General features: G+C 41.7%; 2 protein-coding genes across 3 annotated transcripts; one reads left to right on the top strand and one right to left on the bottom strand.

Annotated features, from left to right (window-relative positions):
- Window positions 1-8,367: 8,367 nt before the first annotated feature.
- On the top strand, window positions 8,368-30,678 carry PP2D1 (protein phosphatase 2C like domain containing 1). Its single transcript, XM_075586918.1, has 3 exons — window positions 8,368-8,643; window positions 18,389-19,374; window positions 28,602-30,678. The coding sequence occupies exons 2-3, from the start codon at window positions 18,390-18,392 to the stop codon at window positions 29,324-29,326; spliced, it is 1,710 nt and encodes a 569-aa protein (XP_075443033.1). The 5' UTR covers window positions 8,368-8,643; window position 18,389; the 3' UTR covers window positions 29,327-30,678.
- On the bottom strand, window positions 29,973-61,405 carry RAB5A (RAB5A, member RAS oncogene family). Of its 2 annotated transcripts, none has more exons than XM_075586919.1 (6): window positions 61,252-61,405; window positions 42,469-42,726; window positions 38,765-38,916; window positions 34,494-34,616; window positions 32,521-32,614; window positions 29,973-31,130 (listed from the first exon to the last, which is right to left on the bottom strand). In XM_075586919.1, exons 2-6 carry the CDS (start codon window positions 42,632-42,634, stop codon window positions 31,015-31,017), a joined length of 651 nt encoding a protein of 216 aa, XP_075443034.1. In that variant the 5' UTR covers window positions 42,635-42,726; window positions 61,252-61,405; the 3' UTR covers window positions 29,973-31,014. The 2 variants fall into 2 exon arrangements, with proteins under 2 accessions (XP_075443034.1, XP_075443035.1); XM_075586920.1 differs by having other exon boundaries at window positions 61,256-61,405.
- Between the last annotated feature and the right edge of the window lie 5,106 nt (window positions 61,406-66,511).

Below are 66,511 nucleotides of genomic sequence, written 5' to 3'. Positions count from 1 at the left end.
GAATCTGTTGTGGGTTAAAGTTTCTAAATGTTATAGTGGGAAGAACTTTAGGGCATGATTGGGGTGGTTTGATTTTCCTTACACAGTACACTATTCCTTGGTCACTGAAAATGTCAGGAAGGATGACAGAGGATTAAATTCTGCTGGGATTAGAAGAAAGAATCCAGTCTAGCAAGTAATGGTTGTGAGATTTCAGGTTTGTCCGTGTGGATTGGGAAATTAGTTGCGTTAGGTTAAGTGACTTGAGTTGTATCTGAATTTTGGTCGAGCCAATTGTTTTTGAAATCCCCAAGAACTTGCAGCTCACTCTTCTCATTCAGAGAGGAAATTGAGCCAAGAAACTGGGTTATATCAGTCAGGGACTGTAGCTGTGCTTTAGGTGGGGCGGCAGATGCCAGCAATCAGGATGGGCTTAGAAAAGGGGAGACAGATTTTGCCAACTAGGGTTTGAAAAGTTGGTGGGTGTGGGGGGCAATTTAGCATCGTAAATTGTAAGGTGCAATATAAAATAACACCCTCCTCCTCTCTTGATCTATCTTTCCTAGAAATGGAGTATCGCTGAATGGCGATATATGCAACGAGGTTTTAGGGGTTAGCAATGTTTCTGTGAGAATGACGGCGTTGGGTTTATGCATAAGGCACCATGCCCTTAGTTCATCCACTTTTGGCAGCAGGCTCCAGATATTTATATGAGCGAGAGATGTTTCCTAATAGTATTTTTAAGAAAACTGGGGAAAACCAGAGCATATAAACTGCACCATGTTGAGAGCAATGGGACTTTTATCTCTGATAAATCTCATGCAATGCTTTTGCACCAGTTGTGCTTCAGTTTTGCAACCAGAAGACTTTATTAAAGAACCCATCAAGGTGTCTTACTGACCCATAAGGTGTCATGACTTTGTACCACTTCATAAATATGGCCCTGTAGCCTCTATATTGAAATATATTTTCTTTATTGTCTGCTCTTCCATTTTTCAATATTCCTTATCGCCACAGATTTTTTTTTGCTATAAACAATTAGCTGCACTAAATGTATGAAGAAAAAAACATTTTCAGTTGAAAGCGAGGTTTTTTTTATTGCTTGATAAACCTCATTCAGTATGTAGCCATATATCCTCTTGTCTACTAATCTGCCCTGCCTAACATATAAGCCATAGTACCAGTGCAGGCAGTGTTAGGGTTAATCTGTTTTTTCCCCTGCAGTAAGCAGACCTAAGACCTTCCCCCTGGGTACAAAAGGGGCTGCAGAGCTTACATCTAGTTGGTCCTGGAGAGTTCCGAGTGTTGGAGAGACCCTCTCCCTCAGGGGAGTGGGGTACTACCCCTTATTCCGCCAGGGAATAAGGCAGTTTAGGATAGACCCTTGGGGCTTCAAGCTCCCTGGGTTGAGTTCAGGGACACTTGAAAGAAGTGCACCTATTATATGCTGTTAAAGAATAAAGAGCTGTTCATGTTTTATACTCCTGTCTGAGTGCAGTTAATCAGGGGGGAGTACCAGAGGGTTTTCCTGCAGGGACTGCACCCAGTTCTGCTGGGGCCTGCGGGTAATGGAGGCGCTGCACCAAGTAAAGAACTGAGAAGAACCCTAAAGCCTGTCCTGTTCGTCCCCACTACCACCGGCAGACACTCAGTATCCAGTAGCAGGTGAGCAGCACAACAACACTAGGTAACAGTGACATCTCCCAGAAAGGGAGATGGGGAACCTGTTACAAGTACTTTTCCTCCAGTTTTCCAACCGGCAGACTTTGATAAATAACCCCCTTAACCTTTTGGTATCTTTTTTTTAAATCACATAATCTGCATGGTGATGGATCCTTCCAGTATACTATTGTGATCTGTGTCTTTTTGGTACATTTTAGTGTATATTAGATTACTTTGAACAAAAATACTAAAATCTTAGAAAATAAGTTTGTCACATTTAAATTTCAGGTTATCTTTTCTGGCATGTATATATCCTACAACTAGAAAGAAATCCTGTTAAGTGCTACTCCATATTAATAATACATCATACACGAATCTATGTATTGAGAGAGTGGATTACAAGCACTTATCCAAGTTCAGAAAGGATCACCATTACAACACAACTATCACATATATGGGCAATGTTTAAGCAATAAACAGGTTGTTTCAATTTAATAAGTACCCATCTGGTGTTTTTACTGTGTAGTGCTCAGATTTAGAATTGAGCCAAGCGTGCATAAAATCTGATTAAATGCTCTTTCATTTTAAACCGATCCATGCCAGTAAGACTTGCTACAGATTATATTAAAGGTGCATATGGTAAAAAATGGGTCTTTTCTTTCTCTTCTGTTCATAGGAAATTCAGTGGAAATAAATATCAACACAGACAAAGTAATCAAAGCAATGTGTTGCAGATGATTCCAGAAATTAAAGCGTTCAATAACCAACGTTTTAAAACGTATAATTTAGATCGAGTTATTCCAGACACATCCTGTTGCTTGATGCTACAGGTGCAGTCCAACTTGTTAGGTCTTGTTGTAATAAATTGTATTTATTTTTTATGAATATCATTTATCATGATCCCATGTTATTATAAAATCATGTCAAAATGTGATATTATAGAGACATTTTAATCTAAAATAAGAACTAATATAAATAGAAAATGATGTACTGATTCCATCAAGGCCAATCACTAGTTTTAAATTTGCAGATTTAAATAAACATTTTCACTTATTATTATTTTTATTTTTTAATAAAATTAATTTAATTTACAATTCTGTTTTTGGTCTTTAAATATAAATAAATGTTATATGCTACTGGATCCAAATTGTATTCCATGCTTCTTCTTCTTCTTTTTTTTTTTTTTTTTTTTTAACGTCTCTTTTGAAATCAGCAAATCCCTTTTTTATTGGTAAGTATGCAGAAAGGTAAATATAAAACATATTTTGAATTGTGAAACACATTGATGTTAAATATTCATCCTCTAGACCAGGGGTGGCCAACTCCAGTCCTCAAGGGCCACCAACAGGTCTGGGTTTCAAGATATCTTTGCTTCAGCACAGTGACAGTCATAATGACTGAGCCACTGATTGAGTCCCCTGTGCTGAAGCAGGGATCTCCTTAAAAACTGACACGTTGTTGGTGTGATGGTGAGGGGGTAACCAGGCTCTAAATAAAGGTTAAGCCCGTTATTGGTTGCCCCTGATCCGAGTATAAGGGTTCAAGAGAGTTAGCTCTTGAGCCTAGTAACAATGTATGCTTTACATGTACTTTGCGGTAATAAATCATTTTTGTGTTTTTACCTTTCCAGGCATGCCAGCGAGCAGGGATTGCTAGGGCATGAGTTTCGAGGGGTTTCACAGCTAAGGTTCCCAGCTTCAGCATAGCCCAGGAAGATAAATGGGGCAAATGGATGAAAAGTGTCTCTGTAACTGAAGGGGTCCCTAGGTTAAAGGGGATACCCCCAGTTAATGCCCAGGTAGCCCAGAACCTGTATTGGGTTCTTGGGTGCTCCATCCGTAGATAAGGTTGTGAGGGGACTCGCAGAGTCGAGTCTAAGTCCAATAGACAGTGTGTGGGGAATACAGGCTGATAGAAATAAAAGTATACTTTTCTTTTCTATTCCCCACACTCAGGGATGTATTAAAGTCTATTTTTATTAATACATTGAAATGTACTGTTGCGTACTGTAATGAGCTGGGACTTTCGGAACCGATGTTCAGACAGACAATCAGGGCTACCAAGTGGGTGCCAGTAAGCCTGCTGGACATCGGAGTTCAAAGTAGCCAGAGGAGTGAAAGCCATTTGGGTGGCAGGAAAGGGCACAAATACCCAAGTCTGGAGGACAATGGCAGTCGTCCGGGCTGCCATTTATTCTGCCAGACTTAGTGGAGCCTGACTCAGCGGGTGGCATGAGATAGCCAGGGACAGAAGTGGCAAACGTGTGCATGTCCCTTGGCAATTTCAGGTTCCTGCTGACCCGGCTTTCTATAGCGGCTTGGCTCTGATTGGCTACTGAGAAACTTCCCAAGCGATGATTGGCTGCAGAGTTTCATGAATGGAGCTCCAAATACTATAAGAAATGCCAGAGCCAATCAGATTTGTGTTTTCTAGCGGAAGAAATGCGGGCGGGCTTTTCAAAGATGCTCTTGCGCGAATAGTAGAGCAACGGCTTCGATTTCAAGCCAGGAAAGTCTGCCCGCCAGAGACTAAGGGCGCGCTTATAGTGCCGGCGACACGACGTCGCCCGAAAACAAATACATTGCCGCCGCGTGCGCTTATAGTGCGGGCGACGGCGACAAAGCGATGGGGCGACAAAGCGATGGAGCGACGTCGTTGTCGCGTCACGTGACGGCCCTTGAACAAATCAAATTGCTGTTTCACTGCGTGTATACCAATTTATGCGAATAAATTACAATTATTTCATTATCTTGTTTTGCTCAATGAATGATCCTGGTAAAAAGGTGTAAACTGCCTGATCTCCCATGACAGTTGGCCCTTGAGGACTGGAGTTGGCCAGCCCTGCAGACCAATGGCAAGTGATGCGTTAAGACATTTTCATTCCAAAATGCTAGATGCACAAAGTGACATAGACATAGACTTTTTTGAACTTCAGGTTCATGTAATCAATGTTACAATGATGATATATTCCTGGATCCCTTCTCCTGTCTACTTTTAACCACGGAGTGACCAGCACAAGGACTATTCAGTATTTATGTTGGCTCTCATAACCACTCGTGCAATGATGTAAAGGAACTCTGAAGGTTAAACTATATACATTTCCAAAGAAATCAAAAGGAGCAAAAAGTTTGCAATACGCATTGTTTTTTTTTTTTTAATTATCTTTTCTTAATCTTCATATAAACATATTCAATAGAGACAAAGATAAGTACATTTCAATGCACATTATCTTTTTTGACAAATTCAAAATATTTGTAAAAAGTCATAATGATTTTGGAAAGAAGGGGCAGGGACCTCAGATCTGATGGCTTGGATGAATAAGGAGGGAAATGATGACAGACACACTAATATTGATACTTACCGTTATATGATTCATATAACATCCCAAAATTCCTCCCGTACCTTCATATAAACTAGGGATGCGCAAACTGGGGGCCATGCTTCCCAGGGGGGGTGCAGGATTTTCTTGGGGGGGGGGGGGCGCGGGTGGTTGCAGAGGCCCCGCGCTCTTCCCCAAGGCATTTAAATGAAATGTCGGGAGATCGCGCGAGGCCTCTGCAACTGAACTTACCAAGGTTCAGTCAGCTTCAGATGAGGCGTTGACATGGCACGGCGGTGGGGTCATGTGACATGTCACATGGCCCCCACGTTGACGCCCATTGCCATGGCAATGCGTCACATGACCCCGCTGACTCCAACAGACAGGTAAGGGGGGCGCGAGCACCGGGGGAGAGGATGCGGGGGAGGGGGGGCGCAGCATCAGAAGTTTGGGCACCCCTGATATAAACTACTTACAATATCAATTGCTATTATTAGTGTGGAAAAATCAATGCTGAGTGCACTGATCTATTGTCATTTACGAACATATATCGTAAATGACAACTTAGATGTTATTTTACAGCCCAGAGTTGGCTAATGTGAGTGTTCGTGACTCAACTATCAGAAACGTCTGAACAAGAATGGTTTTCATGGAAGGATAGCCAGGAGGAAATCACTGCTCCCTAAAAAGAACATTGCTGCCCATCTGAAGTTCGAACATAAATGATCCACAAGACTTCTGGAAAAATTTTCTCTGGACAGATGGGTCAAATGTAGAACTTTTTGGCCTCAATGAAAAATTTTATGTTAGGCAAAAACCAAAACTGTGTTTTAACAAAAGAACCTCATCCCAACCGTCAAGCATTTGGGTGGGAGTGTGATGGTTTGGGGCTGCTTTATTGTCTGAGGACCGGGAGGACTTGCCATCATTGACACAACCATGAATTCTGCATTATATCAGAAGATTCAAGAGGAGAATGTCAGGCAATCAATCTGTGAGCTGACGCTGAAGCGAAAGTGGGTCATGCAGCAAGACAATGATCCTAAACATACAAGCAGATCTACAAAAGAATGGCTGCAGGAGAAGGAATGTTGCGTTTTAAAATGACCTGGTCAAAGTCCGTACCTAAACACCACAAAGTGTTGTGGTATGACCTAAAGCGAGCTTTCCATGCAAGGAAGCCCTCAAATGTCACTGAGTTGAAGCAGTTCTGTAAGGCGGAATGGGCCAAAATTTCTGGTGAGAGACAGAACAGCAGTTACATGAAACGCTTAGTTGAAGTCATTGCTGCTCAAGGGGGCGCCACCAGGTACTGCATCTAAAGGTTCACACATGGATATTGAATGGTTAATCATTTGTGGATAATTAAATGTAGAAAAGGTATCACGTTTGTGTGTCATTTGTTTGATCAGGTTATATTTATCTATTATTAGCACTTAGATTAAGATCTAATAACATTTTAGGTTTGAAATATGTGAAAATCCTAAGTGATTGATTTACAAACTTTTTCTCGCCACTGTAAATGTGGCAACCCTACATATGGACATCCATGCTATGACCTTGATGGTTCATGTTCTAGAACTCAGAGATAGTTTGGCATTTCATTTAAAATATGAATTAAATACATGAATTCTCAGTACATGAAGTATTCTGGCAACTGTTTCTGGGAAGCTTGTTGTATGTTTTCAGAGTTTCTCGTGGGACCTCTCCTTTGCAGACAGATTCAGTTTCTTCCAAACGATAAAATTAGTTTTGAAAAGCCTTGTACATTTTAGCTGCAGTTTGTAGTCACACCTAATGTCCCCGGCACAGCACGGGTTCTGTGTAATATATCGCAAAAAGCTTAGCTAAATGTAGGGGTGTAGCTAGGATTTTGCCGGAGGTAGGAGATTTTGGGTTGGTGGTGGGGTGCAGAGCTCTGCCTGGAGATAATTAGCGCTGCCCTCGCTGCAGAAGTAACATGTAGTCAAGTTTTACTCTGTCCGGGTAGTGGCAAACAGCTCTCTTTATGTAGCGCTGCCGTTTGCCCAGGCTCTAAGCGACACAGTCTTTTAGGGTTTAATTTGTAGAAAAGGGGGACAAACATGTGTATGCACACAAGGGGCACTCAGCCCTCAACCTTCAGCGGTTTATTTCTCCATGACTGACACTAAACATTTTAAACACCGTCACTTTAAGAACAAAAGAAAATCATAAAAGGAAACATCTACTCCTGTCAGGAGTCTAACTCACATGCATATCCCTATCTGTAATATTGGCTGGCTAAGCCAGTTACCTACTTTAAATAACACACAGGTATAATAATATTGAGTCCTTAACTGTGAGATGGGGACAGCGTCCCATTAGATCCTCAGATGCTGCAACATGTGGGGGGGCCATCTACCCCGAACTCGATGCTGGGGAACAGCAGTTTTCCTCCCAGCCTCCAGGCTCTAAGAGAGAGCGTGAAAAAGCAACCCTCGCTGCTCTAAATACCTGTTCTAGTAGGTAAGTAGGTGAGTGAAAAACAGCACCACTGTAAACTACTCTGGTCTGGAATTTCCATCCCACAGTCTCAGCACATGTGAAACTGTGGAATGGATAATAATTTTTTCCTGTTTTTCCACTTTCTGCCTTAAATCAGACAGACAGCTGCCTAATATTCTGGGACTATGTCACAGTGTATGGTGAAGTTTCAGAGTATACCTTAACCACTATACATGGACATTGAGCATTACCTGACTGCACTATATCACTGACACTGAGTTTAGCAAGACTGCATTATATGAGCCCTGAATATAAGGAAATTAATACAGATCGTAGTGGAGCAAAATTACATGCAGTAAAATCAAACATTATACATTTTTGAAAAATTGACCAGGGTTTTTTGGAGGTCAGTAAACCATGGATCATCTCTGAGGGAGCTCCCAGTTCAGATAATTAATCTCCCTCCTTCCCTCTCATCCCCAGAAAAAAACAACGAGCAGCACTGATAGCTGCTTTAGGCAGCGGCCATGCAGGGTGCGTGCTCGCTGGCGCTCATGCGAGATGATGTCACGCGCTCCTACTCGGCCGGGCGATATGTGGCCGGCTCAGTGCGAGCGCGGGGGGCGCAGCCATGACGTCACGGAGCTGGTTCGCCTTCATTGGGTGAACCGCTCACGTGACGCGCTAGCGAGCGGCAGATTCAAATTTGCTTGCTTCGGCAAGTAGCTAAGCACCGAGCATGCGCAGGCGCTCGCTCATGCTGGCCACACACGTTGCAGCAATGTGTTTCATCGCGGCCAGCGTGAGCGAGCCCGCCCTCTCAGCGTCACCCTGGATGAGGCCTTACATTACACATTAACAAAATAATACTTAACAAAAAGATAAATACCTAGTGCAAGACTCGGGAAACCGTTTGTGAAAAATCTAGACTGGCAAGCAGGTTATTATCACTGTTGAATCTATGGCTGTGTCCTGGTTGGTTTAGTAAATTGAAACTGAAAATGAATAAAGCAGACCTGGGTTTTCATTTTCCTGTAAGTCACTGGGGTGACTTCCAACACCCATGATGTAATAACTTCTAAACAATGTTAGTCATCTGTGGCTAAGGAAACAGTAACCATAGTAACACTTGTAAACAACTGAGGTGAATGCATCAAAACCGGGAAAGTACCTGCACTAATCAACCAAACAAGAAGGAGCCCATTTCCATAAACCAGGTAAGAAAAGGTCAGCTTTACCAATATGTTATTTGTTTGTTATTAGGTCCCAATCATACTATATGCTTATTTAATGTGATTATAAAATTCTTGTCATGTTATAATCATGTCCAATCGATAACAAGCTATAGATACAGTATATGTCATGTCAATAGTTAAAGTGTTATGGATATGTTTTCAGTGTCTTTTCTATATTTTGAAAAGCAGCAATACATGTTTAATTTTTTTAATTGCAGGATTGAAGCAGGGGGTCTCTGCAGCTGAATTGTATTAATGTCAGCTCCGGGGACCCCTTGCTTTCAGAGACACTTACGTAGGGGGTGCCGGTATCTATGCAGACAGGGAACTAGTGTGCTTAACATAATGATAGTGTTTAATTGTTCCGCGGGCCAATAAGAAGCCGTGACATCATCCAGGGTGGCTCCTTATTGGCTATGTGACCGGAGGTTTTAAACTGCACAGAGATGCCAGCACCACTATGGAGGTACGTATTTCCGGAAGCGGAGGGTCCCTGGAGCTGAAATTAGCACGATTCAACTCTGAAGACCCCCTGCTTCAATCCTTTAATAAGAAAAAAATTTAAATAAATGAAACCTCTGTTGCTCTTTTAACATTTAAAATGAACTAGCACCTGAGCAGGCGCATTATTGTACAGTTGTTAGTGGAATGGACACACTTCCTCCTAGCGCTGACTGCTTCCGGGTTCGTCATGGTGCTAGATTTTTGCAGCTTGTACACAAACGGTAACCAGATGTACTGCACACTTGTTGGATGTGGAAATACTGGCTACACACACTCCATAAAGTGGGCAGGAGCCCCAAAATCTTATGGTGTTTCATCTTCTACTTATGGAATACATTTGCAGATTTTCACGTGTAGCCCCCTTTCCCCATGTCTAAGGGAACTACACGTGCTGACTACCTGTTTAGCGTACAGGAGGCCTAATCTTCCACCACCGGGAGCCTGGGGTAATTACTTTCTTCTGGGACACAGCGCCTCCATCAATACAATCAGTAAATAAGTATACACACACTGGTATATATAACTTATATAACTTATCTTTACTGATACACATATAACCCTACAATATAATAATAGTACAAGGCCCCACGATACAATATTTAAAACCAGAGACAGAACATGAAACACAGACAGAGCTCAGTGCACATCCAGTGAAAGTTATACACGGTACAGTGCCTAAATATATATGTATAGATATCTATTAAATAAAATGGTCTTTTAGTTTAACATTTTGGCCAAAGTGTTGTAAGCCCCTGAGCCACTGCACGGCAGACCACATCTCAAGGGTCCCTAACACTAATATAAATTCTTAATAACCTGTGCATTACCAGGAAGAATGATTTATAATAAATCTGTCAAAATTAGTTGCATAGTTCTAAATCTGATTGAAGCTTTTATTAACCTGTACATTACCAGGAAAAGCACTCTGTATTAGATTTGTCACAAACATACTGTAAGCTGGCAAGTTCCCCTGAGAGTGGGAGATTCCATGGAGTGACCTTTTAACCATTTAAATGTGGGAGGGAGCTTCAATTAGGTAGGAGGTTGCCACCCTCCAATCAGCTAAGACTAGCTGAACAAGAATTATAAAACATACAGAACACCTACAGGCTCATATTGAACCCCCAAAATAACCACAACATATATATAAGCATATAAGTGTCACAGAGGAGTGCTACTGAGCATGGCAAGATATATTTAAAACCAGAGACAGAACATGAAACACAGACAGAGCTCAGTGCACATCCAGTGAAACTTATACACGGTACAGTGCCTAAATATATATGTATAGTGTGACAGAAACCAGGGGATGGTAATAAATTCCGTATATAGGGCTCCCAGGATACTAGACAGTTTCTATCCTGTTTGGCCTGGGAGTGCAGCCTTATAATACATACACTCCATCCCACAGTTTGGCAAGCGCTGGAACTGAGGGATGAGAGATCCAGACCAGAGTTTGTCTGCTGCCTGATTTCTGTCACCTGTCATGCTAATTAGGAATCAGGTATGAAAGACTGATTTCCTGTTTGCTCTGGTCTCCCCACAAGAGCCAGGAGGCTGGAAGGCTGCTGAACTACAGAGGGGAGAAGCCTCTTCCCCAAACAGGTTCAATCTTTCTGTTCATTTGTGTAAGACTGCAAAAGTACCGTGTTTTGATGTTGGAAGTGGAAAAGCCACGTCCAACCCTGAGTCAGGGATATCTAAGTTAAGTTATCGCTCAGGTGAGCAGCTTTTGTTTTGATCTGTTTTCTGTTGTATGCACTGTGGCAGTCTCAGTGCCTGGGACTGAATAAACCAGGCATAGCCTGTTTAAAGGAACAGTACGTGACGCCTCATCATTTAACCTACCCTAAAAGACCGTGTTCTAAACAGTCCCGGACAAACGACGGAGTCCCGGAGTAAGCTGTTTGTCACATATGGTGGAGAATGCGGGCAGAGCACTAGGGGGTCTGCGGGTTGAAGAACTTTTAAAGAAAAAAAAAAAAAAAGTTTTTTTCATCCTCTGCAAACAAGATGGAAGACGTGGTGGGTGCGCTGGTACGCAATGTCGCTGCCCAGAAAGACGCGAATGAAACCCAGCAACAGCTGTTAATAGCCCAGCAAGAAACTAATGCAAACCAGCAGCAGACGAATGCAGCCCAGCAACAGCTGCTAATAGCCCAGCAAGAGATTAATGCAAACCAGCAACAGGCGAATGCAAACCAGCAACAGGCGAATGCAAACCAGCAACAGACGAATGAAGCTCTGCAAAACGCGATTGCAAACCAGCAAGAGACAAACCGCTTGCTGAGAGAGGAGCAACAGCGGTTCGCTCAGGGCTTACAGCAGGAACTCGAGATCCTGAGGGGGACTATCAGTAACCTTCCACTGGCAGCGGCAGCCCCAGTTCCGAAAATGACCAGGGCAAGCCACTACCTTCAGAAGATGGGACCCTCGGATGATGTGGAAGCCTATCTTCTCACGTTTGAACGCACGGCACAGAGAGAGGGATGGCCAGAAGCTGAGTGGGCTGGTCTAATCGCACCCTTCCTAAGCGGCGAACCCCAGAAGGCTTACTTTGATCTAGAGCCAGCCGAAGCTAACGTCTATGCAAAATTGAAGTTCGAGATCCTCGCCCGCCTCGGCGTAACCACGGCTGTTCGCGCCCAAAGGTTTCACGCATGGTCCTTCACGATGGATAAAGCCACCCGAAGCCAGATGTATGACCTCATCCACCTCGCCCGGAAGTGGCTACAACCCGAGATCAACTCAGCCAGCCACATCGTGGAACGGTTGGTCATGGACCAGTTCTTGAGGAAACTTCCCTCTGCCTTACGCCGTTGGGTCAGTCGGAGTGACCCCCACAATGCGGATGAGCTTGTGGCCCTCGTAGAAAGGTACAATGCAGCAGAAGAGCACCCGCAACCCACAGTCGTGGAGCAACCCCACTACCCGAGGTTCCAGGACTCTTCCAGAGACGGTAAAAGGGTACCGGGGTTAAGGGGCGCTGAAGAGCGGCGACCACCTTCACGCAGCACCAGCAACAGTGGTTCGCACACTAAGGGCAATAGCCAACATGGGGAGCCGGGAAAAGGCTCTAAGTGGGACACAGACTATGTACCTAAATGTGTAAATTGTCATGAGAGGGGCCACACAGCAAAAATCTGCCCACTAAATGATGAGCCCATGCAATGCAACAGCGTGGAACCTTATTCGCTGTTGTCCCAATGTATGGGCCCTAGCCCAGAGGACCCCTTGAATAACCATCTGTGGGCATTTGTAAAGGTTAATGGTAAGAGGGTTCGGGCACTTCTTGACTCTGGGAGCATGGTCACACTAGTGTCCGAATACCTCTTGCCCATTAAGAAGAAACAGGGAAACAGTTCACAAAGAGTGGCAATTTGTTGTATACATGGGGATAATCATGAATATTCCACTGTTGATGTTTTTTTTGAAACAGAGTTTGGTTCTTTAGATTTCAAGGTGGGTATTGTACCCAAACTGGCACATGATGTGTTAATAGGGACCGACTTTCCCCATTTTCTAAAAATGTGGTCCCCCGCTCAGAATAGCGCCCAGAGTTCAATAGCGGACCATAACGAAGTATTAGAAGAAACAAATCCTTTCCCTTTTTCAGAAATGGAGGTTGACGAGGGCCCAAATAAGAAGGGGGAAAAGGAGGAGTGCTGTAAAATTCCCTTCCCCATCACTACTTTGGTAGGGAATACCCCAAATCAAGATGTTGAGCAGACACTTACCACCCCAGAACCGGATAAGACCCTCGCTGACCTAGAGGTCAGTCCTGGGAGTTTTAAGAAGGCCCAGTGGAAAGACCCCACATTAGCGGTAGCAAGGGGAAATATACGGGACCAGAATAGTACTCCTGGCCAACCAGATAGGTCACTTGCTTACCCCTACTTCGAGGTAGAGAACGACCTAGTATATCGGGTTGATAAAAGGAAATCAGTTACAACTAAACAATTGTTGGTACCACGGACATTCCGTAACGTAGTATTACACCTCGCACATAGTCATCCATTGGGGGGACACCTAGGGGTGGAAAAGACAAAAGAAAAGGTTCTCCGAAGCTTCTATTGGCCTGGGGTTCTGGCAGAAATTACGAATTATTGTTCCTCATGCCCAGAATGTCAGATCACCGCCCCGTTCAAGGCGTACCGCAGCCCATTGGTACCCCTTCCCATAATAGAGGTACCATTTGACCGGATTGCTATGGATCTAGTAGGACCCCTAATAAAGTCTGCTAGGGGACATCAGCATATATTGGTAATATTAGATTATGCCACCCGATATCCGGAGGCAGTTCCCCTACGTAGCACCTCAGCTAAAAACATAGCAAAAGAGTTAGTAGTTCTGTTTTCCTGGGTCGGGATTCCTAAAGAGATTCTATCTGACCAGGGAACACCATTTATGTCCCAAGTAACAAAAGAGCTATGTAAACTCCTAAAAATCAAGCATCTCAGAACCTCAGTCTATCATCCACAAACAGATGGTTTAGTGGAAAGGTTCAATAAAACCTTAAAGAGCATGTTACGGGGGGGCGGTTGATAAAGATGGGAAAAACTGGGATTGTTTGTTACCGTACCTGTTATTTGCCATTAGGGAAGTTCCCCAATCATCCACAGGCTTCTCCCCGTTTGAACTATTGTATGGCCGACACCCAAGGGGCTTACTGGATATAGCCAAAGAGACTTGGGAACACGAGGTTACCCCTTACAGAAGTGTAATAGAGCATGTTGCCCAGATGCAGGACCGCATTGCTGCAGTCCTACCCATAGTGAGGGAACACATGGAGAAACCTCAAGAAGCACAGAGGAATACGTATAATAAGGGTGCTAGGGTCAGAATTTTTTTTCCAGGTGATAGGGTACTAGTTCTGGTTCCCACCGTGGAGAGTAAATTCCTTGCTAAATGGCATGGGCCATATGAGGTCTTGGAAAGAGTGGGAGAAGTAAATTATAAGGTAAGACAGCCAGGTAGGAGGAAACCTGAGCAAATTTACCATATAAACCTACTCAAGCCCTGGAAAGATAGAGAAGTCTTGTTAACCCTAGTACCCCCAGGTCCGTCAGAGAATCAAGAAACTGACCCAGAGGTTAGCATAGCTGAAACCCTGTCTGTTCATCAGAAACGAGAGGTTCAGAATTTAGTGAGAAGAAACAAAGAAATCTTCTCTATACGGCCAGGTAGAACTAGCGTAATTGAACATGACCTAGTCTCTGAACCAGGGGTCCGAGTTAACCTTAAACCGTACCGAATCCCAGAGGCCAAAAGAAAGGCTATAAGTTTAGAGGTTAAAAAAATGCTAAAACTAGGTGTAATTGAGGAATCCCAAAGTGGGTGGAACAGCCCTATAGTCTTAGTCCCAAAGCCAGATGGTACAACAAGGTTTTGTAATGACTACCGGAAACTAAACGCGGTGTCAAAATTTGATACTTATCCTATGCCCAGGGTAGATGAACTTGTAGAGAGACTGGGCAAAGCCCGATATCTCACAACCCTAGACCTAACAAAAGGGTACTGGCAGGTTCCCCTCACAGAAAGGGCAAAAGAAAAGACAGCCTTCTCAACCCCAGACGGCCTCTTTCAGTATAAGGTGTTGCCTTTTGGCTTACATGGAGCTCCCGCCACATTCCAAAGAATGATGGATAAAATTTTAAAACCACATGCTCGGTATGCTGCCGCCTACCTGGATGATGTGGTAATCCATAGTGAAGATTGGCAATCCCACCTTCCAAAGGTCCAAGCTGTGCTTGACGCAGTCCGGTCTGCTGGACTAACTGCTAACCCCGCTAAAGGCACTATTGGTCTGGAGGAGGCCAAGTATCTGGGATATTCTATTGGCAGAGGTTTACTCAAACCCCAAACACTCAAAGTGGAGGCGATACAAAATTGGCCAAGACCAGTTACAAAAAAACAAGTAAGGACTTTTTTGGGGTTAATTGGGTACTATAGAAGGTTTATTCCCAATTTTGCAACTAAGGCAACCCCACTAACTGACCTCACAAAAGCAAGAGGACCGCTAATGGTAAAGTGGTCCCCCGAAACCGAACAGGCCTTTAGAAGCCTGAAAGAAGCTCTCTGTGCCCAACCAGTGTTGGTCACACCTGACTTCTCCAAAGAGTTCGTAGTCCAAACCGACGCATCTGAGGTTGGGCTGGGGGCGGTACTCTCCCAGGAGTCTCAAGGTGAGGAGCACCCCATCCTTTATTTAAGTAGGAAACTAAATCCCCAGGAGAAAAATTACTCCATAGTAGAGAAAGAGTGTCTCGCAATAAAGTGGGCTGTAGAGACGCTCAAATACTACCTGTTGGGGAGAAAATTCCGGTTGGTCACAGATCATGCACCCCTTACCTGGATGTGTCAAAACAGGGAAAAGAATGCTAGAGTGACCAGGTGGTTCCTAAGCCTACAACCCTTTAAATTTTCTGTGGAACACAGGTCAGGGCACAAACATGGCAATGCTGACGGGTTGTCAAGGATGCACTCCCTAATATCCATGGTCGCTCATCCCTCGAGGTCTGAGCTGGGGGGGAGGATATGTGACAGAAACCAGGGGATGGTAATAAATTCCGTATATAGGGCTCCCAGGATACTAGACAGTTTCTATCCTGTTTGGCCTGGGAGTGCAGCCTTATAATACATACACTCCATCCCACAGTTTGGCAAGCGCTGGAACTGAGGGATGAGAGATCCAGACCAGAGTTTGTCTGCTGCCTGATTTCTGTCACCTGTCATGCTAATTAGGAATCAGGTATGAAAGACTGATTTCCTGTTTGCTCTGGTCTCCCCACAAGAGCCAGGAGGCTGGAAGGCTGCTGAACTACAGAGGGGAGAAGCCTCTTCCCCAAACAGGTTCAATCTTTCTGTTCATTTGTGTAAGACTGCAAAAGTACCGTGTTTTGATGTTGGAAGTGGAAAAGCCACGTCCAACCCTGAGTCAGGGATATCTAAGTTAAGTTATCGCTCAGGTGAGCAGCTTTTGTTTTGATCTGTTTTCTGTTGTATGCACTGTGGCAGTCTCAGTGCCTGGGACTGAATAAACCAGGCATAGCCTGTTTAAAGGAACAGTACGTGACGCCTCATCATTTAACCTACCCTAAAAGACCGTGTTCTAAACAGTCCCGGACAAACGACGGAGTCCCGGAGTAAGCCGTTTGTCACAATAGATATCTATTAAATAAAATGGTCTTTTAGTTTAACATTTTGGCCAAAGTGTTGTAAGCCCCTGAGCCACTACATGGCAGACCACATCTCAAGGGTCCCTAACACTAATATAAATTCTTAATAACCTGTGCATTACCAGGAAGAATGATTTATAATAAATCTGTCAAAATTAGTTGCAAAGTTCTAAATCTGATTGAATCTTTTATTAACCTGTACATTACCAGGAAAAGCACTCTGTATTAGATTTGTCACAATCATACTGCAAGCAAGCAAGTCCCCCTGAGAGTGGGAGATGCTATGGAGTGAGCTTTTAACCATTTAAGGGGGGGTAAGCTTCAATTAGGTAGGAGGTTGCCACTCTCCAATCAGCTAAGACCAGCTGAACAAGAATTGGGTGCAATATGAGCTTGTAGTTGTCCTGTATGTCCCACGATACAATACCCACAACACAGTAACACCACCCTGGTGGAACCCCCAAAGTACTGAAGCACCTAACCACCCGGTGTCCACACAACCAAGCCCACCCAAAGTGTGTGGAGTAGCACTACCCCTGTGTGTGGTCATTGGTGCATGTTGGGTACCTTCCTGGTCTAAGGCCAGGCCAGGCCTTCTTGGATGGTGGATCCATGGAATCGCAACGTGATCCTACAACGCGGTTCTACTGGATCCTCCCTCACCTGTCCGGAGGTATCCGCCTCTTGAGGGAGCTCCCACTGGAGGGTGTCCCTTAATCTCTCTTAGTGGTATGCCTGTGGTCTGGTCCCAGACCGCAGGCCGTGCACAATGCGTTGTTTCCGTCACATGGTGTACTAACAATAAACAGCTATTGGAGAAGCGTCCCTATCTATGGGTCTTCCCTGCAACAACCACAAACTACAGTGAGTCGGGGCCTAGCTGGGACCTAGGGGGAAATCTGGCCAAGTCCAAAGGAGCACTGCTCCCTGGAAACTACTACACTCCTCGCCATCCTGCTCCCGACTGGCGCCTGGGCCTAAGCGTGCCAAATGTATCTCCTCCGTGACTCTTGCAGTCCTATTGGCTGTGTTGGCCCATGTAGTAAGCAGCCCTCGGGCTGCTGGGACATGTAGTCCTGTGTGGAGCCTGGTAATGGCTGCCGCAACTCATCTGCTTCACTGCGCTAGAGCTCTATCGCGCATGGCAAGGCAACCAAGATGGCGGCGCCTTGCATATCGGGACTGCTGCGAAGCTCCGAAGCACGACAGTGGCTTCCTACACCTAGCTGGGTCTGCCCGTAGCTCCGGCGCACCCGGACAAGCCGGCAGCTCCCCCGCCCATAGCAGAGGTAAGCGGGGAGCCCGGCTACACACGTATCCTGTATTTCTGCTTTCAACAAGTGTGCGGTACGTCTGGTTTCTGATTGTGATCATTATTGTAAGGCACAAAGCAGCAACAAAACTGTGGGAATCTATTACATTAGAATTTAATTCCTTATCGAGTAAACGTTTCTAATTTCAGTTTTCAGTGCAAACTAAGGGGTCTCCAGTGGTCGGATTTTTATATATTAAAAACAGACATCTATTATAATTTTTTCAATCATTTTCATAAGATAGTTTATACACATGGTGAGTGAAATCTTTGGGGGACTTTATTTTATCAAACTACTTTCTTTATGTAATGTTACTGTGTGGTCAACAAGTTTGTACAGGCAATAACCTTCCTCTATTATCATTATTGTTTAACTGTAAAGAGCCAACATATTCCGCAGTGCGGTACAATGGGGTTCTCTACCCCCGCCCCCCAAATTTACCTTTATTGGCACTCTGATAAGAAGGTGGGGGGAGAGGTAAAGGTAGACTAAAACTTTTAACTGACATACACGATTCAGAGGCCCTCGGAAAAAAAAATATTTGCGTTTATGTCCCAGAGACAAAGATTTGCTGTAAGTATGGCTACATTTGTTTAAGGAAGCCAATTAGATTGTTGATTTTTTTTTTTACACAAACTAGAGACTGCTACTCCCTAAAAATATTACATGACCAATCAGACTGGTAATTTACAAGCCTTACAATTACATTGTTTTCATTTTATTTCTCTCCAGGATGAAGAGGAAAGATTTGCTACCCAGTACAGCAGAAACCCCAAACCCTGTACTTCAGGTCTCTAAAGATAAAGATTACATGAAACTTGAATTTAATGATATTTGGATCTCCTGTTCGATATGTCAGCAGCACATAAATCAGCATTTGCTCTTGCACCACAAACAACAGCACAAAGCTCGTACTGTACTGGGTTATACACTATGGCAACTACCACCAGACATCAAGAGCCTCACCTTCCCAAAAGAGCAAGTGATATCCCAAATACTCGGCTCTTCAGATTATAAATATAGAGAAACACAGAAGATTATTCATTCCTATGAAATGTTAAAGGGAAAGATGCTTTCTTCTCTACATTATTCTAGAAGAATGGGCTCCCAAGTATATAAAATAGACACGAACAACGACTTAATAAGCGCAACAGCAGTTTGCTGCAACAAGAACGCTGCTTGGAAGAGTGACATGGAAGATTCATTTACGGTTGTTGACAATTTTGGAAAGAGGACAAACACCTGCTTTGTTGGCCTATTTGATGGTTTTCATGGAAAATCTGCTGCTCGGACGGTGTCAGAAGAGTTTCCTGTTTTGTTTCTAGACCAACTCATGAAGATGGATTCATCATACAGAATGACTGAGGAAGAAATACATTTTATCACTTCTTTTGATGCGGTTTTTAAACCAAACTACAAGGTAATAGAAAACCTTTTCTCTTCTACGGTGTGTGAGAAGAAATTAACAAAAATAAGTGGTTTTGAATGGCTTCACACATCATATGCTGAAGCCTTTTGGCGAATGGATAGGATTTTACGGCTAGGAAGGAAAGAACATTCAAAAGCAAGATGGAGCGCCTGTACTGCGGTGACCTGTTTAATAGATGCCATTTTTAAGGCTAACACAAGTCAAGAGAATAATGACTTACTGGAAACAAATGATCAACCAACACTAGCACCTAAAAACAGGCTTGGTATTCTACATATAGCAAATATCGGTATGTATGTTATATAGCTTAATTCAAAATATCTGTTGTTTGTTAATCGTGTGACAAAAACACAGTTTAGTGCTTTTAGTGCTGTAGGATAGGGAACATGTATAGCAGCGGCAAAATACAAAAAGAGTTCAACAAGAGTGTAATCTGTAACTATTCCAAGAGCAGTAAAAGTTCAGCAAGTACATGGTTCATGTCATACAAACCACTGTCCAGCAACAAACAGGTGGAAAACTTATTGAGCACTTTCTTAGGAGACTTTCTTTAGGTATATCTCATATACTTACATATCGTTTGCCATGATCAGCATACAGTAGGATGTTAAATGTTAAAGCAGAGGACACACTGTATTCTGCAGTACTTTACTTGCTGCATATTGCAGATTATTGACCATATGTGATATCATCACATGCTTTTGCCTGTTTTCATATTCAACAAAGATAAGGACATCAATTTATCATGTCACTTTTCCAGTAATCAACAGTTTTTATAATGGCACATGTTCAGGACTTAATGGGGATCATTTTGTAAAGCAGTTCATGTTCGATACAGTATGTACACATAACATATTCTAAAAACGTGGTTAGGTTTACTTTTGTAAACTAATGGCAATTTTTTTAATGTACTGATCATATCCACTTCTTTTTTTGAAACAGGTTCTGACACACAACTTTTTTTTTAGCTCTGCTCTTTGGCAATAAAGTATCACAAACTGATGTTGCTATGTTCCAAACAGCAGACTCTATTACTCTGAAAGCTTTAACAATAATGTGTTGTACTTAGTAATATAATGTTACATATTAGCTGTAGCATTTCACAGATTGCAGCACAAAGTTAGAAGGCAGCCATTTTGTTAGGCACACAATAGGGATTTTTACAGATTTATAACAGGAGCACCAAACGACTGCCAGCTTAGGTAAGAATGCAGAATTATACATTGTCACATGCTTTACATATAGAAATAAGAGAAAAAAAGGGAGGGGAATGTAGTATTCCTGCTTTAACTTGTAGATGTTGAGTTGAGGCAAAAATGAAAAAGTTTGCAATGCAGCAGATCAGACATGACAATAAAAAGCTACTATCTTGACTAGTTTATTTAGTATGACCTACATTTGAAAGTAAAGGGGTAGATTTCAGATCTGCATCAAACACACATTCTTTAGATACAGTATCTTCATATAACAAGCACACCATTTTGTGTGAAAAATTATGTAATAGTGTTTCCCCCACCCCGTGGGAGATTTGGCCATTACGGTTCGTGTGGTGCATTGTACCTGCTGGTAACATGATTTAAGCTCTTATGTACTGCTATCTAACATCTGTCTTTTACTATTTTTCTTCTTCATAATACCACACTGTGCGCTGACCATACACTCTATCTGCACCTCTCCAATGTGTGACCTTCCTTCCTCAAGTGGGGAAAGGCACTGCCAGATTTGGGCGGTACCAGCCCTTAAGTACAGCCATGAGGAGGGCATCAGGTCTGTTCCATGGTTGGTCATGCACAGGCTTGATGTCATTGCCCCCTGCTGTCACTCAAGTGCAGTACCAAGGAGGGGGAAACCCCATAGCAACTACTGCCAAGGCCTGCTTATAACAGGGCTTACTGCCAGGAGGGAAGCAAACTAGTAGCTACAGATGGCCTGGCTACACTTACAACAAAACTACAAGCGAAAATAGCCTTTGACAAGTTCAAGCTAACCTTTTGCACTCTGACTATTGGTAATTGTGGCTCTTGTTGATGAAAAACTAAGATGCTGTTTAAGAAGTGCATAGCTTTACCCTGGAGGAGCACAAACACATCTGGCATTCACTGCAGTCTTGTGAAAATGTTCATCATTTGTAAATGTGAAAAGCTGTGCAGAATGTTTAGGTGAAAACTTTACAATTTAGATTATATTTCTAAGCAGGCTTGAAATGTTTAATTAATGTAATGTATTTCTGATGAATGGGCGGTTCAGTATTAGAATTTTTTCCTGCCCATACATCTCCACAAGATAAACAGAAACATACAAATTTTCAGTACATAAGGACAGCTTGGACCACCTAGTATGCTCGTGAGTACCACATGTGAAACCTAAAACTCCCATTATATCACTGTTTTTTTTAGAATACTTTTGTGTATATGTCCATGCCATTAAACCCCTAATATTTCAGTAAAGTACTTCTTCACATTTAATCTGAACCCCCAACCCTCTGGCTTCAAATCATTGCCTCTTCTACTATTCCTCGGCACGCGACGGGGCTTTCTGGCGTCAGCACACAGCACGCCGGAAGCTGGGTTAAGCTAACTTCTGGCGTGCTGATGTCAGAGCGCCACGTCGCGCGCCGGCAGTGGAAGCTCGGCGGCATGGGGAAGAGAAAGGAAGAGGCTTATAGGCAGCTGAGAGTCGGGGCCCAGCCGTTTACCAGTGCGTCCGTACGTTTACTCGCACGCTATCCGACGAGCCGAATCTGTTGAAAATATACAAAACAGATTCACGAACCGGCAGCATCTGGCATGCTTATCCTAAGCATATAGAAGTTGAAATCCAAAGATTCCTGCGGTGCACAGCAGAATAGGGTAGAGGACCAGCAAGGTGTAGTTTAAAATATCCTTTATTGAAACAGCATGGTACAGGGGACACACACTCTGACGCGTTTCGGACTGGTATAGTCCTTAATCATATGATTAAGGACTATACCAGTCCGAAACGCGTCAGAGTGTGTGTCCCCTGTACCATGCTGTTTCAATAAAGGATATTTTAAACTACACCTTGCTGGTCCTCTACCCTATTCTGCTGTGCACCGCAGGAATCTTTGGATTTCAACTTCTATGTGAATATTGAGCGTGCTGCACGCTGTATTGGAACAAGCCTGCTGTGAGTATATTTCTCCCTCACAGGGATATTGGATGACCTGGAATAGTGCTGCAGCATAAGGGTTTAGTATGGCCGAGTTCCATACAACAATGGTATGTTAACCTTTATTTATTATGACACATGGACTACTGCCATTACACTGAGTGTCCTCTTTTGCTGCATTAATATAGCACTGGGTCTCATTACTCTACCTGCTGGCTGATACAGTTTCCTGTCACCATGATATGTGGACTCATACTTATTATTGTCTAAAGGTTCAGATTTGGATTGAGCACTGTGATTGGGACCTATGCCCCAAACCACCGATTATCCTAAGCATAGCAAGACATTTAGATATCAAACATGCCTCGGTAGTACAAGTCAATCAATCCGCGCTCATGCTTCCTAAAATGAAGATCTTGAAGTAGATCTACTTGGTAGGCGTATAAAATCTGTCAGTCTTGTGGATACTGAGTACTCTGTCGAACGATTATACTTGATACATTGTATACACCGCGGGAGAATAGACCCGACGCTAGCCCTGCCTCTTGCTTACTAATAAGCTCGTGCACTATCAGGCACACCACCCCTAAGCTGAAACAGTGTAACTAGGTGTATGTGAATGAAATACAGTTCACACACTCCTGGTGCTACTTATTATTACCGATTGTTTATATTTTCAATAGCAGTAATATCACTACTATATGCATACAGCTATTAGAATGCATCAATCTATGTAAGGTGCACGCTAATTAGTAACTATTTAATTAGCTAGCACTCGCGCAAAGCAAGGCTTAACACGTGGCAGACTTCAGAACGCTAATCTCAAAATCTTATGAACTACTAGCTGATAATGTAATGTTCTGCCTCCCCCATCCTCCCTCTCAACTCCCTTCCCACAGCTGTTCAGGCTTCCCCCCTTCTCTCCTGACTCCCTCCCCCCCCTCTCTCTCCTGACTCCCTCTCCCCCCTCTTTCCTGACTAACCCCCCCCTCTCTCCTGACTGAATACCACCCCCTGCCTGTCCGCTGTGTGCAGCCATCTTACTGGGGGCAGCTGCAGGAGGAAGGGGGTCCTTCCGGAGGCTGCCTGCCCACCGTCTGTCCCGTCCCCCCCGGGGAGGGAGGGAAGTGAGCATTGGCGGCTGGGGCAGGAGGGCCGTGCCACGCTTCCCCTCCGTCAGGGAGCCGGAGAGGGAGAGAGTTGGGTGACGTCATAGTGCCCGGTGACATCATAGAGCCACCAATCTGATTGGCCAGGTAGCCTACGTAGTTCTAATGTGTATTAGCATTCTCTTACGGAGTATCATTTGCATATCTTTTTGTATATTGTTAGTTCAGTCTGTCCAAATATATTTTAAAATTATAAATACTATCAACATTTAAATTTTATTTAATACACTGGTAAACTTAAACTTGGAGTGCAACAGTAGGGGCTCTTTTCCCCCTATAAGGTCTTGTCTGTCGGTGAATAAATTCAGTTCAAAATGTTCTTCTATTTTCCTGAAAACTTTAAAAAAATTTAGGGCTCACCAACTGCAATAACTTTCGCTTCCCAGTGCTGGAAAAGAGATCAGCACCATGCAAATGAATGTGTCTAAACTCTTCTCTAGAGACGGGGAGCACTTTCACAGTATATTGCTAATGGTCTAATTCAACAATGCCACATACAGCAAGGCCCCGCTTTTCGGCGATCCGCTTATGCAGCTGTACCGAGAAGGGGGCCGCCCTGTCTGCGCAGATCGGGGAAGTCAGAGGTCGCGCATGCGCAGAACAGGCGGTCGCCGAGGGTGCGCATGCGCAGAACGGAGGTTGCGCATGCGCAGAAAGGGGAAATTGCCGGTTTGCACATGCGCACACGGCAAAAATCGCCGGTTCCCCTTTCCGGCGATTTTCACTTTAAATACAGATGTAGTAAGACTTACTATCCCCAGTGCCATGAGAGAAAAAGCAAGTTTGTGGTGGGGTCCATGTTTCTCAATGGGACCCCGTAGTGCTAATCCTGGACGTGGCACCAAAGACATTTAATCTGGCTACATCTGTATAGAACAGCAAATAAGAACCGTATGGCCCACCAAGTATATCCAATTTCCTAACTGTTTTGAAACCCTATTTGAATTCCCGCTTTTGTTCATATTCCGGATACCCGTGTCTACAAAAAAAATTCTGATTATTTTATTTTGTTAGCCTCCACCACCTTTACGTGGGTCCTATGTATCCCAAGGTGGTCTGCTAATTTGTATTTAAGTATAACACGTTTTTATATAGGAACGAAAAGAAGAGAAAGCATGGAAAGTGACCATGAGACTCAGATAGGGTAGGACCTACCTAGAGAATCCCTCTTTTTGAACTCAGGAATATGAACGTTAGTTATAATAATTTGCAGACATTATGAAGCATAACAAGAATTTAGCACTAAGGATGTAAGGAAAAAGGTATTGTAGCCTATTAGGCAGCTTGAAATTAAAAACATGTTGGACAGTTATGTGCTATTATTTATTTTCAGAGATTGTTCCATTAATTCACTGCTTTTTCACGGATGTATTTCCTCCCATTTTCACTAAGCCTAGAACTTGTCTGCTAAGTTGAGAGCATTTGTTATGAAAAATGCTTTGATCCTATACATGAAAGATAAGAGTGATGTATTTAAACGTATATATAATTTCCCTCTCCCTCCTTGTTCCTGTTACACTTTACATTTTAGTTGCTTGTCTTTGCACCCCCTTTATTTTGTATGCATCCTGCCACCAGAACTGTACACCGACGTTTTACCAATCCATACTATATTTCAGAAAGTTTGTTGTCCGGCTATACAAATCCACACGCTTAATCCTAGAGCCACCAATCTTAGGCTAAGGCCCCGCTCCCTCAGTCAGCGCGCCCGCACTGCAGACAGGCGGGGCGCTGACAGACACAGACCGCGATATTCAGTCTGTAGGGAGCCGGAGCGGGAGTGGGGGCGTGGCTTGAGCGGAGGGACCCGCTACTCCCCCCCCTCCGTCCACGGGCTCAGGCTGCAGGAGGGAGCTGCTGCTGGAAGGTAAGCAACAGCAAAACACACACACACAACCTACCTTGCTTCCTGACAGCTGCCGCCACTGATTGGCTCATCAGCGCACCACGTGACGCGTCACCGCTCAGGATCACAATTTTCTTGCATCCCCTGGCGGCTGACGCGTCACAGCGCGTAGTGAGCCAGCAGCGAGGGGGGACTGGGACCGGCTCACAAGGATTCCCCTGCTGGTGGGGAACGCTCACGCCACCGGGCACAGCGGGTCCCAGCCCTTAGCATGCTATCTAAAAGGATTAAAAGAGCAACAGTAGGATTTTGGCATGTTTGGCCCATAGCTTTGGATAGCTCCTTAACAAATGTTCATGAAACTTTGTTGTTTTTTTTTCACTCTAGCTCCTCACAAATTTGTTCATTTAACAACATATTTGGTATGTATGTGTATATACATATATATATACATATATATATATATATATCTTACTTACATTACATCCCACTGCAAACAAAAGCATGTGAATAAAAAGCGCTTACATTTTTTTAGCTTTAGTCTTTCTGCATTTTTCTTGCTATTCTCAACTTGATAGCATGCAATTGGTAAGGATACAGTTAGGGTAATTTTTAGATTAGCAAAAAGATGCTAAGCATTGTCAAACTATCGTAAGAAATGTAAAAAATATATATTTTGAACTTTCCCTACTTTGGACCCCCCAGGCAACGTCGGGTAATTCCGCTCATGACCAATAACATGGAATTGCTGCTTCCTTGTTTTTGCTGCCAATATAGTTTTCTATACAAACCAGAAGCCTGCTCTTTTCACTATTGCTTTGGTACAACGTGTTCATTTGTGTAATGGAACACATTTCAAGTTATGTGCTCTAATCAAGAAGAATAAAAGGGACTCATTTTATTGTGTCAGGTGGTAACCGGAACTGCTTCTGCTTTCACCTTGTTGAACATGTAAACCAGACTCCGTTCCTGTACTATAGGAATAGTGTACACGACAGTTGGACAAAATAAAACATGATTATGAAGTGTATTTGTAATATGGGAATTCATACATTCACTGCAATTCTTGAAACCGTCTTAAATTAGCACAGCATTGCGTAATGTAGTGAATTTAGCAGTTTTTCCAAATTGTAGTAATTCTAAATGCCAGAAGTGCTTTATTTCCTGGTTTGTTTGCACTCTGCAGCCTCTGACCCAGTAACATGAAAGCAGAGAGAAATGCTGACAGATAAATTAAACAAAGTTTCTACTAACGTCATACTGTACCAAGAGACCATGAGCTTAACAGTCATATTTTTGCTTATCCCAACTGGACTACATCTGCAGCATATGAGTGCAGACACTTATTTTATAACCTGAATAGTTATAAACAAAAATAGCTGTAGAACCAGTGAACTTGCAATTGACATCGTGAAATCAGTGTTTTATTTTAGAAAGTATGCCAACTATTTCAAACAATTGGGTACAGTTTTTGATTGATTAGTGCTTTTTTTGGACACGTGTATTTTTTTCTTTATCTTATACATACAAAGAGCTATAAATAGAATCAGGCTTAAAATCTTAGTTTTGCATCCAGGGTAGGAAGGGAGCGATGGTAACAGGAACACCCAAAAAGAAAAAATGAGGAATAATGGTGCAGCAAGTAAACACAGAATGTGGATCTATGACAAATCTTGGCTCTAATAAAATGCCTACTTACAACAAGTAGGTATTAAAACAGCATGTATTGGTGTGGTTCATGGAGACTTCCACCTGGAGTAGCAGGTAGGTGTTAAGGCAGCATATACTGGTATTGGGATGGGAGATATTCCATGCAGGCTTCCACTCGCAGTCAGGATCATGCAAAACAGGGAGAGGCCATCGTGTAGATCATAAAAACGTAAACTTTATATTTAAAAACACATAAGACATGTACTCACATTGTGTACATAGAACAAGATCACATAAGGTTTTACTTGAGGCAGTCGGTCAGCAAACGGGATGTTAGCACTGCAGCCACTTCAAAGTCCCTCCACGAGAGTGCCCCCTCGCCGGATCGCATATATATATATAAAGTTTACGTTTTTATGATCTACACGATGGCCTCTCCCTGTTTTGGGTGTTCCTGTTACCATCGCTCCCTTCCTACCCTGGATGCATCACTATTTGTAAGGGAATCGGTACACATTCCCTGTGAAGGTTGAGAATATTTTCAGTTACACCTTATATATCACTTTTACACTTTTTTGTCTGCACCAGCACTGTTGTTTAGTGCCGTTCCAAGTCACTGGGTTCCGATTAAAATCTTAGCTTGACATAACTTGTCCACTGGCCCAGAGCAGCTAAACAGAGGACAAACTGTGACACACACACACACACACATCTGATTTAAAAAAAGATTGTAGTATTAGATACTTACTTTTTTTTTAAATTAGACTCTTAATGCCATTTTTAATAAGTTTTGATATGAGCATCCTTTGAATTCTATAGCAGGCTTTAGCAAACTTCACCAGCAAAGCAAGATCTTTGAAACTATTTTCTGTTTGTGATAATTTGTTGCCAATATTCCCAGCAGTTTGAGCTGCAAACTGTAACAATAGATAATGTTACCTTCAGAATATAAGAATACATTGTAGCTGCTGAGTTACACTGACTGAAGGATTGATTGAAACTGAAACGCAGCCATTTAGTGAACCCTGAAAAGCAGGCTCTTTGCGGATTAATCGGCAGCTCAGGTAATTAGTTTTCAATAAAAGGTAATCAAAGGCTGCATATATTAAAACCAAAAAATATATATTTGTTTTAGTTTGAAGGGTCGCTAAGATTGGCTCTTTAGAACGAATACAATTGTACCTAATTCCAGTTTATGCAAATGTCTTTCATGTTTTAAAATAATATTAATAGCATGTTCTTGTATAGCGCTGCTAGTTTTACTTCACGTAGTGCTTTACAGAGACATTTTGCAGGCACAGGTCCCTGCCCCATCGAGCATACAATCTATGTTTTTGGTGCCTGAGGCACAGGGAGATAAAGTGACTTGCCCAAAGTCACAAGGAGCTGACACCGGGAATTGAACCAGGTCTTTACTCACTGAGCCACTCCTCCCTCAGAATAATAGGCTACATTTTCTCTTTGCCAAGTTAACTTTTCTTTATCCGATTTGCTGTATTTCTCTGCTAGGTTTCTGCCTCTCTCCCTTCTGTAATGTCATGGGCCAGAGTTGGCAGAACGCAAATTAAACATCAGAAATACACTGACAGTAAAGGGTTATTGTGTATAACTAATACTAGCAGTATAACAGATCACTGATGTTTCAATTGAGTAAGTTGATGTCACAAAGTGTCTGTAGTTTTAATGAACTGTGATAAACAATGCACTTGCATAATTTTATAGGAAACATACAGGCTGTGTTGTGCAGAAATGGGAAAAGCTACTGCCTTACTACGAAACACAGTACTGCCAACCCCTGCGAAAGGAAACGTGTGATAGAAGCTGGAGGATCGATCAGCACTAATGAAGATTGGGGTCTAGTCGAAGGAATTAGCAGAGTTACGCGAGGACTTGGCTTCCATGGAGACCCCAAACTAAAGAAGGGAGTAATCCCAGCACCTCATACCATCTCCATCCCAATATACCATTCATGCCAATTCCTTGTTCTGGCATCCAGTGGTTTGTGGGAAGTTCTGAGTGACAAAGAAGTTGTTGGAATAGCAAAGGAGGTGCTCATATCTTTCTTAAAACATTCACAGGACTTAAAATCAGAAGATACCAACACTGAAAATCCACAAATCGGCTTTCTGGACATATATACACATGAAGCGGATCTGTCCAAATGTGATCATTATGACCAAAGTCTTCCAGAAGCAGCTGAACAGCATGATGCGTTTACAAAACCATTGGTGTTGAAAAACGACTCCGGTCACAAAACAGGCATAGAAAGTTCAGGCTATGGTAGAAACACTTTAAAGGAAATATATGAGAATGCAGCTGCCTATGTATGCCAGCAGTTAGTAAAGACTGCAATGCTGGCAGGATCTCAGCAAAACATTACCGTTTGCCTCATACTCTTACCTGGATGTAAAAACTTGCATGAACACAAATCAAGCAGTGTCAGGTAATCCAACATCTGGCAAGGGTTAGTTTGTCAAAGCAAATCATTACCATACAATAGGTAAAAAGCAAAAAAATAAAAAAATGGAACATGCCCAAGTTTTTATACCACTTTATTCAAACCTGAGCACCTCAGTTTAAAAGTAAAACACTGGTTAAGTGCTATTGCCATTTCCTAGTAAGACTAGTTTTGCTGTACTTTTACAATAACTATTTGTAAGTCCCTGCAAGTACATTTAATATTTAAGTAGATGAATACGTGGTATTAGTGCAACATACTGAACAAAAAAATTAAATAACCTGGAATTTAAAAAGCAAGACTGTGGTGTTGATTGTATTACAGACATAGATTTAGAACATTTTATTTGAGTTTTATTTTTTTTCTGAAATGTAAGCAAATAATTCATATACAGCAAGCACGGGTCAAGCGTTATATATTTTCTTTCTCCAAAATGCAGACTATTTAAGAAGCAAGAAATGTGGAATTGAATACGAATTTAAAACCGTGTCGTTTTGCAGACAGTGATTTTTTTTTTTTTTACATGGTTTAACCCAAAATCAAATGTTTTACCATTCTTTAGTACAGTACATCTCGCAAATAACTTGTTACGGTAGAAAAAAAATGCAAAAGCCACATAAAAGAGTAAATCAGGATAAAGGAAAAACCATTAGCTTTTTTATTTCATCATTTTAGTAACTGTACAATTTTAACCAAATCTTACAAGTAACAGAACATATTAAACATAAATGTAGACTACAATTCAGTACCCTATTTACAATACAATTTTACCATCCAATTTTAAGATAACTAAATGAAGTACACATAATTGTTAGTGCGTCGATACTTGCTATTGTATTGGGAGAAAATGCAAGAAACCAGAAGAGCGTTGAATTAAAACCGGATACTAAAGAGCTTTGTGTTCCAAGAAAAAAATAATAATATTACATCTGAAAAGAATCACCTTGAATATAATTCATAGGGGTTAAACATGATTTTTATTAATTTGCTACAGAAATAAAAAGCCTATCCCGCTGTGACTAACGAAATAATGATTTCAGCGAACATTATTATTATTATTATTGTTTTCCACCTAGACGAGCAGAAAGTTTAGTGGCTGAAAAGAAGCGGAATGTATGTTTGGATTGTGGGCAAGAGCAACGGTTGTTTTGAATGAATACTGTGAAGGAGCTGAAAACATTTCTTACACCTGCTTATTTTAGCATTAAAAAGCAACTATTTAGAACAAAAGTTTAAAAAGTTCCACTTTGGGTTAATCATCACCAGCTTTACCATTACCAAATGCTTTGCAGCTGGAAAGGCCAGCAACGCGTTTCAGAAGGGGTTAAAAGAATATTTATTTCCGAGGTACCATATTCTATAGTGCCCATTATAACGCCCATAATAACAGTTTCTCATATTTTATTTATTTAGTCTTTCACACTAGGACAGCTTGTCAGCTTTCAGAAAGTAATGCATGCACGTTGTTAAAAATCAGATTCAGCAGTAAAAGAATCCTGTATTAGGACTGAGACTACACGGCGAGTCTTCATATTTATTTTTTTACGTTTTACTGGGCCGGGTTTACTCATTCACTGCCAGAGGGGCACTAAGGCCGAGAAGGAGTTAAACACTCAATTGTTTTTAAACAATTAGGAAGCAAGAGAATATTGAATACAGTTTGACGTACATGAAGGCTTAGTTACTACAGCATTGACTCTTGCTAGGCTGTGTAGCTTCAGTAAGGTCTACTCCTCTTCCTCTGATGGTGTTACCTCCTCCAGTTTGTGGTTCGGTCTTGGGTAGCTTTTTGGCTTAAAAAAAACAAAAAAATTAAATTAAATCTATTATTGTAAAATACGAAAACTGGAATGTTACTCAGGCCAAATAATGGCGGGGACAAACCCTGTCACTCACAAACATAACAAATAATACATACAAAGCCAGCAAGGGTGAGGTGGGTGGGGTGTCAGACACTAGAGCAGGAATATCAAGTAGACACAAAGGTGGCTGAAGTAGACTGAAAGGGTTGTTCGGTTTAAAGAAGAAATACAAAAAGGGAGCTCCATGATTTATTGTAAATCAAGTAAGTAAGTATATGTAGGAGCCAATGAAAAGTGCAGCTTGATTAGGCAAGGTGCATTATGGGTCTCACACTTCAACCAGCCACCATTCTTTTTAAATTGTATCAAAATGCAGTTTCATAGAATACTGCGAATGTGAATCCAGAAAAAATATGTATGTTTATTTGTGAGTCAATAGTCTTATATAATTTTGTTCAGCATTGAACACATTAAGATTTTACATTTTCATCCCATTAAAAAAAGTAAAAAATGTAAAAAAAAAAAAAGTAAAACAAAGTTAATTTGTTTCCTGAATGAGACATCTACATTTAACTATTTTGTCTTTTTGCTCATGTGAAAACAAAAGTAACAAGACAACATGACAAAAAAATGCCTTGACCATACAGATAAAGGGTAGCTTTGAATGTGCAAATACATCCAGCTCACATTATGTGGCATTTCCGTTTTATTTTTTTACTTTATTTTGATATTCACATGAAATACAATATACCTACAAATGCAACTGATAAACATGGCAATGATACTAGTTAAGACGCACTTCAGTAAAGAAGTCGTGCAGAAATGGGTGCACAGCTGGACAACCGGATGTGTTCAGTAAATCAACATATATGAGGCCAACATTGTTGTACTGGTGGGCCAGCTATCCCAATATTGCATTTGTTACACTACATTATGGTTAACTCCAAGCTCTGTGAAAAACTATTGCACAAAAAAACATATTTGGTTATATTTTAAAACTGTAAAAAGTCAGAATTATACTAGTTGCAAAATTAAATAGATACACATTTTGAAATGCTTAACACAAACATAAAAAGTACCAGTTTACTATAAAAAAAAATAATTGTGATCCTGGCCACAAATACCATATAGACAACTGTAAAAAGATTGGGTCACTTCCTTATTTTAAGGATGATTAGAAATTAACAGCCAGGGATCATTTACTTCCTTATTTTAAGAATAGCTAGAAATGAGCAGCCAGGGATCAGTCATGCACCTATCGTATTATTTAATTTGGTTTCCAAATACACCCTTCGTCACACGAAATCTGTAGATCAAAGTGGACATACAAAACGTTTTGCATAATCAGCACAGATCACTTGCGTTTGATATGTACACTTACCTATCGCCATGAATATTTCATTCACGTTCACGGATGTTTTAGCAGATGTCTCCATGAACAATAAGCTGTTGTCATCTGCATAAGCCTGTGCTTCCTGTAAAATAGTTTATGACTTTTACTTGAACCATACATTACAAAAATTCTAGCCTACAGATAAAAGTTCTGATTAAATGATTATGGCTATGACATAAGTTGCTTAAATATAAAGAAATGATTTGAGAAAGCTTCTCTTATGGTGGTTATGAAAATGATTACTGCGTTACACTATCTTTAAGGTGTTAAAGATGCACGGGGAGGGGAGAGAGCAGCAACACGGAGAGGAGGGGAGAGAGCAGCAGCACAGGGAGAGGAGGGGAGAGAGCAGCAGCACAGGGAGAGGGGAGAGAGCAGCAGCACAGGGAGAGGAGGGGAGAGAGCAGCAGCACAGGGAGAAAATGTGTGAGGAGAGCAGCAGCACAGAGAGAGGGGCGAGCAGCACAGGGAGAGGGGGGGGCGAGCAGCACAGGGAGAGAGAGAGGGGGGCTAGCAGCACAGGGAGAGGGGGCGCGAGCAGCACAGGGAGAGAGAGAGGGGGGCGAGCAGCAGAGGGAGAGAGAGGGGGGGCGAGCAGCAGAGGGAGAGAGAGGGGGGAGAGAGCAGCAGAGGGAGAGAGAGGGGGGAGAGAGCAGCACAGGGAGAGAGGGGGGAGAGAGCAGCACAGGGAGAGAGGGGGAAAGAGCAGCACAGGGAGAGAGGGGGGATAGAGCAGCACAGGGAGAGAGGGGGGAGAGAGCAGCACAGGGAGAGTGAGGGGGGGACTGAAGGGTCGCACCTGCGGCCCTTAATGTATATCATGTTGCCCACCACTGCCATAGATGAACACTGCAGAGGACAATAGCCCAGCTATAATATGCTAATCTTATCAACACCTCATTAACAATGAAGACCCCCTGCTGTGTTAAAATTCATACTATGTATTTAAGATCCCCATCGACAGTTTAGAGATCCCATCTGAGAAAGAGACCTCTGCATTTTGTAAAGATTATGCACAAGACATTGATATGTATAATTGCCACATGCTCTGACAAATGTCTCATTCTACTGAAGCAAAAAAGTTTACATGTTAAAATTAATATAATACACGACTTCAAACAGTATTGAAACTACGGCTAAAACCAACTTTACACAGTTAAGTAAACACATTACTTTCTGCAGTTGACGCTTGCCTTAACCTCCTCACTGAATAAGAATGATAACCATGTTGGTCATACATAGAATGATCTCCCTTCCATCTCTCTAGTTCTATTATATTTAAGATTAAAAAAAAAAAAAATAAGATTCTAATCCAGCACATAAGAGCATATGGAAATGGCAATGGCATGCAGTGATGTGCAGCAACGATCCACTAAGCTAAAAACAATCCTACCCGGTGCCTTACCAGTGAAGTTACTGGGCTTAAATCTCCCTCCAGGGGGGAAAAAGTGGTTGTCAAATCTCCAGCCAACAGGAAGCCACAACATCGAACGTGGCTTCCTATTGGACGGTCATTTAAATCCACTTTTTTTTTTTTTTAAAGGCAATACCTGCAATTTCACCAGTATCCTGAGAACTCGTCCCACGAGCTGAAAATAACAGTTCAGCTCTGGAGGACCTCCCAGTTCAAATCCTATAAAGTGGAGGGGGTTAGGAAGGGGGGTTGCAGCTTTAAAGTTAGCAAACTGTAATAATAATTTCTATGAAATAAAAGCATTTCTGACTGCTAGTTATACCGTAGAATATTAACAATAATAATAAATAGTAATTATATTATAAAATAATAGCACTTCTGGCTGCTGGGTGCATCATAAGATATGAGCTTTGCATTTCAGAAATGTTGTTACTATAAATGACTGCAAAGAGCGTTGCTGCTGTCCTCAGAAGAAGTAAAGATGCCAATTACTCTGGGTTAAAAATCAGTGTAATTATGTCTGAAACCAAAAAGTAAGTTAACTTACCTGAAAATCCACAGCTCTCTTTGAGGCAAGGTCCGCCTTATTTCCAGATAAAGCTATCACAATGTTGGGGCTCGCCTGCCTCTGAAGTTCTTTCACCCAGTTCTTGGCTCTAGCAAACGATTCCTGCCATGAAATAATTTTTGTAAGACTTTCAGTTTTTCACAAACGACATTTTATTTTGTGCTGGGCTGCAACAGACGCTCTACTGGTATGTGAAATAAAGCATCATGTAAACTGGGAACATATGCAATTGTTAAAAGTAGCAGTCCATTTTTAAATGAATCTATAAAAACTTCTATTTTCCATTTCTGTACTTCACATGTAATGCAAATTATACAGTAAAATACATTTTAAACAGAAGGTATTTTAGTTAAAAAAAATTTTTTTTTAAATATTGATATGATCGTGCACACGCGCACAACAGCTCTGTGCAAAGAGTTTACAGACAAGTCAGATTAACTAATTTAATAACGGATGCACTGGGTTTTAAAGTAACTCACAATACTGCTCAACCCCGTTATAACGCGATCCACTGTAACGCGGATCTGCTTATAACGCGGTTTGAGCGTGGACCCCGAATTAAAAAAAAAAAAATTTAAGGTTTTTTTTTTTTGCACACTCACTGCACACTGCACACTGCACACTGCACACTGCACACTGCACACTGCACACACTCACTGCACACACACAGTCAAATACACAGTCAAATACACATACACACACACACACACTGTCTCTTTAAGGGAGCTTGCTCTCGCAAGACGGAAGCAGACGTAGGAAGCAAAGACAGGGAGAAGAGCTGCCAGATGCCGGGTAAGTGCTGTGTGCTGTTGCCGCTGCCCCACCGGGTCTGGGAACGCTGGGAGAGTTCTCAGCTTTCCCCCTCCGGCAAACATGTTACCACCACAAAAAAAAAATTTCAAAAAAATCGGCGGCCATTTTTCTTCCGCGACCCCGTTTATAACGCGGTGGTCGCTGGTGGCCCCAGAGGACCGCGCTATAATGGGGTTAAGCTGTATTAGCTTCAAAGCACAGATGAGGCATCCATCTCTCTTACCTGTTTAGTCAAAATATGTGAATGTGAGACATTGCTTTATTTGAATGACTAGTATGACTATTTTTCCCAATAGACTATCTGAGGGATGTAAGGGAAACACCGTTTTACGTGAACTTTTTTTTAAGGTTTCTCTTTGAGACTGGCTTCTGAAGCTAGCAAGAAATAGCACTTCGGTTTTCAAACAGCTCGCCAGATCTGGAATCCAGTTCTGACCATAATCAAGGCCCCTTACTCAATGATCTGTTCAAATGCAAAGGACTAAAATTCGTCTCCAGCACGGGGAAGTAACTGCATGTTTAAGACCGTATCGCTTGTTCGATTTAGATGTGGAATTCATGTAAAACAAGAAATCCGAGTTAGACACAGTGGTTTTGTCTAGTTTAAGATTTCTTTTTTTGGCACAGCTTCTTTTTGGCATGTACGGTCTGTAGTAATTTGAGACTTAGTATACAAACAACAAAAAATAGCAGTTAAGTGGTTTGCATTTAAAATTAAAGTGCTATTAAAACACTTGTTTTTATTTACCAACAAAAAACTGCAAAGCAATACTTTTTTTATTTAGACTAATCCCTTTTGATTAAAAGGATAGAATGAAAGTAAGGGTGTACAAATCAAATGTTATTTGTTTTGGATTAAAAAAAAAAACACAGAATAAATTACTTATCTTAAGATCAGGGTGCCTGCAGAGCAGCTGGGACCACCATCCAGTCGCAAAAAATATATGACTAAAGTCAAAGCATTCTGCAGCACTCTCTGGTAGATATAAATCAGATTTAATGCATCATGCAAGCATAAGGGGTCAGCACAAGAATGGGGGAGCTAGATAAAGGATCGGGAGGTCTGAAACGTCGTATATATACATACAGCTCAACCCCGTTATAGCGTGATCCGCTATAACGCGGTTTGAGCATGGACCTCGAATTTAAAATTTGTTATTTTTTATTTTTGCACATTACACACACAGCACACTCTCAGCACCAGCACACAGCACACAGTCACTGCATACACACAGCACACAGTCACTGCATACACACAGCACACAGTCACTGCATACACACAGCACACAGTCACTGCATACACACAGCACACAGTCACTGCATACACACAGCACACAGTCACAGCCCCCCCCCCCTACCATTGGTGTCACAGCCCCCCTTTGGGGGCATCGTGGGGCTGCTCGGGGGGGGGGAGGAACGGTGCAAGGCTGGGGGATCGGCGCGAGGCTGGGGGGTCAGTGCGGGGATCGGCGCGAGGCTGGGGGGGGGGGCGGTGCGGGGATCAGTGCGAGGCTGGGGGAGGGGGAATAGGTGGGGATGGGAAAAAAAAAATCGGTGCGAGGCTGGAGGCTGGTTGGCTGGTGCGGAGCTGCTGAGGGGAGTGCCGGGAATGCTGGGAGAACTAGTGGCCATGTAGGGCTGCCGGCACCTCACTCCACGTCCCTCCGATCGGGCGAGCGGCGGCGGCCATTTTTAAAAAAAAAATTAGCGCGACTCCAGTTATAGCGCGGACGGATCGGGTGGCCCCCGAGGACCGCGCTATAACGGAGTTGAGCTGTATATATAAAAACTTTTTTTTTTTTTTTTTTTTAAGAGTGATGTTCTAGGGACATATTATTACAAATATTTATAGAATGCTCATTTCCTGTTTTTAAAATAGTCAATACTTTTTGTATGTGCCCAGAAAATAATACATCCACCCAAATGAATTTTAAGAAGCGTTGAGGCATAGCAACATTTCTTCATTTTGGGTGTTAATGTGTGCAGGTATTTGTGGACTTTAGTCTATTAATTGCTGAGGTAACACTATACTTGTATAAGTGTCTTTAGAATTAGATTCTCTATGGACAGCCTCCAGTCACTATTTTATGGACAGGGTACACTGTTTGGGGTCTATTTATTCTATTTCGATAGCCATTACTTTAGTGACTAGACCCCTCAGTGCTTATACATACAATTAAACAATTAGTTGTGGTCAAAACATCATGGTTGGTTTTAAAGCCGTAAATAGGCATTAGTAAGATGAGAAATTACATTTTGAAAGCAGTACCATGATGAAGTTTATTGCAATACCTGCCAAATTATATAAAAATGTGTTATTTTATAAATGATGGAAGTTTATCATTTTCAGCACATTTTGTTCGAAGAAAAAACAACAACATAGTAACCCAAAGTACTGTATTAGGTACATATCCATTGAAAAGTGATTATTGGGCTTTGATTCTAAATACAAGTCACACTACAAAAAACTATTTTTGATTGCCTTATTTACTTCAGGCTCTCTTTTGACTACTGACAATGCAATTATTTTGTTAAATTGTGTAAGTGGATGGTAAAACACCATGTTGAGAAGCCATTAGAAAGAGAGCTCATTCCATCACCTTAAACTTAACTTAAATACAGATCTGTTCTACACTAAAATATAACAAATATCTTGGCCAACTCCAGTCTCCAAGGCCACCAACGGGTCAGGTTTGCAGGATATCCCCTGCTTCAGCACAGGTGGCTGTCATTCTAACTGGGTCACTGATTGAGCCCTGTGCTGAAGCAGGGATATCCTGAAAACGTGGCCTGTTGGCCACCCCGGACCTAAAATGTATCACACTGTAAATATCCGTGTGTATTCTGTTTTATTAGTAAACTATTTCAATTGCCAAGTTCCACTGGTCTGAAGTGGCAGAAGCTGGGTAGAAACAAAGAACCAGCTCATTGTGACCTTATATACATCACTGTCCTGCGTTTTAGTGAAGCGACTCATTGTGCCTGTGAATTCCACTTAGTATGTACAGTGCAATCTAAGATGTCAACACTACATAAAAATGGTTAAATTAAGAAAGCACCCTGCACAAGCGAGGATAGGAAACAACGATATGGATCTTAATAGCTTTCCCATCTGAACACAGAAATGCAAAAACAAGCCAAATATACTTGCCAAGATGTCTGCTCAAATAGAAGCTGAATAATGGCTGCCGATAAATGATCTTGTTTTCGTAACACATTGCTACCAAAAGGTTGCATTGTAAACAGGCCAACACTGGAAAATATACAGGATGAAAAGATAGTAGATTCACCTGCAGCCCCTTTATGCTGAGTAGTATGAATGAAAGCAGTTACCACATATGAACCTTGCAGAACAAGCACAGCAGACATGAGTTGAGGAACTCCAGATATTTATATACAGTACTATAAACCATAACCACACATTGTAAAGAGCTCACCTCATTCGTAATGTCATACACAACTATTGCAGCCTGGGCTCCCCTGTAGTACATTGGCGCGAGGCTATGATATCTTTCTTGACCAGCTGTATCCCAAATTTCAAATTTCACAGTTGTGTCGTCGAGACAGACAGTCTGGGTAAGAAAAGCAGCTATAAAATGAAAACAGAAGCAAAATTGGAAATAGTAAAAATCATAAAACCGATTTTACAAAGTTATTGCATTTTAATGCACTGTTTAAAAATGAACATGAGAGGTTACTTTTTTTCCCCTTTGGCCAGACTTAACAACTAACAAAGAGCATTTGTTTAGGAAATGAGGATTGCTTCGCTGTTGCACCACAAATGAGAAACAGGTTCTTAAACAAGGGTGAAAATGCAATTGGTAAATAATCCTCACAGATGCTGCCTGTTTTAAAGATGTGTGCACCAAAAATAATGGTCGTTAGGGTGTGGGCACAAAGTTATTTGGCGAGCATTAGAATGACAAAACAAAGTCACAAACATGAGGAGAACATTACCAAATTGGTAATGCATAAACATTTCATAAACTGATCTGATTAATTTAAGAGCAACTCTTCGAGGAAAGGATTAATGGCGAATAAGAGCCAGACCGCGAGTTCTGGTTTCAGCGCTGGCTGGCTGGCATGTGATTGCGTGGGTACTAAAACTCACATGGGAATATCTTCTGGCACATACACCCGGGCAGTTTATATAAACAAATTATTTGTATGATATCTTAGTAATCTGAGCAATGAGGAAATTAATATCTGTTGGCAATTCTAACACCGTTTTTATTTGATGAAAAATAATCAAAATATTTAACTTTAGATAGAATTTCTCAGGTGCTTAAAGAACACAATGCAATCTGTTACTGGCTCTTTTTAACTCTGTGTTCACAAAGAGAAATAAAACATCGCTCACATAGGCAAGCGGTATATGGAATTAGAAGCCCTGGCTTTTCCTACATATAGTAGGCATGTGAATAGCAGAGCATATGAAGACCCATACTAAGGACAAGAGAGTATTGCCGAGATTCACCAAGTGCCAACAGCCATTTATGTCATTAGCCACTATAAATCGCAACGCTGAATCGGGGTGTGATACCTCGCATTGCAGGTTACTAAATCTTCCCCTGTAAGAGGAGGAAGAGGGGAGGTGGATGACTGATTCTGATAAAGGAGACTTGGAAGCGTTTCAAATGTAAAGGCAGAGGTCAGTTGTGATTGATCAGCCTGCAACTGAAAGCCTGTCCTGGAAGTGCTACTTCCACACGTGACAAATACAGGCTTTAAGCTTTCCAACTACTTCATTTAAGGTCCGAAAATATTATAAAATCATGTAAAATAGTTTTCAGTTGTGTTTGTGATGCATGGTGGTTTATACACAACAGGTTTGATGGTGACGTATTTTAAATGTTGCAGAAATGTGTTGTGTGTGTAGGACTTGAAGTGGGGGTCCTGTACCCAGGTAAAAGTGGTGCAAATCTGAAGCAAACAAAAAAAGCCTACCGATTTAGGTGCCGATTTGTTTGCCCCGGAATTGCACCATTTTTATCTTCATACATACACGTGCCATTCAATGATAAGTAAAGTACGCTTAAATCCATACTGGCGTGTGACTAACTCAACTAAACAGAGCAGCAATCCCACCCGAAATGGGTATGGATTTATTTTTACATTAGTGGAACTGGGGAGAGTTGAAAATAAAGCGGTTGAGTTCCGGGGACCCCCAGTTCCTAAGATACTTACTTTTCGATGCACTTCGTTGTTTCCCCCCCAACCTCCCCCCCCCACCCCCTAGAGATGGCATTCGTGGCCATCCAATAGGATGCTGCAACATCGGTTGCACCTTGCTGTTTGCCTACCATATTAAATTGTCCAGGAAAGGAGAAACCAGCACCTAAAAACTATAAGTATCTCTGCAATTGGGAGGTCCGCAGAGCTGAAAATAATGCTGTTCTATTCCATTTGGACTCCCAGGTCCCAACAACTACTAAAAAAGACAAGCGTCTCCATTTCTAGAATGTACTTCAAGAATGTGTATGAATGTGTATGCAAAAAGGTCATGTATAAAAATGAAAAATAATAGTGAAGATGTCCTTACACTTTTGCAGTCAGGTGACAGTCGTCTTAGATTTGTGATATTACTTGTGAAACTGGATGTATCAGAGACTACAGCACAACTGTGTTTGGATTCGTCAGTATTCCCTGTGAGTTTTGCTGTCTTGTGAAGAAAATGAACCTGTCCCTCTCTGCATTCTTCGCTTAGTATGTTACACTACAGAACTGATGGAGAGTTTTTGCTGCTCCCACAGGAGCAAGAACTAGAGAGACAGGGAGATTAAAAGATCTAAGAACAGAATTATGCTAGCAGTGTCACAATTACAGAATACACTTCATGCACTTTTTGTCCGATTGGGGTTAATATCCTGAAATTATTTAAACATAGACTGACTTACAGATGAAATCATGCAGCGATGAAACATTTTTCATTAAAAAAAAATATATATAAATATATTCCTACCAGCTCCTATTGGCCCAAGCAGCATACGTTTGGTACTAGGTGGCGAGTAGATTTTTTTGTGATTTGTCAACCACTGTGTGTGTATATATATATCAGATGTACGAAATACTCTTTTTTTTTTTAAATTGGCATTTTCTACAAATTGCTTTAAACTCAGTCCTGACCTTTTTGAAAATTGAACGCCGCTTCATTCATTCATTCATTCCTCAGTGAGTTGTAATGTTAACGTAAGCAGCATATGTCGTGTATTTCATGATTTTGTTTTTGCACTTTTCATGTAGTATTCTTTTTTTTGTGATTTGTCAACGTGTGTGTGTGTGTGTGTGTGTGTGTGTGTGTGTGTGTGTGTGTGTGTGTGTGTGTGTGTGTGTGTGTGTGTGTGTGTGTGTGTGTGTGTGTGTGTGTGTATATATATATATATATATATATATATATATATATATATATATATATATATATATATATATATATATATATATATATATATATATATATATATATATATACACACACATATATATATATATATCACAAAAATATATATATATATATATATATCACAAAAAAATCTACTCGCCACCTAGTACCAAACGTATGCTGCTTGGGCCAATAGGAGCTCGCCACAATGTTAAATCCACTCGCCCGGGGCGAGCAAATGTATAGGTTTGTCGAACACTGTGTATATACACTGTGTATATATATATATATATATATATATATATATATATATATATATATATATATTATTTTATTTTAATCATTTACGTATTTAAAACCTTTGCTATTTTAGGGCTAAAAAGAATACAATGAAAAGTGCAAAAACAAAATCATGAAATACACGACATATGCTGCTTACGTTAACATTACAACTCACTGAGAAATGAATGAATGAAGCGGCGTTCAATTTTCAAAAAGGTCAGGACTGAGTTTAAAGCAATTTGTAGAAAATGCCAATTTAAAAAAAATAAAGAGTATTTCGTACATCTGATGTCGAAGTGAGATTGGTGCATTAAGTCATTCTGGTGGGATACTGTAGTTTGTAATATCGTGATACAAACAAAGGTATCTACTGAATTCAGAGAATATTGAAAAATAACACCAACATGTTGTGGCAACATGCGACAGGGTTTAACAGTAGCATCAAATGAAATAGCAGCACACAACCAATGTTTCTCTAACCTCCAATTGTGCTCTCTTGGAATTCATGGAACTGTCCTTTTACAAAGCGTAGCACTAGGCTGGATTTGCCAACAGCAGACTCTCCAAGGAGAACGAGTTTGAACTGACAGATTTTATTCCCAGCATTTGGTCCGTTGGGTCTCGTGGCTCCACCTCGATTAGCCATTTTTAAATTCAGACAGAAAAAAGTCTTATGTTTGCGTATAAAATAGTCCAAGCAACGAAGTTTTGTTTTGGCTCACTTATCCTTCTGGTAATCTATTGATCAAAAGAACAAAAATAGAGTAAATACAGACAGTGTGGAATAGTGTACACACATTCATATAGACTATTCAGTATGTATTTTCTATTCATCACATCATACTTGTGCATTTATGCACTGGGGTCCTTTATCTGATGCCATGCTAACTCCAGTCCTTACAGTAACAGCCACTGGTGACATACTGCATGCAGTTTTAACAAGGAATAACGAATTTAAGACAAAATATTATAAAACCTCCTTGAGCAGCACTATGTAACAGTCTGTTCCAGCAGCAAAGCGGTTTCACTGACTTGAGTAGGAGGATTTGACTTACTGTCACAGTAACACCATTGATCCTGCCCCATTCCTACGACATGCTCATGAGATCTAAGAACAAGACAATGCTTGTTTGTCTGCACACAAAAATGCCCCCCTTTTACATTAAGGGAATATATTATGCAGAACTGTGAAGTTTTCTATAACATTGAATGATATACATAAAGAATGGAGACAGAATCTCATAGTACAGTGCCAGTGGGTATATCAACGTTTTCTGGAACAGTCACAAAGCATCAAGTATGATTTAGTTTTATATACAATTTCTACAATTATCTACTGCAAAAGTAACAAGGTATTTAAATAACAAATGGTAAAATGAATAACATTTGTCACGCCATTGAAAGAAACCTGTACTAAAAATAAGTTTTTGCTTTTCAAAACAGAATTACAATTGGCTGCATCAAAAGACATGTAAAAAAAGCACTCCAAATAAAGAACACTTTATGAACCAAGCTTGGATGTATGTTATTTTTGCCATCATGTGGGTGAAGTAGTATACCAGTATCACCCCGGACTACGAAACAGATACAATACCTACTGATTTATGAGTATGGCCTGGGACATAGTACGGTGAGCCATGCTGAGTAGATGCACTTACACCCTGCATCTGTCATCAGCGCGGCTTTAGCAGCCGCTCCCGCATGCGTGCGGAGGCTTAGGTATTTTGGAGAGACAGGCAAATTTTAAATTTGCCACTCAGGGAAGCGGAGGAGCGGTCACGTGACCGCTCACATCCAATGGGAGCGAGGGACTAGCCCCGCCACGCCTTGGTCCCGCCTCCAAAGCGAACGCACTTTCTCACCTGCCAGGACACAAAAAAGCTTCAGTTTGAGCAGGCGAGGCAGAGCAGGAGCGCTGATCACCACAGCCCGAGGCACCATGCCCGAGGCCTAAGATGAGGGTCTGGCTCATTGTTTTTTTGTATCCTAAAATAACTCTTGAATCTGCTGCACAGGGACAGTTAATGCCTGTCCTGAATAATTTCACATGTTTATATGTAGATAAGTCCTCTCCATTAAATTGTAGTTGAAACTTTTTGCTATTTTGGCCGCAGATTCAATTTAACACAATTATTTTTTATTTGAAGGACAATTTTATAGACAAGTATGTGGGACAGCAATGGGGACAACATTTGCTCCAAGTTTTACGAATGTCTTCATGGGATTCTGGGAGGATTTTAACATATGGCAGAATAATCTCTTTTTTAGAAAACATTGTATTATATCAGATTTATTAATGATCTGATATTTGGCAGGGAGGTGAAGATAAACTAAAGGAATTTATGTCATTCATAAATGAGAATGATATGGGTCTTGTATTTACATTTGATAAGGAATCAATTGAATATCTTGACTTGGTACTTTTCAGTGAGAATAACACAGTGTGTACCAAGACTTTCGTTAAAGGGGTAAATGCTAATAGTTACCTGGACTCCAGGAGCAATCACCTCCAGGCCCGGAAGAATATTCCCTTTGGCCAGCTCCTCAGAATCCGGAGAAACTGCACCAAAGATCAAGACTTTGAGACTCAATCATGGTTATTAAAAAATACATTTCTGGAAAAGGGCTATAGGGGCAAGGTAATTGAAGACGCCTTGATAAAAGTGCAAACATTGAATAGGAAAGATCTTTTAAAAATAATACCAGAAGAGAAAGGAGCCATACAAACAAAGGAGAACTGTCTCTTTATTACAAAGATAGGGCAGCAAATAATATTTAAAAAATCATACAAAAACACTGGGCTATTTTACTCACTCAATGACCCTATCTTGAAAAATAAACTAGATGAGAAGCCAGCAGTTGTTTTTAATAAAAGCTAGAAGCTTATTAAAGAACATTCTTGTCCCAAGTGTGCTACCTAAAAAAAAAATACACAAAGGACCAAAACAGGCAGGGGGAAACATGGCTGCCGGTTCAACCTATAGGATCCTACAAATGTGGAAGAAACCGTTGCCTTACCTGCAAACATATGAACAGAGTGAAGAGTTTAACTTCAAGTGTCACTAATGAAGTCATTCATCTTAAACACTTCAGTAACTGTAATATGACTCATGTGGTACACCTTTTAACTTGCAGTTGCAGCTACAGCTACAATACATTTTCGTTATAAAACACAATCAAGATCCTAACGGACTCGTGGTTACAGGTATAGAGGGCATTACAATAGGCATTGAAAGAGGTGATAGATTCCTGAAATTGCGCCAACAAGAGTCATATTGGATCTTTAAAGTACAATCAATGCAACCAGCGGGTCTTAATGAGGAGATTGACTTTTTAGCATTTCAATAGAAACCTATCCTCTTGTCCATCTTTATTACACATTATACTACATTTTTAGATTTCTCAAGTTGACGATAATCTAAGAGTGACTAGGTTCAAATGGGTATTTTATTGTTTTTTTAGCTTATCGTGTCCCGTCAACTGCCAATGTATTACTTGATCTGAGTGCTTATGTAGAGATCTCTTAAGGTTTATTTTAATACACGATTTTATGTCTTATTATCGAGTATATGTAACCCTTGTGGTTTAGACCAGGGGAGCGCAAATTTTTGGAGCTGTGCCCCCGCCTGCTCCCCCTCGCGCCCTCCTTAGCTTGTTAGGCGGCGTCAAATGACACTGCGGGGTCACGTGACGTGACCCCGTTGCCATGGAGATGGACGTGTGACGACACCGTAGTGTCATGCGGAGTGACATTTGATGCAGAGTTGCCATGGTGATGCATCACAGCAACTCTTCTGAACCCTGTTAAATGAGTTGCAGAGGCCTGACCCACCAGCATTTACTTTAAATGCTGCGGGGAAGAGCGCAGGGCCTCTGCAACCACCCGCGCCCCCCCCCCCCCCACTTTGCGCACCACTGGTTTAGACTATGACCCATTTGTTTTTTATTAACTATTCGTTTATTTATTTTTTAGTGAGTAATATTTATTTTAATATATTTTTTTTGATAACCAATAGGGTCCTAAATTTTATGAAATATTATCAGACCCAATGTGGATTTTAACAATATACAAATAATGTTTAAAAGCCAGTTTTTATTAAGTACCATTTTATCTGACTAGGGTCTATTATGTTAAAGTGAATAAAAAATATTTATGTTCTGTCTGAAAACATTCAGCTTCTATGCATGACATGAACCACTGATACCATAGAGTGCTGCTCACCCTTCTTTTCATACTGAGGTCAATAGCTAGCCCCGTGCAGGTAGCACTGCAGGTGTTAACAGCCTGTTCAATTAGAAATTGATTGCTTAATTGATATGGGGCACCTGCCCCTCCAGTGTATAAGAAGGGGGTGTAGTACTCCATTCAGATCATCCCTGATGAAGGCCTCTTGGGCCGAAACGCATTGGATTCAGGAACCAACACAGTGTACCCCCTAAGATTTGTGAGGGTTCATCTGCACGTTCGTTATTCACAGATTTTGCACCACAGCAGCATCTGAGTCGTCAGCTAGACGCAGTGCATAGCCCAGGGGATTCCCCATAAACGTCAAACCTGATACGAGCAGAAGTGACGTCATATCCGTGTTCCAGTGGAAGTAGAGGACCACGCCAGCCGCAACACCCGTTTTCCCCTGGTATCGAGCGCAATCTCTTGGTGTCCAGCGCACGGAGGAGTGGCACTAGCTTCCCCTTGAGTTTCCCAGGGACCCATGGAGAACTTCCAGGAGACGGAGGAGAGACTGCATATCCCCTTGAATTGGGCTTCAACTTTATACCAGGCAATTTATCCTGTTCTTTGTTCTACACATTCATGTGATATCTATTTGATTTGATCTTTTTCCACCTTATAAAATATTCATTTGCATCCCTTGGGCCCTTCTTTTGTTTGAAGTGTCCGATAATGTAAGGAAAATTAGAGACTTAACGGTTTTAGCTCCAAAAAACAATATACCTGCCATGTGGCTCAGCCTAGATGTAGACGGCCTTCGACCGGATTGACTGTTCTTATATGCAAAAAGTAATGACATTAAGGTTTGAGGGCGCCTTCTTGAATGCGATCATCTCCCTGATATCCACGGATAGGGTGATTTGCCAAGGCTTCCCATCTGAAACATTTCTCATTAAAAGTGGCACACAACAGTGATGCACACTCTCACCTTTCCTATTTGTTCTGTGCATGGAGCCTCTGGCGGCCCACATATGGGACAATAGTAATATTATCATGTATTTATGAAGTGCGTTTTCCTCACCAAGGACTATATAAAATAAATACTGTATAACAAGCTAATTATCCCAAATTACTGCAAACCCTCCAAGCAGATCTACAAACTTGGAAAATTGCCAATATTTCCTGAATTGGGAGAGTACAATCTGTAAAAATTAACTTACTCCCGAAGCTGCTTTACCTATGTCAGACCCTGTCTATCCCCATTATACAAAAATATAACATCAAGCTTCAATCTCTTATCTTGAAACGTATCTTTAACAAGTGACCCAGAATTAACTAAAAGTACTCTAATTCACCCCTCAAGAGCTGAAGGCCTGGCACGATCTTGCCTAATCTGATATTTTAAAGTGGCACAAACGTGCCAGCGTGTGTTCTGACATGCTAGTCATGAACTAAGGAGATGGGTTGAACTCGAGGCCGCTCTGGTCCACCGGCCCAGACTTTACATGCTCCTACAGTTTCCTCACCAGGGCATAACAGCCATCCAAAACTCGATCTCTACCATCACCCATGCCTTAAACCTATGGGATAAGCTCAAATTTAAATACAAGCTTACTTCAAAGAATTCCCTGATGACCCAACTGCAGGGGAAACCCAAATTCACCCCAGGACTATCTAGATACGCTTTCTCTAAATGGACTAGTGCCAAAGTATCTACACAGAACGACGCAAGTTTAAACTTAAAAATAAGACAAAAGGGAACTGACAATACAATGTATTCTTGCTGTAACCAACTATAACCATGATGTAAGTGTCCTGTTCCGCTCCCCATTTTTTAATTTTGAAAAACATTAATAAAATTTAAGTAAAAAAAAAAAAGGTAACGAGGGCCCTGTTCGTGAAAGATTACAATTTAATCAAGATTTTTGGGGAATGATCAAGGAAACCTTCCTATTTTCAATTGGTAATTTTAGCCAACAAATTTGTTGTCCACCATGGAGAAAAAAAAAAAAAGGGGGGTTGATATTTGACATACATTTTTCATATAGTCATGAACTGTATCACACAGCCAAACTTTTGATACCAGGGTATTCCTGTTTTTACTCCTCAATAAACTTATGACTTTTACTCAAATTATAAATCAAATTTGCATACTTCCCAGGTACTGTAGTTATTTCTACCTGGATTAGAAGTGACCCTATTTGGGAGATTTAAAAGTAAATGGGTCTTTAACAAAATAGGACGGACTCTCTAACTTTTTGGCTACAAAGTTCAATCAAACTGTTTGCAAGAATAACAAAAAATCACAATAGTGAAGAGTACATGATATTGGAAAAGTCTGAACAAATTAAATACATTTAAATTGAAAAAGTGGTTTTCAATACTGACTGTATGGTAGTCTTGCACATAATATACACTAAATATATGGCTTAATATGGAAACATTTGAAAATCACCAACGCACAAACAATAATCTAGCACTGATTTCTGACTCCACACTCACAAGAGGGATGCTCAGATCTTTATTACTGTAAGGTAATGGGGTTTGTTTGGTGCATGGAAAATCTATGTAAAAAAATACATATCTCTAGGTAGGGACTAAATGACTTAAGATGGGCGAGTCACCTTTCAACCAAAAAAGATGGACCTATGCCCTGCCAATCTGAGAAGAAGCGTCTATTCCAATAGCACGTGTGCTGCCATGGGAAAAACCCAGGAAATATCTGCCAAGAATGTGTGTGTACACGCACACCATAAAACTAATAGCTAGCAGTTACTGATCTCCCACATGTGGACTCCCTACTATAACCAACGTGTTTAGATAAAATAACTTTGAGGGGCGTAGCTATGGAACAGTATTTGCAACTGGAAACAAAAATGTCTTTAGTGTAAACAAATGTACTGAAGAACAAAATACTGGACATCTATTATTCAAATCATTACATACTGTAGTGAGACTAGTAATTATAGAATACCTGCACCCATGAAAATTAACTGCTGAACATGTATTTTTCAATGAATCGTGGCATTTCTTTAAGGACTTAAAACATGAAGAGTCCCCAGAAAAGAACAACAATTAAGTGTCACTGAAATAAACACAATAGTGTGCTGTGGGTTTCATAAGAGTGGACGATTCACTCGCTTAGCAGGACGCAAAGGGACTGTATGAAGCCGGCAAGAAGAAGTGGGGAACAGATGAAATATGTGCAAAATGAGGAGTGGCCAGCAAATATTTATCAACCTGCAACATCATTGTTTGGGCGTTTCCTTAAAGTTCTAAAAAAAAAAAAAAAAAAAAAACCTTTAATGCATACCCAATTATGATGTAGCAGTCGCTTCATTTGTGACTCCCCTCACTTATCTCGTTTTGCACACTTCATAATTAGTCTGCAACTATTTCCAACTCGTTGGCTCCTATTTAATATGGGGTTAAGTCACCGTCCAATGAACTATGCTTAAATCTTCCCAAGTAATGGCAAAACTACTTAAAAGCATAGTGAATAGAGGTAACTCAAAACAACCATTACATTATTTTCCATTAGGTCTCTTCCCATGGTTCCAGTGTGTATGTGTATATACATATACTATATAAATATATAAACCCCTAAACGGAACAATTCAAATCCTTAAATGTGAAGCCGCCCTTGCGCCCCCCGCCCCCCCTCCTCTCCCTTTTTTTTTAAAATTACAAGATGCAAAGCAGAGGGGTTCCTTGGAGACATACACCGCTATTTTCCATTATCTATACATGCATGTATTGTAGTTCAGTAATTTAATTTACATTACTTGTTTCCAATACAGTGTGCAAACGTTTATATATGCTATATAGGAGGGGGTGAATGTTGATTGCATTTAAAGGCACAATCCACCCTAACTCACCCCCAATTTTACAGGATTGGAACCAGGCTGTCCACCAGACCTAAATTGAGCTATTTTCAAGTCCTTACTTGAGAAGTTACAAAGTTTAACTTTCCCTCCAGAGGAAACAAAATGACTTCTAAATCTCAGACCAATAGGAAACTTCAGCATCATCAGTAGTGACTTCCTATTGTTAAATAAATAAATGTTAATAATTGTCAAATATGGATTTATATAAATGCCTTACTTTGCTATTATGTATGAAGCAACCTAGCAATCACTCAGTGTTGTGCAAATTAAATCTCTGTTACACTGTGCTCATAATAAAAACAAATGATCAGAGAACAGGAAGTGACTTGGTATATAATCATCACATCACAAAGTGTTTATTTTCTTCTTTGCAATACTGAATAATAAGGAAGAGATCGAGTCACTGTAGTCGCGAAAGGGCAGAATCACTAAGGCCCGATGCAGTCAGCGGCAGTCAGATCAGGGTGCGGTATCAGACCGTGGTAAATCCCGGTGAAAGAACCATAATTACTAATTTTTCTACTTTCAATCTCACAGGTAACTAAAGAATCATTTCCTCTGATGTTTGAAAATGGCAACTTTCAGGAGAAATTTAAAAGCAGACATTGAACAGCGACCTATTAACTCCATCAGTGCCAGATAACCCCAAATGAACGTATTGTAGGTAATATTAAATACCAAATGAAAATGCCTGAGATTAGCAACCCAGAACCGGTCTTATAATACCAGCCTGAAATAGCTGGGAGGCCACTCGCAAAAATTATTTTACGCCCTGTACTAAAGTTTTATTGTGCCATTTAAACCACCTACTTTTCATTTTTTTAATTAAACTTCATAATTACCTAGACACATAAAAGCAGTTTCGACTCCCATTACCATTGCAAAAAATATTTAAAAAACTGATAATTTATACAGTTATTCGGAGTATCCCCACGAGACAGTTCAAAAAAAAAAAAAAAAAGGGGGTATTTTTAAAGCAACTTATCAATGTAAATCGGCTCCCTTAGATTCAATCACACGTAAGTTTCTATGTCATTTAGGTCTGCTTTATTGTAATTGCATGTGACGGTATCTCTATAATCTAATTATGCTGTCACCATTGGCCCATATAAAAAAAACAACAAAAAAAAACACATATGGAACAACAATTTACCTTTATATACAATTTACAAAACAGTCTTGTTAAGGAGATATGATAAAGATCGTAAAAACACTATCATGCATTTGGTTCCCATGGAGACACTAAAGCAGCATTACCTTCTAAGGCCTGGGACATAGTAAGCGCTTAGGTGCTGCTGCTCGCTGTTGCTTGCTGCCGCTCGCTCTAGCAGGAGCTTTTTGCTGTCCTGGCCGAGGAGACAGCAAGTGCGCTTGGGAGGCGGGTATCACTGTGTGTGTGTGTGTGTGTGTGTCACTTTGAAGTGGTCTGTGTATATGTATACTATATAATATTTTACAAATTAAAAAAAAAAGACATGTGAGAATAAATTATTTATTAACATTGTGCAACTTTGATAAATAGATTCACACACAGTGACACACACACACACACACACACACACACACACACACACACACACACAGTGACACACACACAGTGACACACGCACACACAGTGACACACACAGTGACACACGCACACACACAGTGACACACGCACACACACAGTGACACACGCACACACACAGTGGCACACGCACACACACAGTGACACACGCACACACACAGTGACACACACACAGTGACACACACACACACAGTGACACACACACAGTGACACACACACAGTGACACACACACAGTGACACACACACACACACACACACACACACACAGTGACAGTGACACACACACACACACACACAGTGACACAGTGACACAGTGACACACACACAGTGACACACACACCTCTGTGCTGTGCTGGTCTGGTGGCTCTGCTATCTCAGAACACCGACACAGTAGGAAAAAAAAAAGGCTGCAGCCCCATTGGATGGGAGCGGTCACGTGACCGCTCCTCCGCTCCCTCAAGCGGCAAAATTTCAAACTCTCCTGTCTCTTCCGATTTTCTCAGCCTCCGCACACATCAGCAAGCATGCGGAGGGAGAAACTATAGCCGCGCTGATTACAGCTGCAAGGGCTTTGTACATCTGTTCAGCGCAGCTCAGCCCGCCTAAGCAACGCTGATTTTACTATGTCCTAGGCCTAAGGCTGAGTCCATGGTGACTCAGCCCGTGCGGAGGCGCACTGAGGCTGAGGGAAAGCGGGTGCTTTCCCTGGCCTTGGTTAGCGCGCCGTCCAGGGGCGTGCCTGGGGGCCGGCCAGTGACGTCACGGAGCTGGTTCGCCCTCATTGGGCAAACCGCTCACGTGACCGGCCCTGCACTCCCATGAGCGCGAAATCTAAAATTTGAATAAGACCTACGCTTCCGCACGCTTGCGAGCGAGCCCCTACTAAAGCCGCTCTCATTGCGGCTGCAGGGGCTCACTGGTAAGTGAGAGCGCGCTTCAGCGCATAAGTGCTGACTATGCCCGAGGCCTAACACACACATCAAATTGGGAGGGCCTCCAGAGCTAAATTGGCTTTAGTTCAGAGAGCCAATACGAAGCTGCAACGAGATATTTATGGGGGAGGGGGGTGGTGTTGCAACTTCCTATGTGCGGCCATCTCTGAATATCAATTAGAAGTGTGAGAATCTCCACAAAGTATAACAAAACTTGAAAGGGGGAGAGATGTATAAGTATTAAAATACATATACTAGTAGCATAGATGCATGCGCTGTAGTAGCATAGAGACCGCTAGGGCGCGCTCCTCCCACGCTGTCCTGCTCTGCCTCCGTGCAACTTGTAACGCCTCTGCTTCACCCTAGCGGCCTGCCGCCACGTACAATCATCTCCCCGCTTGCCTCTATCTGGGGGAGAAGAGAGAGATGGTCAGCAGACCCGCCGTCAGGGTGGGAAGAGGGGGCCCCAAAAGCACAGGTAATAGCTATGCCCCTGCTTGCAGGTGATATACTGTACAGTCAAACAGTGCAATTTGGAGCTCATAATAACTTTTTTTTTTTATAGAATCTGAACACCTTTTGTTGTCAAGGTGAAACAACCTTGCGGCAGAAAAGGGAGTGAAGAATTAAGTTCATAGCACAGATTCTGCATAACATTCTTAAAATATTGCTTATATCATATGCAGTAACTCAGTAAAACCTTAATCCAGTTTGACAGGATTTTTGTTACAAAAAGTCATTACGCTACAAACATTAAGGAGACAAAACTAGGGCAGGGCAAAAACAAAGACAGGATAACGATAAATGTATCGGGATAATCATATATACGCTACAAAGATTTAATTTAAAAAAGGCCAAAAAAGTTCTAGTAAATCTAAATAAAATGTGTTCTCAAAAGAAATACATTTTCTTTAGATTTTACTAGAAAAAAAGGGCACTGCATTTCCAAACCCTTTCCCATGTCTGCACTTCACATTTTCTAACCTGTTCACATTACCCTAAAATCCCCCTCATCCCATCCCTCCCTCGTATAAAAATGCATGTAATTCATAAAGTGTTAAAGATGAATTAAAACACATTCTCTTAAGAATTGCCGAAAAATATATTTGAACCATTTCATAATTTACATGTGTTTGGGTCCTAGAGATATGAGGGTGGTGGGGTGGGGGCACGATATAGAGGGTATAAGGTTCCAGGAAGGATGGGGAAAAGGGGGTGAATGGTTAAGTGCCTCAGTGGGAGGGTGGAAGGGGTTAAAAAAAAGTGAAAGTGAGGAGAGACGCCTACCATTCAATGCTGCAGCCTCTGCTCTAATATGCTCTCTCCCCATGCTGCCAGAATCTCCTTCTCTCTCTGAGTCAGCATTCAGAAGCAGGAAGGGGGTACTCAGGGAGAGAGGGGCAGAGAGAGACTTGACAGTGCGGCAGCTGCTTCAAAGCTGCATGGCTGACCACTGGCACATGGTAATTGTTAAGCTCCCAATATCAGGATACCATGAGATATATTATCGTGGTATATCGGTAGATCGGCCAACCCTAAACATAGCTATATTTGGACCTTTAGTGCGCTCTACATTTTTCCCTAAAATTGTCCAAAAGATTAAAAAAAAAAAAAATTATGTGAAGACAGATATTTTCTGAGATACCACAGTAAAATCAGGTTAATAAAAACGAGAGACTTAAGGAATAGAGATGGGAAGGCCATTTACTATTTGCAGCCAATTTTTCCTTGTGATTGGACAAAAAAATGTTAGCAAACTACGTGAATCATAGTGTTTGCAAAGTACATATTTGTTTTTCTAGGAACTCAAGGAGACATCAACAATACAGATTTTTTTTTTTGCATTATTCAGACCTTTCAGTTAAATTAGGAAATATAGAAACTGAAGAATATCTTCACAGTTTTTAGTGTTCGCTCGACACAAAAATATTAAAAACATGTTTTCTGTACACAAGGGACAAGCTTTTGCGGAACACTGGATGCAATAATAGTTGTACACCCTCTTCTGACAAAGCAACATGGCATAGCGAAACGCATCAGTAGTTGTTGCACTAGGGTTTTGCACTTTACGTAATTCCATCTTTCTTCTGTCATCATGAATTTTGTAACTTGCATATACAGTAATAATGAACTCATTTTAGAAGACTGCCGATATGGTCAAGCATGTTTTCTACTGTTGATTGTTGTTTAGAAAGGTAGAATCAAGATGCTAGCATTCATATCTTGTTCGTAGATGGCCCAAGGATAGTCTTGTGTTTTTGCACACCCATTTCAATATTTTCTACTAGAGATGTACAAACTTTTCACAAGCATTAGCGAACATTGTGAATTTCACCCTTTGAGTCGGCAAAATAAGTTTGCTTCAATCCAAAAGTTTGCAACAATTTTGCTTAACGCGAAAAGTCAAATGGACACTGCTTGTTTGAGTGATTTCAATTATACTCGCACTCAAAATTTGATCAAACTTTATAGAAAATTAAAAAACATGGGGCTATTTGATCAGGATAAAAAATCAAATTTTGGACAATTTGGCCATATTTGCTGGAACATTTGAAGCTAAAAAGTTTGATATACATTTTCGTGGTGTTTGCTAACTTTTTGGAAAATGTGATCGAAACAGTGGCAACGCAAATCTATGGCAGCTTCACACATCACTATTCTGTACAAACAGTAAAAGTAACTCTACAAATGGAGACACACCTTACCTTACCGACACACTATAAGCAAACTTTGCAATCTTTTAGTTTCATGTATTGATTTGTAAAATATGGCAACTATTTTAACAAAGATAATACATCAGAGGTTTAAAAAGACATTTGTTAGTATTCGGTGTATTGTTTTATCATTACAGTGTATTGTATTACTCCAAAAACATTTTGTCCTATTTCTAACACACAATTGCCCAATGACTAATCCCTCATAAAGCAAACAACAAACGGACACAAATACAATGGCAATGATCAGTTGTATGACAGATCTCAAAAAATCCAGGAGGAGCATATATGGGACAAAAAGAAAGAAAGATACAAAATTTAAGTGCAGATGTATTAACAATAAGGTATAGTATATGATGTAATCTTGGCTCTGATGTTCAGCCTACTCACAAGATGTAGAAGATTAGAGTGCAGTTAGCAGATACGGCTGCTACCCGTATGGTGTAGATGTTGTATGGATCTCCCTCAAGGCGTGCCTCACCAATACGATGATAGTGTATAAAAAAGATAAGAAAGCACTACATAGCGCGATCAGGCTGATAATATAAACTTTATAAAAAATAGGTATAAAAGTGCGCACTTACAATGTGCAAGATTAAAATAAGCATTTGTCACAATATTATGTGAGTATCATGGGTTCACCGCAGCTCTCACCGCCTCCCCTGCATTCTCCAAGTCTCCTTCGCCTGCAGTCTGATGTCGGAGCTCCTCTCGCTGCGTCCGTATGGGCGTGTGACGTCACGGCTGTTTGGCTGGAAAACTACGGATCGCCCACAGGTACAGAAAGCAACACTCTACGCGTTTCGCCCAGTTTTGGTAGACTGCATCCGGCTTCGTCAGGAGTGTTATTTGCACATTTAATACCATTTTCACATTGAAGTTGTTTGCGCCTTTTTCACTATTTTTCACAATAATCAGTTGTATTCCAGTTCAATGAATAACCACTTTTGGTCTCATGGTGCAAAGGGTGTGTTACGGTGTTTTCAAGTACAGCACATTTTTAATGCACTTTAATCAACAGGTTAAAAATACTCAGTGTGTACCAATAACATCATTTATAAGCCTATTTATTATATGTTGAAAATGTATCCATTAGTGCACAAATTCATACTTCAATGACAAACACAAAGGAAGTAGAGTTATGGGTTATCAGAGAGCCATAACCAAGCCAATAATAACATTCACCAGTCCAGGTAAAAAGTCACTCGTCCCCATCCATACCCACAGATCTCTGCATCCACACAAGAGATCTCTGCCACCACCACAACAAAACTCTGCCCCCTCCATACCACAAACATAGACCATTCCACTCCAAAATAATTAGGACCCTTGACCTTACTTCTTACTTGTCAATGAGCCATGGGTCAAAACCAACAATAAAAAATTGGTGTCAACGGCGCAAACTGATATAAGTGAATAGTGTATATAATATATTAATGAGTGATAAGGTAATGGATGATACCAGCACTGTTAACAAATGCCACAATGCACTGTCGAACAGGAACATCTTGGGTTAAACCTCCATGTATAACAACATGTGGGGAAGAAACACAGATGCAAAGAATGATGGTGCATTAACGTTCTACTCCAACACAAAGGAGAATTCTCAAACTCAAAATATCCCCAAAGGTAGCGTGCAGGGAGTCACTTGGGGGTGCACGCCAACCCTACTCCGGTCTTATCAGCTGCTCATTGTATGTCTGTCTGTCTGTTTATAGAAAAAACAAACAAAAAACAGGCGCACTCATAGCGTAGTAAAGTTTACAAAAATGTATGTGGAGTTGAATGTATAAAAATGCACAGTCACAAACATAACGGGAATACAAGCATTTATGAGTAATACTCAATCGCCAGCCAGAATGCAGGAAACAAGCCGCTCCGGTAAGATCGTCCGATATGGAGGGAAATCAACAGCTTCCACGGTGCACTCCGTATACCGGAAGAGGTAAGGAGCGTCTTCCCACTCCAAGCCCCTCGTCACTGCAATGGTGATCCCCTGACGAAGTCTTTTGAGACGAAACACGTAGGGAGTGTTCTGTGGACGTGACATTGTCCAGTTTTATACTTATTTGCCACCTCACTTACGGGACTTTCTACATTTGGTAAATCAATACCAAGCGCAGCCATTACTTTGTTATCCTTGCGGGGGGTCTGTTACAGTCTATCCGGCGAGCCCAGTGACGTCATCGAGTTCTCGCGGGATTGTGATCGGAGACCCATTGCAGTGACGAGGGGCTTGGAGTGGGAAGACGCTCCTTACCTCTTCCAGTATACGGAGTGCACCGTGGAAGCTGTTGATTTCCCTCCATATCGGACGATCATACCGGAGTGGCTTCGTTCCTGCATTCTGGCTGGCGATTGACTATTACTCATAAATGCTTGTATTCCCGTTATATTTCTGACTGTGCATTTTTATACATTCAACTCCACATAAATTTTTGTAAACTTTACTACGCTATGAGTGCGCCTGTTTTTTGTTTGTTTTTTCTATAGATATCTTCAAGGGAGTGGTGTTCCCCTGTATTCAGGCTGCAAAGACTCAATTGGATTGCGTGTGGAGCTGTATTGTATTTTATATCTGGACAATATTCTTTAATTTGTTTATCATTTTATTATATATTTTCAGATATTTTTTATCTGTATTAGTCCTGAACAACATAGATTTTCATCATCATTTGCCTTTTTATAAGTTAAGTAGGTCTGGGTGGCACCATATCTCATGTATGTATGTATGTATGTATGTATGTATGTATGTATGTATGTATGTATATATATGTATGTATGTATATATGTATATATGTATATATGTATATAAGTATATAAGTATATATGTATATATGTATATATATACACACACACACACACACACGTGTGCATGTTTGTATACATACATATTATTTGATTGTCACTATCATCACCAGAATATAAAAGTTTGCGCCTTACTTATTATCTATATTTGCATGTCAAAATCAACAAGCCTAAGGGAAAGGTGTTGTCTCCTTTTCTCTAGACCATGTAGCTTAAAGGCAGGGCACTGCAGGCAGTGTGAAGGCAGGGCACCTGTCACTCACCTCCGGAGTCTACTTGTGCCCCACTGCAGCCCCCCCTCTGCACCCACAAAACACACACACAAACCAACAAAACAGACTCTGCCACCTCTACATCCACAAAACACACACCAGCAGCCCCCTCCCTACACCCACTGCAGACCCACACACAAAACACTGCGCCCCTCCTCCACACACAAAACACACACTGCAGTCCCTCCCCTCTGCACCCACAAAACACACTGCAGAGACACACAAACCAACAAAACAGACTGCCACAAAACACACTAGCAGCCCCCCCTCTATACCAACTGCAGCCCCCCTGTAAACCCACACACTGCAGACACACACCAACAAAAAACACTCTGCACCCATCCTCCACCCACAACACACACAGCAGCCTCCCCTCTACACACAAACCAACAGAAGACACACACCAATAAAACACTGCTGGCCCCCTTTACACACACAACAGACACAAACCTTTCTCCTCACTCTCCTGTGCGGAGCTGTCTGCAGGCAGGGTGGGGGAGGAGTCAGTGCCTTGCTGCTGCCTCCTGTCCAATCACCTCCCCTGTCTGAGAGCAAATCTCACTCTTTGTAAATGAGAACTGTAAGCAGATTGGCTGAAATACTTGGCAGGGTGCCAAAAATTCCGGGCCATTACCGATTGGATAATGCCCGGAATTTTAACCAGAGAGCAGGGATTTCAATAATGCCTGGAATTTACCATCTTTAGCCTATAATTCATGGTAAAACATTTTATAAATAAATATTTGGCCTAAATTCCGAACCTGTAGAAATAGATACATATTTTAGACTGCACATTAAATTTTCTTATGTTATACGTAACCACAGCCACAGTAACTGAAAAAATACAACAGTAATTGAAAAGTTGCAATGATCAAGCTGTTACATAACAGGTTTCGAAAACTAAAAGTAAAACTACAAAAATTGCAGACAATTCAGAGAAGAAAGCTTGATTATAAAACAAGAATACTTGACAACTTAACATTGAAGTGTGTAATAAGGATGCAAAGAGGGAAGGGGGAGAGAGAGTTATATGCACTACAAGAAAAGAACGGCAAAGGTGTATTGCTCAAATCTAATGATACATTGGCCCATATTTACTAATTAATCGTCTATCATAAAACGCCTTCTAGTGATGGATGACACCTTACAGTCTATTCGCTTGAATGGGCTATTCAGTCTTCCAGCATCAGAAGACCGAATAGTAAATATGGGCCATAACATTGACTAATTTCATGTAAGTTTATTTAGGGGGCACTGTGTGAGCAGATGTGTGGCTGGACCATACTCCACCCTGAAGCAGTCTCACATTTGAATCTAGTCTGTAACTGTTACATACGCCTATAACATTATATTTAACTGTGCATGCAATGTCTTGTATATAACGTATAACCATATATTAATCAGCATAACTCTATGCCGGGGACATACATCGAGTTACCTCTCATTTTCAAGTATTACTTGATGGTAAAACATTGTATAAATAAATACTCCATCCCACAATGGGCAGCCACCTTACTTTTTGTTTCAATATTGTCTGTCCTTCATTCCCTCTAGATTGTAAGGACCCTCATTACCTTTGTTTCTGTGTGTGCTTGACCATATTTGTATGTAATGGTTTATGTAATTATCTAACCTTTGTACCTCTCTGCGTAATAGGTTGGCGCTTTGCAAATAATCAATAATAGTGTTAAGTTTTCATGTAAACTTTCCTTTCCAGAAGATCAAAAATCTTCCTTGGACATGCTTTGGGGAGAGGATTTTTATCAGGCAGAAAATGGAAAACTGACCAACTCGCTAAATATAAGATTCTCCCTGATCATGAGGGAGACTATGGATGTATAATTCCAGTGATCACGGTCATGTTATTTTTCCTTCAATAAGAAGGAGCAGTGCACCTCCTCTACAACACACTTCTCTGCTTAGATCACACAAGTAAACAGCAGTTAACACTGGATCTGGGCACTACGAGTATGCCCCGCACTGACTCTGAATGGCGAGGCAAGTCTCCAAACATCACACTTACATTGGGAGATATATGTACATTTTGACATTTTAAGCCTAAAACATCAAGATAAAATGATATATGATATAAAGAACATGCATTTGTGACAAATTAGGGTTAACATATTTGAAATAGTAACTGCAGGGACAGGATTATTGATCGAGTTATCACTTAAACAGTATCTGGTTTTTGAAACAGCAGTGAATTTTGTCGGTTTTCACAGCGATTCCCTTTGCTATCAAATGCTTTTGTGTTTGTTTGCATTTACACTTAATGTATTGGAATTACCTGTTTCCTACACAGTAGTTAATTCTCCAAAGTGGTACGTACGTTGCTGGCTCTACATAAATTAAAACATACAAACTTGCAACTGCAACACCTCTCTGCTTGGCTCACTTGCTTTGTAGATTAATTTCCTACACAAACACTTTCCTGCTATCTCTGGGAATTCGAGGCTCTTTGCACCAGGAAGCCAGGAGAATTGTGTCAAACCATGGGCACTGGAAGTAGGGGTGCAGGGTTTATACATTCACATTATGGAAATGTATGCATGTTACTGATATCGCACATTCAGCACACCCACCGACAAATATCCTGTGCTCCAGTGTCAACCCCTTTCTTTTCACCAACTATAAAGAGCTCACGTTAAATCAGGGTTATCCTGCGTGATGAGCTAGGGGGAAGCCCTCTTCCTGCTCCTGCTAAGCTCTGACCTCTCCCCCATGGCAGCCTGTCTCCCCGGCCCAGCACTGAGCTCTACCCCCCGGGGGGCAGCCTCTCTCCCCGGCCCAGCACTGAGCTCTATCCCCCGGGGGCAGCCTGTCTCCCCGGCCCAGCACTGAGCTCTCCGCACACACTGCTCAAGAAAAGCGCAACACTTGACGAGTAAACGGAAATAGTGAGACTCACTCACAGCCGCGGTGCCGTTAGAACCATATCAGGTGCTGGTCTCAGCCTCTCTGCTCCTGTCTCTCCCCCCAACCTGTCTGCTGTCAGGTTCCTGTCTGTGCTGCCGACAGCTCCGGTCTGGCCCCGATCACATGACCCCGTGACATCATCCTGGTACAGGAAGCCGGCTGGGACAAACCTATCCATAGTGACAAACGCGTTTTACTGCTGCTTCAGAGGATTAGCATTTAACGAGACAGTAAAGTATGGGGTTAATTCCCTTAAGTCTCTGGTGCGCTGGCATAGACTGTAAATATTTGATGATGAAGATAATTGTTTCTTGTGTGTGTGTGTGTGTGTGTGTGTGTGTGTGTGTGTGTGTGTGTGTGTGTGTGTGTGTGTGTGTGTGTGTGTGTGTGTGTGTGTGTGTGTGTGTGTGTTAAATATTTATATATAAAAAAAATATTACAATGATTAAACTTTAATTAAAAGTACAATGTACTAAAAACATACGTAATGTATGAGAAAGGAGAAAAAAAAATAATAGAACATACTAATAGACAAACTATTCCAGTATTAGTACCAATTGGTATCTCTTGGTATGTCCCTGATCTGCAAGTCCTGTTTTAAAAGAATTACCCTCCTGGCTTATACTATTGATCTCTCTTGGTATGTCCCTGATCTGCAAGTCCTGTTTTAAAAGAATTACCCTCCCGGCTTGTACTATTGATCTCTCTTGGTATGTCCCTGATCTGCAAGTCCTGTTTTAAAAGAATTACCCTCCCGGCTTGTACTATTGATCTCTCTTGGTATGTCCCTGATCTGCAAGTCCTGTTTTAAAAGAATTACACTCCCGGCTTGTACTATTGATCTCTTTTGGTATGTCCCTGATCTGCAAGTCCTGTTTTAAAAGAATTACCCTCCCAGCTTGTACTATTGATCTCTTTTGGTATGTTTGTATATCAAAAGGTGGTTATTTCCCCCCGTTAATTGTGTGCTGCTAATTGACCAACTGGAACAAGCTGATTTATTGGGGCAGGGGGGGGGGGGGTCATGTGACTGCTTTAGATGTATAAAACACATATTTCCCCCCCACCCCCATTGGCAGGGTAGCATTTATTTATTTATTATTTATAAAATATTTTACCAGGAAGTAATACATAGAGAGTTACCTCTCGTTTTCAAGTGTGTCCTGGGCACAGAGTTAAGACAAATAATACATGGTTACAAATACAGTTACATAAATGAACAGGGTATACATTATATAAAAGACATTGCATGCACAGTTAAAGAAAATATATATTATGGGCGTATGAGACAGTTACAGACCAGATTAAAATGTGAGACAGCCTTAGATTTGAAAGAACTTAAACTGGTGGTGGATGTGAGAGTCTCTGGTAGGTTGTTCCAGTTTTGGGGTGCACGGTAAGAGAAGGAGGAACGGCCGGATACTTTGTTGAGCCTTGGGACCATGAACAGTCTTTTGGAGTCTGATCTCAGGTGATAAGTGCTGCCTGTGGTAGGGGTAAGGAGCTTGTTGTAACGTATGTGCTTGCCACAAACTGGTACCGGACCGCGGGGCTGAGGTGGGGATGTATAAGCACCGACCTTAGGCCACGGAGTCAGGTCCGGAGTGCGGATTCCATAGTCAGACATAGCCAGGTCAGGATTGGAGAAAGTAGGGTTAACGTTATCCAGGCAGGGGTCAAGGCAGGCGGCACAGGAGCGGTGGTCGAGGAAACAAGCCGAGGTCATCAACAGGAAATCTCGGGTGAAGGTACTTCAGCATAAAAGCGTAAGTTACAGAAACAGTTAACGATAAGCCTATGATGTCAGGAAATTGTCATTCCGAAGGGAGCCAAGATGTTCTGCAGCCTATAGGGACTGGCGTAATTCTCCTGGGAATGGCGGAATATCCAGTTATGAAGACGTGGATTCAAAAGGAGACAGCAAAGGAAAAAGATGAGAAAAAAGTTGATGATTCCTTGAGCCTAGTTAAAGATGCATTGCGAGATGCCAAGCATGACTATGATCTCCTCCACGAACAGTTGGTTAAAGAGCAAGAAGTTAAGACTGAGCTACCGAGGGGTCTGTCCGCAGCGATTGCTAAGTGTGTTACTTTGGAGAAGACAAAGCGTCACTTAAGGAGCAAGTTACAGGACATGAGAACTAACCTTGAGTGGTCAAATGCAGCTGCTGCCATCAGGGATGAAGAGGCAAAGGCTGAATTGTAAGTCTCTCAGAAGGAGATTCACCATCTCAATGCATGCCTGCATGTATATGATTACGCCATTGAAGAGGTCAGTGTGACGATAACCTGTCACAGGTATTAAGGTTACACAAATCACTGGGTTGAACTGAACGAGGCTTAGATATAATAAAGTATATTTATTCCTTTGGATAGGTGAACACACGAATAATACAGTAACAGACAAGAAGTACACTTACTTTTGGGATGGCGAATGAGAAGTATGAAGCATAGCAATTCTCTCGCAATCAGGTAACAATCAGATGATATCAGAAGACAAAGGATAAAGGGTGGACAACAGTTTATAAACCTTTTGTGCCCTATCCTTAACATTGAGTACAGTGGATTGGTTTTCAATTAACTCTAGCCACTCATTAACGTGGGAACACATTTTGACACATGCCCCCCTGCTAGCTGGTACATGCGCAGTAGAGCTCTGGGGTCTCATTTCTGTAACCCCTCCTCTGCATCAGGAATGCCAGCTAGTCTACCAGTTTGGGGTCCTGGCAGGATATTCTTTGTTGTGAGGTGTGAACTGGAACACTTGAAGACTGCTCTGGTTTGAGTAATCTCCGCCCTCATGCAAACAGTGGAGGTGACAAAATCCTTTGAACCATACTTAAGTCTTAGACATTGGGTCGCCTTTCTGGCCATATGCTACCCTGGTATGCAAAGGAATTTCCTCTGGGTTTTACCCATACCTTGGAACACAGTATGAAAGATAAAACATAAACATATTAAAATATCTGGTTCCTTTGGGTCCAGCAGGTCCAAACTTCCCAGTTCTCAATGCCGGAACTGGGACACCCTATGGTCCAATTTGCGACTTGCTACGACCTTCGGAACTGGAGATACACAAATACACTTAAAACTGTTTCACATTTTAATACAAAAATCTCTGCTGTAAATTAAATCACGGTTTTTCACTAAATCCCCATTGAAAACAACGGGCACTGCCGCCATAGACTTTCAATGGCAAACCGCCGCCGTTGGCGACTATGGGAATCCGCCGCCATAGACTTTCAATGGGGCGACGCCGCCGTTGAAGTCAATGGGGGTTTTCCGCCATAGCCGGTCAATGGGGATTGGCCGCCATTGGAGTCTATGGGAAAAGTCCCGAACTTTCAAGGGGGTCCATACTCCGTCGGTTTGGTCCAAGAGGGTCAAGGATGGTTCTGCAGCGATGCCGGAGCAGTGGCTACAGATACCCCAAACCCTGATCCCCTGGGCCCTCCGGAACTGGAGCTATGGATTACCAAATTTCAGCTTTTGACACTTAGCCGTTTTCCTGAGCCGTTTCTGCCGCCACCATTGGAACCTATGGTGCGGCCCGCTCTTCTCGGTTCGACCCTTATCGGGGGTCCAGGATACGGGGACCCGGTTGTGGTCGAGTGGGGGGAGGTCTAGGAACTAAGGGCAGAAAGAATTTTATTTCTAGGTGCTCTAGAACTGTTTATTCCCACGCCACTTGTCGTTGAACTTCACTTGTTAAGTGATCAAAGCTCTCCTATTGAAAATGTATCCGCTTTGCGGTTAAGTGGTTTGGACGGCAGCCAACTCGTTCCTGGAAAGCTCTTTCGAGGATTCTCCATTGAAGTCAATGGGCCCATTGACTTACAATGGGAAACCGCCGCTCTCCCTCTCGGACGCCATCTGCTGTTCTTCTCAGGAAACAGGACTCAACAGCAAGATTCGCCATTGAAACACATGGAGCCCCAATGGCGGCCTATGGGAGCCTGCAAAATGGTGCCTGAAAAGGCGGGAAAATTACACAAAGGGCTATAATCACTAAACAACTATTAACCCTTGTGCTCCCGGATGAATCCTAGTGTGTGTGTGATGCAGACACTGATTAAACCAGATGTTACAATAAAACAGGGGAACAGGGGAATACACATTTACATGTCATAACAGGGGTTAAATCACAGTTCTGGACCTCAGCCCAGTTAATCCCTTGTCTCCCTGGTGAGGTCAGGGGATGGCCAAATGGGGTGTAACCCCTTTAATACCGGGCCACCCCCTCTCTCCCTCTACAGTCAGGCAAACTCTAGAGACTGTAAGAGAAGAGAAGAAAAACCTACAAGAGAAGGTTTCAGATTTAACTAACTAGGTCAGTGAAGGAGATGAGAACCTTCACCAAGCAGAAAAGGTAAAGAAACAATTGGCCCTGGAAAAGCAAAAAGTGCAGCAAGCACTTCAGAATACAGAGAGTACTGCAAGGAGAAAGTGTCTCCTTGGAGCAGTGCACGCAAGCAGAACAGAAGCTGCAGAGCCAGCTGAAAGATCTGCGTGTGAGTCTGCAGAAGGCCAAGGAGAATCAGGCAGATGCCGAGGAAATGGAACAAAAACAAAAGCTGGGGCGTTCCCTACCTTGTGTAGCGTGTGAAAGTACAACACCGGTGGGCTAGTGTGAAGACCAAAAAAAGTATATATATACTAGCCCTTGTCACAGTTCTGCAGCTTGACCAGAAAGAAGATGGAACCCAGAATCTTCCCACAGTGGCAGTGGATACAGGATGGCGGTCAGCGCAAGGTGTTAATCTCAAACAATAAAAGAGACAGTGATATACACAGGTGATTAGTGCATATATTGATAGACCCAATAAGTCCGCGGGAGTCCACCGGGAAGGAGTGGATCAACTGGATCTACCTGCGGCTGTCACTGGGCTTTTATTTCTGTGTGGGTGCTCCAAGTTTTTTTATGTGTTATTGATGAATAAATTCTTTGATTATTGCTAATCCAGGCTCTGTCCATTTCCTGTATTTGGGCATCTGGGAGAGGAGCCATCCGCACGCTACACCCATTGTGGGGTAATATTGATGCGACATGCCTGATCACCCACCATCCCCTAAACAGATTGACACCACTCTGATTATCACTCTGAGGGAAGGGGCTCACACAAGGCCGTGTGAGTTGTGCTTATATATTTGTAGCCAGGTCTCCCCTGCTGAGCAGCACCCCCCTCATTTAGTGTTCGATCGCGGGCGCCGCCGAGGCCAATGGCGGCCCCGCGCGGTGATCGAACAGGTGAG

The sequence above is a fragment of the Ascaphus truei genome, chromosome 2 (genome assembly GCF_040206685.1).
Source record: "Ascaphus truei isolate aAscTru1 chromosome 2, aAscTru1.hap1, whole genome shotgun sequence".
In the NCBI taxonomy this organism is placed as follows: Eukaryota; Metazoa; Chordata; class Amphibia; order Anura; family Ascaphidae; genus Ascaphus; species Ascaphus truei.
Note: the sequence above shows the minus strand (reverse complement) of the source record. Positions and strands in the feature narration are given on the sequence as shown.

Bases quoted from the DNA above. Each gene is read 5' to 3' on its own strand.
- PP2D1 (XM_075586918.1), top strand. From the start codon at position 18,390: ATGAAGAGGAAAGATTTGCTACCCAGTACAGCAGAAACCCCAAACCCT. The intron at 19,375-28,601 runs GTATGTATGTTA...ATAATTTTATAG, and splicing joins TCTACATATAGCAAATATCG to GAAACATACAGGCTGTGTTG.
- RAB5A (XM_075586919.1), bottom strand. From the start codon at position 42,634: ATGGCTAATCGAGGTGGAGCCACGAGACCCAACGGACCAAATGCTGGG. The intron at 38,917-42,468 runs GTTAGAGAAACA...TTCATTTTATAG, and splicing joins CCAAGAGAGCACAATTGGAG to CTGCTTTTCTTACCCAGACT. The intron at 34,617-38,764 runs GTGAGCTCTTTA...ATTTCATGGCAG, and splicing joins TGTATGACATTACGAATGAG to GAATCGTTTGCTAGAGCCAA.